Source organism: Lissotriton helveticus, chromosome 1_1 (assembly GCF_964261635.1).
Source record: "Lissotriton helveticus chromosome 1_1, aLisHel1.1, whole genome shotgun sequence".
NCBI classification, from domain to species: domain Eukaryota; kingdom Metazoa; phylum Chordata; class Amphibia; order Caudata; family Salamandridae; genus Lissotriton; species Lissotriton helveticus.
Window position 1 is genome coordinate 125,815,371 of NC_136057.1, and position 72,089 is coordinate 125,887,459.

Below are 72,089 nucleotides of genomic sequence, written 5' to 3' on the forward strand. Positions count from 1 at the left end.
TGTGTGGGTGCTGACTTACAAAAGATTCAAAATATGTAACCAGGGTGGGATGACAAGACTACTTTTATTGGTTTTGTTTGTGGGGAGGGGAGGGTGATGTTTGGTGGGAGGAGAGTTATGGTAAAAATAAAGGGGTGATGGATGGAACAATCTGATACCTCATGATATTCAGAGATTGATATGCCTGTTTTTGCCCAGTATAATGTTATGACAAAAGAATGTTTTACAAGATCTCCAAGGTTCATCCCATCAAGGCTCATAAATCAGTCACTCAAAGCCCTGATTGTGTCCACATTGGTCTACAGGAAAGCAATATATGTCGAATTCCCAGGTGGCTCGGAAGCAGGAGGTCCAGAACTCAGCGGCCAGACTCGTTCTTAACCTTGGTAGCATTCTCATATGTCACCCTTCTAGAAGCAAATAACCTGGCATCCAGTACGCAAGAGCCCTTTTAAGACTATGCTTAGTCAGCAGGACTTTAAATGATATAGGCCCCCCTCAGGTATATTGCTGGTATACTTTTCCCTACTATCCTAGTCAATAATCTGCATTAACAAATGCAGTGTAGGTTTACATTTCTCGGTTTCTTGCAGCCACTTCAGTGGTCATGCATTTTCTTTTCTGTAAAGAATAAATGGCATTGTGTTACTTGTTTTTTTTAAAACACATTTTTTCCCCCAGTTTTAATAAAAGCTTAGGACTTGGCTTGAACCATGATTCTGTTCTACTTGGCTTAATTTGATTATTTTTAGACAACATATGCTTGTCCTTAAAGCAGCTTAATTTGAACTATCTCTGGAATTGATTCATGTGCCACAACAAACTTTTGTGGAGCCGCGCTTTCACCATTTTCATAAGTTTCAAATGACACTTCACGTGTCAATCCCATCGGAGCAGCTGCACCAGTGAATTCGCCTTTGATGACGCATCTGATGCTTTATTCATCGGCATCATCAAGGACTTCAATGTTTGGCCACGTTTTGCCTCCTTCATGGTCTACAGTTGTTTTCCCAATGCAGAGGGTTCCTACCCTACGGCTGCTTCTGATCGAAACAGGAATAATCCTGTCATCAACTCCACTCTTGGATTCAGTCTCGACCTTGCAGCAGTAGAAGACTCCCCTTTTGATATGCCATTGATTCCAGAATGAAACAACCGCAGTTGAATAAGAGAAAAGGGATTGGTTGCTGCTGGTCCTACTTTAGCCATTCCATCCAAAGTCAGCTTTTTGCGTTTAATTATTTTTGTTTTTTTTGTTTTTGTACCATGTGGAACATGTGAGTTAGGCAGAGAGCTTTTCTCAACCCTGGTCATTTATTAAAATAATGTACACATATTCACTAGAAGTGTTGACCTATCAATGGGGCGGTTTCATACGCTTTGCGCTTTTATTGCTTTTGTATTCGTGTTCAGTATTAGATGTAAAGGCATTTTAGTTGAGAGTATCTTCATCATTTCTACTTGAAGGTCGTGCACTGGCACTTTCTTAGGAGCAGCACAAGACAGAGACTTCCTCTCAAAGCAAGACTAAGAAACCTCAGATCGCTGAGAGTGAAGTTATATGTGTAATGGACAACTCGTTTATTGAGTATTTCTGGTACTAATATAGACATTAGCTATGAGCTAAGAAGCTAGATATTCCAATAAAGATTGATTACATCAATTGTCTAATTTAATGATCATCTGATATTTTGCAGTGTTTTCTGGTTTTTACATGTATTGCAAATAATTTTTATTTCTGGCACAGCACTTATTTATATAGTCACATTAGAACTGAGCTTTAATATTTAAACACCATTTTAATATATAAATATAGTGTTTATTTCTTGTGTGTCTCCATTTGTTGAAAGGAGCTTCAGAACTCACTAATAAATGTCTTCCTGGCATCCTCTCGCAGGACTGGTTGTTGCCCAATAAGCATTATCCTGAGATAAGTCGAGGGAGTTGCTTGGGCCGCAGCGTGTCTGCCTTTCCTGCTACTGTTGGTAAATTGGTTTATGCACGTGTCTGCCAGGAGATGATAAAAGTCTAACTATGTTGTATGTACAAGGGAACTTGTAGAGATGCGCACAATTCACTTGATGTTGCCATTCCATCAGGATCCTATTCACATTCCCTTTGACTGACAGATGTCAGCCCACATCCAGCTTCAGCAGATGCAACACCCTGAGTGGATAATACAGTGTCACCTTTATGCTTTGAGTTAAACGAAGAACCTAGAACTTACTTACATTCATGCAGCTTTCAGAAGACGTGCTCCTCTTCATTGCATTTGTATCCGGTGCCCCACGTTCATAGCAGGGCCTACAGTTTATTAGAGTCACTCTGGTGTCTTCATGACCACTGGAGTCTGGAGGGGATACTCGCGAGTACCAGATGGCTGCGGCAGGTCTTCAAATTACTGCATAGGGTATAGAATATTAAACTTGGGCTTCTTCTTTGTGAGATCATGGACACTGTGTTCTTGGTGTATGGCTGAGCTTGACAATATAAGGTTCTCACCCCAAGATGGTGTCCTCTCCACTGGGAATGGCATGAACTTCCCAGACACACCAGTGTCTCTTCCTATAGGGTCAGTTCATATTCTTGCTACATAAAAGGCAGTTCTTGGAAAGGATGCATGTATCACAATACATTTCTTCCCTACTTTTATTTTGCACTCAATGGCTCTTGCTGTTAATTTTTGTCCCTGATTTTTCTTAGAATATTTTAATCATTCCTAGTGAATTTTTCATTTGCCGTTGTCTGGAATAGCTTTTGTTATTTTTTTTATTTTTCCTTTAACTAGTTTTGGATCAACTTCCTTGAGGGTCATCTGCCTCCAGACGTTGTACCTGCTTCAGGGTTCTCTCTCCTAAAGACATGGGGAGTTTGAAGCCTTGCTGATGATCACCAACAACATCTACAAAACCAATCACAATCTACACAGATCACCAAATGAGTTCTTTTACCATTAGGCGGTTTCAATCCATTGACCCTCCAGAGGAGACACTGTCACTTTTCACGTATATTCTACTGTGCATTGCAACATTGTGGCTCCTGGGGTGAGGTTTCTTTTTTTTTTTTTAAACATGTTTTCATTTTTTGAGGGTACAAACCTTCCGGTTTCAGAAAATCAGTGCAGAAACAGCAATCTCTTAATTCAGATCAATCGTATAAAATAGCAATAAATGCACTACAAGTGAATTGGAAATGTACATGAAGAAATAATACCTCCTAAACTAGGAGCGCATCTGCATCTCTACTTTGTACAATGCATATAGCATGTTTAAATTTCTCAATAAACAAATCGCAAAAACAAAATGTCATAAACAATCCCACCCTCCTCTCCTCTGGTCACACACATAAAGGAATCTCCGATCATGCCCTAGGTCACTGCACCCCATCGCTCCATACAACTGTGTGATTACGTTTATTACGGGAGCGTCCGTACACTGCTCCTCTGAGTCGTCCTCAGTGCGGACTGCTTGTGTGCTCTCCAATCGCTGCGTGTCGGAGGCAATCTCCAAAGGGACCTCCATCGTCAAAGCATACCAGGTCCTAGCATCCTCTTCCAACTTATCATCCCTCCTGACCCTCTTCATACGGAACCATTCCGTTGTTGCCCATCCCCTCAAATCTTTGGCCCAACTTTCCACCTTGGGTGGTTGGGAGCCCCTCCAGTGAATTGCTATCTGTTTTTTGGCCAGCACTAACCTCAGTTGGAGAAATCTAGGCTTCCAACCCTTGGGACAGGAGAGTAAACCCAACATTATCTCTTTAATAGACTAGGGTAGCCTCCATCCCGTTACGCGGCGCCATCTCTGTAGTATGGAGTCCCAAAAAGAATTCAGTCTCGGGCACTCCCATACCATATGCAAAAATGAGGCAGCATCACAACCACATCTGGGACAACAGGAGGAACGTTCTGGATATATTTTATGCAGCACTCGCGGTATTAAATAGGTTTGATGTACAATATTGAAATGGATGAGTTTAAATCTGGTATTGGAACTGATTTGTTTCACTCCTTCATGCACCCTCTTCCCTTCAGAATCTGTAAGGGGCACCTCCAACACTTTGTCCCATCTAGACTTAATTGGAAGAGGGTGCGCAGCAAGATCCGCCCATAACGCTCTATAAATATGAGAGACCAGTCTACGGCCTCCAGTAAGACTCACCAGGGCCTGAAGAGTGGCGGATATTGGAGGCTCCTTGGGGAATGTCGGCCATATCTCTCATGATACTGCAGCCACTTTTTCATACTGAAGATATTGACCTCTGCCCAGATCAAACACGGTCACTGCTTCCTCCCTGGTCAAACAATGCTGATTTAAATACAAATCTCCCATCATTCTACAGCCGCCCTCCACCCATCTTGAGATGGACAGAACTTGACCGGTCTGTCCAAATGAGACAACCGCCCATAATGGAGCTTATGGGGCATAAGGTGCACTTCGTATTGAAACCTTAACTGCAGACTCCCATATAGAGGCCACATGCCTAATAATATACGGGAGATGATCAGGCTCATGTGAGCCCAACATCAGCAGGTCCAGGAGTGCATTATCACAGTGAGTTCCCCTCAGAAATGTTTCTCCAAATTATCTTGGTCGTCGAGCCGTTGTACAGCATGCTGGAGCTGTGAGGCGGTGTCGGAGGAAGCACTCCCATGGTATCCGATAAAGGGAGTTCTGCATTACATTTAAACATCGGAGAGGACCATCATTTTTATCAAAGCCACATGCCCCATTAGTGATAAGGCTAAGGTACGCCAAAACTCTACTGACCCTATCAAGAAAATTCTATACAACAACCGGCTTAAAACAGGGATGCGTCCTGGCTCCACATTTATTCAATTTATTTATTTCAGATCTCTCAGGTAAACTAAACAACTGCAATTCCCACTCGCCGAAACTTGGCAACTTACAACTTACACATCTGGCATACGCCGACGACATTGTGCTTATGAGCCTAAATAAAGTTGGCTTGTCCAGATTACTAACAGAACTATCAGAATTCCTGTCCGCGAATAACCTTGCTCTCAACCTGTCCAACCTGTCCAAAACAAAAACAATGTTAATCACCAATCAACGATCAGCACATCTTAATATCATGCTGGAAGGAAAACACCTGGAAAGGGTATCAAGTTATAAATATCTAGGATTTTATATCGATGACAGATGTACCCTAAAAGCTCAGAAAAACTATATGACGCAAAGAGCTGGAGCTTTAATATTTGCACTTAGCACTCAAAAAAACTGGAGGGCCCCTTGTTTAAACCACTACTGACAGTGATTGCTAGCAAAGTACTTCCAACCTTAGCATATGCTAGTGTAGCTATGCTGGGTAAGGACGCTATTATTCAAACCAACCTGATTACAAAAATGTATAAAAAGGTTCTCCGACTTCCTAGCTCAGCCTCACCAGTTCAGATGTGCCTAGAATTTGGCCTCATGAATGAAACACTAGGAAGACTCTACACAAGCATCAGGGTATGGCACCGAATTAAGATTAATGCTACTGATAATAATCTTAATAGATTTTTATGGCAGGAACTGGACTTACAAAAAAACTCAGAAGCTAACAAATACTTGACTTGCGCTCTGGAGCAAACGTGCACTGCTAACCTGTGGGACAAAAACTTGCCAATCATCTCCTTTAAACAGGCATTAAATAAGGCGGCCAAATTTCATTCGTTGATTACTGACAAAGCCATTTTTTCAGACCGCTCCCATTCCTGGACTGTGATCAACGGTTATAAAAAACTTACCCCGGCTGCCTACTTAGACACAACCTATTCCGTCTTTATAAAAAAAAAAGCTGATGGCTCTGAGACTCGGTAAATACCCAACCTTGGCTGACGAACCTGCCTGGAAATACTACGATACAGTTGTCTGTCGCCTCTGTGGCACCACAAAAGAAGATATAATTCATATCATATGTCATTGCAAGAATCTGAGCCGGGAGCGCACGCTCTTTTTAACGAACTTTATTCGGGTCAAGAGACTACGCACCTGCAGGACTGCTGTTATTGGTGGTTTGGACTCAACAGCACCTATAATTAACTGCAAACTGGTAAAGTTCTTGATAGCCTTTGATAAACGCTTGAAAGCAACTGGTCATGTTTAGATTTAATAAGACCATCATTTTATCTCAAACCTCTGTTTTAAACTGTATTTTGATGAATTTTACTTTCTCTTTTAATATTGGATACTTACTGTAAAGGATATTTGTTATGGTTTTAATTAACTAAACAATACAGTTTACTACTACTACTGACCTATGGAGGGTCCTGGGGTGAGATGTCCATTATTTGGGCAATCTCAGAATGCACTTAACAGTCCGGCAAGGAAAGAGGTGGTCATAATATTAATTTCCTATTATCTTGCTCTCATCTGAATCCCTACACGATTTGGTGCTGTTACAATCGCCCAGAGGACCCTACTCTAGCTCCTGCTCAACCAGCACTGTCAGCCTTTTGCCTTTATTTCTTTGCTCCAAAACCGGAGGTGAGTTTTGTGGTCCTCTTCCTGAGTGCTCTCATTCTGTTAGTTTTTATCAAATTTTGTATTTATATTTTCGCATTCAAAAATTTGTAATGTATCAAACGAAGTTAAAAAGGTGATGTGTCAAGAAGGAAGCCATTCTGTGTAACTTTTGAAGAGTTGAAGCAATAGCCATGCAAGTAGAAAATGATGAATTGAGGGTAGGTGGCAGGATCTAAATGATGAGTTGCCAATGTTGATGTGCAGTCTCTCTTCCTCTTCCAATGCCTTTACAATGCCAAAATTCATGGCTCGACACTACAATAGATCAGCTCCTTCCTCTTTTGATGCACTGAAGTAGTCAGCTTTGCCCAACACCTCTATCCCTTCTTTAAAGCACTCCTCAAGTGACCTTTCGGAGCCCTACACTGTTTATCATCTACATAACCTCCTGTCATGCAGCACCCTTCGCTATGATAGATTCAACATCATATCCTACGCAGACAACACTCAGCTCACCCTCTCCTTTTCAGAAGTTACTTCCACTACCCAAGCAAACTTTGACGACTGCATGCAACAACCTCCGCTTCGTGGGTTTTAGGGAGGAAATTGAGGGAACCGACATGGTGACCTTTTTATATACCTGGTTGCAGAAGACCTTCTCGAAGACACAATTCTCGAACTGCTTTGTGATTGAAAGGGCGCACAGGGCGCTAATGGTGAAACCACCGGAGGGAGCGCGAACGCGACCAGTCATAGCCCGTTTTCTTAACTTTGCAGACAGAGACCAGATCTTGAGAGAAGCTAGAAAGATGGGGGAGATCCGCCTGGAAAACACCAACATAATGATCTTCCCGGACTATAGCCAGGAGGTGCAGAAGCAGCGGCGCTCCTTTGACGCAGTAAAGAGAAAGCTGAGGGACTTAAATATTCAATATATGTTGTTGTTCCCAGCTAAACTGAAAGTACTCTACAAGGACCGGGCGCACTTCTTCACTCATCCGGACGACGCATGGCAATGGCTGGAGGAACGCCCCCCAACCCAGAGATCGGAGGCCGGAGTCGCAGATGCGGTTCTCCGAAGGACATCACCTGGATTTCAATGGGAGGGGCCGAAGACACAGAGAACGAAGAGACCGAGAAACAGGAGAAGAATGCAGACGACGCCATACCCTGGTCCTTCTGGAACGGGTCAATGGAGAAGGAGCTCGGACTCACCCAGGGGAAGGGGCGCGCGGGGATCCACATTCAGCTGCCTAGGGAGAAGGGCCCGCTCGGAAGGAGAGGAATAAACAGAGGGCCGCTCCTCGGGGGGCGAGGAAGAGGACGGAGTGGAATCCCAGCACCCCCTGGTGGCGGCTATCTGGGACTTGGAACAGGACGCATCGGGCCAGGCGGTAGACCCGAGAACAGACTCACAAGATTCCCATTCCTAAACGGTGGTGGATATGGACATTGGAGGTTCCAGCTCACAGGCCTGGAGCACGCAAGTTGACTCATTCCACCCCCCCTTACCTTTTTGGCGTTTTGTTGTATTGTGTTTGTTATATTGTATAGTATTGACTCTACTAGGTCGAACAGGCAGGGAAAGGTTGCATGTTCCTAGATTGGACTGAGAGCCTAGGTTGAGGGGGGTTACGCGGGAGGGCGACAGACCTTCTTTACCGACGGTCCTGATTCTCTAGATGATGGGATTGAAGGGAGGGAGAGGTGGGGAGGGGGAGGGTGGGAGGAGTTGGGACAGTTCTGACAACAGTTTACGGGGTGGGTTTAGCAGAGGGGGGAGGGTATGGGAGTTGGGGGGAGTTGGGGGGTCGGGGACTGACAGCATGGGAGACGCATTCACTTGTCGAGCAAGCACGCGCACAACACAACACATTCCACCACGAAAAGTAAGATGCCACCGGATGTTCTTTAGCGTGCCGGGCTGGGAGCACACGCACACCACACGGCGAACACCAGCGCAAGACATAAGAGGTCGTCTACTAGTATTCCAACACTATGATTATGGGGAACCCGGATAGAGAAACTGTGCACAGGGGAGGCATTAAGGTGATGACTTGGAATGTAAACGGCCTAGGCTGTAAGATCAAACGGGGCTTGGTCAACAACTATGTCAAAAGGTCTGGGGCGGACGTGATACTCCTTCAGGAAACGCACTTGCAGGGCACTAAATGCGCCTTCCTGGCAAGGGGTCAGTATAAAGTCCTGGCTCACGCGGGGTTTCCTCGGGCTCCAGAGGGGTTGCAATACTGATAAAAAAACATCCACCCATGAGAGTGGCGCAGGTCTGGACTGACCCACAGGGCACCTACGTGGGAGTACGCAGGATGTGGGGGAGGAGAGAATACACGTTTATCTCCGCCTACGCTCCGCCCAAATTGCAGGCGGGTACGCTGAAGGGAGTGTCGGACATTATCCTTAACACATCAGACACGATTCAACTTCTTGGGGGGGATTTCAACGATGTGATGAACCCGACGGTTGATAGGACAGGTGAACGGGATAGACCCCAGGTCATGACTCCACTAGCCAAAACCATGACAGCGCTTGGCCTTCTGGACGTGTGGCGATGGCTGCATCCGGATGCTAGGGCGTTCTCCTTCTTTTCCGGAGCGCACAAAGTCTACTCCCGCCTGGATTATATTTTCATGGCACGGCAGGCGTTACAGATGTCGGATTCGGCAGAATACTGTGCCCGAGGGATGTCTGACCACTCGCCGTTGTTACTAGAGGTAGGCAGGAGGAGAAGGGACGGACCTAGAATTCTTAGGCTCTCGGCTTGGGACCTACAAAATCCGGAAATCCTGAAGGGACTGCGAGCCGATGTTAGGGTATACCTGGCGGACAACGTGGAGTCAGTGGACTCTAAGGTTGTCCTCTGGGAAGCGCTTAAAGTGGTGCTCCGAGACAGGGCACACTGTAGATTGGCAGAGGCTAGGAAAAAGGGCCAAGCAGAGATCCAGGCCCTGGAGACACAGGTATTATTGCTGGAGGCTGAACACCTAAGAACCAAGGACCCAGGAAACTAAGACACCTCGCTGATATGCAAGCCCAGTACAGACAATTAGTGACGCTTGCGACGAGTCATATCGGGACTGGTCCATATGGACCAGACAGGGTTCTTCCCGGAAAGGGCGACTAGGTATAATCTCCGCAGGACGCACAACTGGCTCCAAGAAGTGGAAGGCAGAACGGAGCCACATTGGTTTCTGTCTCTAGACGCAGAAAAAGCGTTTGATGCCGTCCATTGGCCCTTCTTGGAGGGAGTACTGGAACACATGGGATTTGGACCCAAGTACCGACGCAAAATTGGTTTACTTTATTCAGGCCCTAGCGCCCGAGTCAGGGTAAACGGAACAATGTCAAAGGCTTTTCCTATACAAAGGGGAACCCAACACAGTTGCCCCCTGTCGCCCCTACTGTTTGCCTTATCCATCGAGGTAATGGCCTGCGCGGTTCGACAAAATGAAAGGATGACGGGGTTGCAGACGGCTGGAATGCCGGAAACCGGTCCTCGGAAGCTTGTTTCCGGTCCAGGGAAGACATGGCTTGGCAGTTCGGGCTGGACTGTTCCCATGAGGCACAGGGTCAGACTGATTTGCATATAGCCATGTCTGAACTGGGGTGGCAGAGTGGGCTAAAGAATGGTGATGGATTAAACCCAGATCTTTTGACTGGGTGTGAGTGTTTGATTGATTCAGATGCTCCGTCCATCACCACCCCCTTTTGTACCGCTTTTAGCCGCCATAAGTGTGGCAGGGTATGCTCAGACGTGAGTCCCTTGCTCACTTTGCCACTGGATTCAAGCAAGCCGGGCTGAAGACGGCTGGAATGCCGGAAACTGGTCCTCGGAGGCTTGTTTCCGGTCCAGGGAAGACATGGCTTGGCAGTTCGGGCTGGACTGTTCCCATGAGGCACAGGGTCAGACTGATTTGCATATAGCCATGTCTGAACTGGGGTGGAAGAGTGGGCTAAAGAACGGTGATGGATTAAACCCAGATCTTTTGACTGGGTGTGAGTGTTTGATTGATTCAGATGCTCCGTCCATCACCACCCCCTTTTGTACCGCTTTTGGCCGCCATAAGTGTGGCAGGGTATGCTCAGACGTGAATCCATTGCTCACTTTGCCACTGGATTCAAGCAAGCCGGGCTGAAGACGGCTGGAATGCCGGAAACTGGTCCTCGGAAGCTTGTTTCCGGTCCAGGGAAGACATGGCTTGGCAGTTCGGGCTGGACTGTTCCCATGAGGCACAGGGTCAGACTGATTTGCATATAGCCATGTCTGAACTGGGGTGGAAGAGTGGGCTAAAGAACGGTGATGGATTAAACCCAGATCTTTTGACTGAGTGTGAGTGTTTGATTGATTCAGATGCTCCGTCCATCACCATCCCCTTTTGTACCGCTTTTGGCCGCCATAAGTGTGGCAGGGTATGCTCAGACGTGAGTCCCTTGCTCACTTTGCCACTGGATTCAAGCAAGCCGGGCTGAAGACGGCTGGAATGCCGGAAACCGGTCCTCGGAAGCTTGTTTCCGGTCCAGGGAAGACATGGCTTGGCAGTTCGGGCTGGACTGTTCCCATGAGGCACAGGGTCAGACTGATTTGCATATAGCCATGTCTGAACTGGGGTGGCAGAGTGGGCTAAAGAACGGTGATGGATTAAACCCAGATCTTTTCACTGGGTGTGAGTGTTTGATTGATTAATAATAATAATAATAATAATCCACATTTGTAAAGCGCACAATCACCCGTAAGGGTCTCTAGGCGCTGGGGGCCGTCGGGAAGATTAAGCAAGCTATTGCCCAGAGTCACATGGTGCTGGGCTAACCTGCCGCCGGAGCCGGGGATCGAACCCTGATCCCCAGATTCCAGCGTCAGTCGCCCTGGCCGCGGCGCCACACCTCTCCCACTCAGATGCTCCGTCCATCACCACCCCCTTTTGTACCACTTTTGGCCGCCATAAGTGTGGCAGGGTATGCTCAGACGTGAGTCCCTTGCTCACTTTGCCACTGGATTCAAGCAAGCCGGGCTGAAGACGGCTGGAATGCCGGAAACCGGTCCTCGGAAGCTTGTTTCCGGTCCAGGGAAGACATGGCTTGGCAGTTCGGGCTGGACTGTTCCCATGAGGCACAGGGTCAGACTGATTTGCATATAGCCATGTCTGAACTGGGGTGGCAGAGTGGGCTAAAGAACGGTGATGGATTAAACCCAGATATTTTGACTGGGTGTAAGTGTTTGATTGATTCAGATGCTCTGTCCATCACCACCCCCTTTTGTACCACTTTTGGCCGCCATAAGTGTGGCAGGGTATGCTCAGACGTGAGTCCCTTGCTCACTTTGCCACTGGATTCAAGCAAGCCGGGGCTGAAGACGGCTGGAATGCCGGAAACCGGTTCTCGGAAGCTTGTTTCCGGTCCAGGGAAGAAATGGCTTGGCAGTTTGGGCTTGACTGTTCCCATGAGGCACAGGGTCAGACTGATTTGCATATAGCCATGTCTGAACTGGGGTGGCAGAGTGGGCTAAAGAACGTGATGGATTAAACCCAGATCTTTTGACTGGGTGTGAGTGTTTGATTGATTCAGATGCTCCGTCCATCACCACCCCCTTTTGTACCGGGGTTTCAGGTGGGACAGGCAGAGGTGCAGGAGGAGAAAGGTTTTGTATTTAGGGATATTCATTACGACAGACAGAGACGTTTCATACGAATGCAATATTAACTGTGTTATAAGTAACTTTAAAACCGACGCATGCAGATGGCAATCGCTCCCCTTGACAATTCTCGGAAGGACAGCTATGTTCAAAATGATCTCGCTCCCGAGATTCTTATACGCATTCCAAAATGAATACTTCCGGTGAAAACCAAGACCTTCCGAGATGTTCATGCGGAGTTGAGGTCCTATTTATGGTTGGGAAAGCAACCTAGAGTAGCGCTGGCGACCCTACAGAGACACCAGTATGATGGAGGGATCTCTCTTCCGGACCTATAAGCCTATTATTGGGCGGAACATCTCGCCCCCATTAATGAAGGAGTGCATGCACCTGCCACACACCCCACTTATGCATTAGAAAGACACACCATGGGCGCGCACACCTGCCTTCACTACATATACGAAGGGAAGGGTCAGACCAGACTGTTGCCGGCTACTAAAATCACATTGGGGCCGTTGAAAAGGGCATCGAAGGTTACAGGGTGGGTGCACAGACCTACGAAACAGACACCGCTGTGGGACTGCTCCTGGCTCAAAGAACTCATCAAGCTGAGAGGGTTCCAGGGTTGGGACGACATAGGTATCTCCAGTTTAGGGGATGTAGTCAAGAGCGGGACACTGAAGTCATTTCCTTCACTGCAGGCAGAATTTGGGTTACACCGCTCCCAGTTTTTTAAATACATACAATTGAGGCATGCATGGTGGGCGGAACGGACACTACGAGAGGCAATTCCTGAATACGCTCCACTGGAGGGCCGCTTGCTACAGGAAAGGATCCCTGAAAAGGCCGTATCCCTGACATATAAGACTATTATGAATAATAAGCCGAACAGGTTGGAGGGCCTTCGGGCCACATGGGAGCGAGAAGTAGGGGAGATGGATGACGTAGACTGGGGTGTGGTACTGATGCACCATAGGGAAGTAGCAATTAAATCACGTCTCCGTCTAATACAGTTTAAGATCCTGCACAGGGCATACTTTGATAGAATGCGGCTCTTTAAAATGGGGAGAGTGCCCGACCCTAGCTGTTTGCGCTGCGGACACGACAGCGGAGATTTCTTGCATATACTGTGGTCATGCCCACACATTCAGGCCTACTGGGGCGAGGTCACCAACGAACTGGGTGAGGTACTGGCGGTAGACATTCCATTGGACCCGAAACTCATTCTCCTGGGAATGACCAACGACGAGGACCTGGCTCGTCCATTGCTGATATTCTTAGTTCTAGCCCTGGTAGTAGCCAAAAGGGACATAGCCAGAAAATGGGGGGCGTCAGATGTACCCCAGCTAGGGGAATGGAGGAGGGGCATGGACATCTATATGGCGGCCGAAAGGGTCCCATACAAAGCAGGAGGGTGCCCGAAGAAGTTCCGTAGAGTGTGGGGTAAATGGAGACATTATCATGGCCTAGATGGAGGACTCTGAGGAGACCCGAATGTGTATAAGTTTGCCTGCCATGAAGGGAAATGTTGTTCAGGATCAAGAGAATGTGCCTAAAAGAACTGGTGAACTGCAATGGATGGGCATCTGAACTATGATACTGGGGTATTGGACCTTGCAGGAAGTGGGGGGGAGGTGGTGTGGGGGGCGCGGGGATATTGCTTGATGGTGACATGCTTGTTATGGGTTTTTTTTCCTTGCTGCAAAACAATAAAAATGTTTAAAAAAAAAAAAGCTTTCTCCTACATTGTCCCAACAGCCTGGAACAAACCCCCATACCGCATCAGAGCCACCGGCTTCGTCTTTGAATTCCACAGGCAATCACATTAGGCATTCTGTATATGGGTCACAAGAGGTGAAAAAACCTACATATCTTAGATGGATATTTGGGCATACATACACTAGTTGAGGCCATGATGCTGGAATCATTGTGCAATCCCATGTTAAGAGAATGCCTATCTTAAGCTAGCACTAGTCAATCTGAATGCAGCTGCTGTTTTGTCGGACTCTTGATGTAGTTATTTGGCATCTGAAAATACCAGTATTTCTGTTTGGAGACACTATTACAGATTCTGTAGGATCACAAAGCTGCAATTGGGGTTATTTAGATTTAATTTGGAAATTAAATAAGCTTTTGGGAACTCCTTTTATTTTTCTTCAGATGGACAGAGAGACATTTAAATTCAGCAACAACAGCACCTTCGGAAATACATTTGACCTTGGTGCTACCGTAAATTAAATCATTATAGTGCAACAATTTAGACCTATATTGATTCTCTCTTGTTCTCCTCTCAGCCGTTCGCTCAGCCAGGATATAAGTTGATCCTAAATGGCACCCTCTGCCTCTTTTCACTGCGCTGTGAAAGGCGACTGTGAATCCATGTTTCAGTGGGCATAATATGCACTTGCTAGAAATCCATAACAATGTGATTGAGCGATGGTGGTGGGAAGTATCAGTGATCAAGGTATTGCAATACATATGGAGATTCACCGCCCTGAAGCGCAGGATAACAATGAGCAAAAGACTGGACCCTACCCTGCATTATTCACATGAATGCAGCAGATCTCATGTTCGACTTCAAGACCCACTGAAAACAAATCAATTGAATCACCATTTAAAAGTTCATTTATTTATATAAATAAAAACAACAAGTGGCAGGCAATCATACTGTAGTGATAACTTTATCATTGTTTCAGGTTTTCAAGAAAGCAAGGGCCACTTTATAAGGCAATGGAAAAAATCCGATGAAGGGGCATCGTTTATCTTAAATAATTCCAAAAAACAAAAAAAACTACATAAATATGTGGTAACAGAATAAATGTCCAGTCCTTACATCAGTACATGTATATAATGTTTTCTTTAAAAAAAAATTATCTGTACTTTATATCTGAGAGATGTTTGAACATCAGCCTTCAATGTAAAATTCTGAAGATACACTTGGGATTGAAACTGGGTTATCGATTTCAGATTCCAACATGCTCGATAAGTTCCCATTTCAGATAAAACATTTTATTTATCCTGTATGTATTTTAAGGTGATTTGTAAGATCTGACCTTCGAGTAAAGTTTTTCTCACACTTTGTACAATGAAATGGTTTCACACCTGCATGTGTCCTTTTGTGCTCAAGAAGACCCAACCTTCGAGCAAATGTTTTCTCACACTCATTGCAGTGAAATGGTCTTGCTCCTGTGTGTATTCTTTGATGCTCTATAAGATTTATCTTTTGAGTAAAGGTCTTTTCACATTCAGTACAGTGAAAGGGCTTAACTCCGGTGTGTACCCTTAAGTGAACTACAAGAGTTGACTTTCGAGTAAAGCTTTTCTCACACTCTGTGCACTGATGTAGCTTCTCTCCTAAGTGTATTCGTTCATGAGAAAGAAGAGTTGACTTATGGGTAAAGCTTTTTTCACAAACATTGCAGTGATATGGTCTCAGCCCTGTGTGTATTATTTGATGACGTAGGAAATTAGATTTTTGTGTAAAACTTTTGTCACACTTGGTGCAGTGAAAGGACTTCAAACCTGTGTGTATTCGTTGGTGCTCAAGAAGACTTGCCTTACTAATAAATCCCTTCTCACACTGGGTGCATAGAAAAGATCTCATTCCTGTGTGTAGTTTTTGGTGCTGATGAAGATTTGACTTTTGAGAAAAAGCTTTGTCACACTCAGTGCATTGAAAAGGCCTTGCACCTGTGTGTGTTCTTTGGTGATTTAGAAGACGTGACTTACGAGCAAAGCTCTTGTCACACTCGGAGCAGTGAAAAGGCCTCACTCCGGTGTGTCTTCTTTCATGCTCTCGTAGATATGACTTTGTAGTAAAGCTCTTTCCACACTCAGTGCAGGGGAAAGGTCTTAGCCCTGTGTGGATTCTCTGATGTACCTCAAGAACTTCATTACTAATACATTTCTTATCACACTCGCTACAGGTAAAAGGCCTCACAGTTGAGTGTATTTTTCGGTGATGACAAAGAGTTGCCAGATGAGTAAATCTTTTATCACACTCATTGCATTGGAAAGGTCTCACACCTTCGTGGATTCTACGATGCCCTACAAGATCTTCCTTTTTGAAAAAACTCTTCTCGCACTCAGTGCACGGAAACAATCTTTGCTTTTTGTGGATTGGATGATGTTTTTTTAAGGTGGACTGGTGAGTAAAGTTCACCTTGCATTCAGAGCATGTATAGGACTCTTTCTCATTCATTTTTCCCGTCTCCAATTGATGTGCTGCAGAATAAAATAAGAAAGGCAAATTTAAAAATGAGAATTTGTTAAATAAAATATAAAAACAGCTGCGAGGCTAAATGTCAAAGCTGAACAGTCGCTGTTAAAGGAAGATGTTGTGGTCTTACTAACATGAAAGTTTCAAACTTTCCATTGATAGACACATGTTGGACAGTCCCAGTGCTATAGATTAGTTCTGCCATTAGGACAATACCAGGATTTTCGGACACACAATGAATGAGGGAATTGGCTGATATTGTGAATCTTGTGACTTGCAAATGCCTGGAAATACAGCCGCAATAAGGCAGCCTGTCAGATTGTCAGGGGCCCCAATCACGGTGTTTGAGGTTGTTAGTCACTGGTGAACTTGACTCCACAAACAGAGCCAAGAACAACACTTTTCACACTTGACTCTCGTGCAACAAGTGTGAGCAGTCCCAGGAGAGAGAGGAAGAGAGAGAGAGAGAAAATGTGACAAGAGCCTAGACCTCAATAGCCAACCATCAGACACAATAAAGAAATGTCCAACTCAGTGGTTGTCTTTTACAGAAAAAGAAATTACCTAAATCCCACAGCAAAGCTAACGCAACACAATGAGAGCATAATACAGTGTTGAAAGTAGTTCCATCTATCAGTGAAGCACTACACCCCCTTTCTTCCTACCACCCCTCCTCTTCCTGGTATGGTCAAGTTTCTGTCTTTAAAGTTCCTAACCCAATTTGGAGTAGGCAATGATTAGGTACTGGTGCAGGCAAGTCAAAGCAATCCCACTTACAAGTAGAGCAATTCAGTTCAATGTCTTGTTCAATCCTTTGTTAAATCACTCTCTCTCTCTTAGCCCTCCCCAGTACTCATGGTGGTCCCCCAAGGATCCACCCTTTCTCCTATCCTCTTCAACCTTTTCTTGGAACCTCTTACTAACATACTTAACTCTATGAATTTTCTCTACCACATGTATGCAGACGACACACAACTCTATCTGAAAATCTCATCCCCGGACAACATCATCTCACTAAATTCTCACGTCGACTCGAAATTGATGAACGGAGAATCATCTCCTGCTCAACGCTTCCAAAACGGAATTCTTGCTCATCTCCCCGCCCAACCACACCCCCAAGATCGATCTCTGGTTACCTCACCTCACGACTCTCAATTGTTCTCTGATCATCATAGATTCAGCCAAATCGCTTGGAGTCTGTGGCCGTGTGAGTATGAGGGAACACAAAAATGGGAAGAATGGTATATTTGATTTGGCTTTTTATTTCACATAATTTGGTGATGTGGACCATGTTGGCTGAATAAAAAAAAAAAAAAACCAAGAAGTCCTCTCCTCGGGGTCTGGGCTGAGACTGTCAGGGTTATCTGGTTCTCTCTTGTCTTTTTTTTTCTCTTGTGGCCGTCGGGTAAAAACTGGAAGCCAAGAGATTCTTAATGAGCAAATTCCTACCATAAGGGGCTTTGATACTCATAAGGTGGCTGTCTCTTGGCTCCCAGCTCCAAGCACAACAGTCACGGTCCATATCGTCTACTTAATACTGTACCTTTTATGTGTTCCATTGTTTACTATTTATCATTGTGTTTTTTTTTCTTTCTCCTCACAATTGCTTTGTATATTTCATTTTGTCTTCTCCACCAACGTATTGTAAAGCGCTCTGATATCCTTCGGGATCTTGTTCACGCTATACAAAACTTTATAAATAAATAAATAAATCTAAATAAGTGGTGGGGCAGTCTTGCCACTTGTGCCAATCTTTGTCCCCGTACGCAGGGCTAGCCCCATGTTGACCTGCTCTTGGTTGCATTGCACTTCAGACTGCAAGGGGCATTGGTTCTTTCTTTGCAATAGCTACAGTGGCAGCACTGGGCATGTCTGTGCGCTGCTCCAATCTTCAATAGCTGTGGCCCTCGTGGCTGGTTGCAGACCAATGATTGTAATTTTTTCTAACATGCGTTGTTGGGTTTTACATCACTTACGTTGTGCAAACAAAAATGTCTTAACTGATAATATGTGGATTACATTGGTTCATCAGGTGCCTTCCAAAGTGCACAGTCAAAATCCCAATGAAATCAACTTTAACGCATCCCTCCGCCCCAGAAGTCGCTTTAAGATTGTAAACATTCTATACCACTAATCAATTCCAGAATAAAAGCTAGGTCTGGGAATTTACTCATAACCTTGGTTTTGGAACTGTGTGGGAGCCAGCCTAGAAGACATTGGCTAGGTGAGCAAGGAACCTTTTCAATAATGCTCACAATCGTTCTTGTGATCCCTTCCCAAAAGGTATGAAGTAAGGGGAAAGACCCGAGAATATGCAAAAGGTCAACTCCTGCCTCTGCGCATCTCGGGCATGTTACGCCGGCCACATTGAAGTATCTGCCGATGCGCTCCCAAGTGAGGTATGTTCTTTGAAGGAAGTAAAAGTTTATATATTTGACTCAGGCATTTCTGGAAACCTTAGGTACTCTATCATGGATCCAGTCCCAGTCCCTTTCAGGTATGGGGATGCCTAAGTCCTCCACCCAGCTCACCCCTACTTGCTCAAATAGCCGGTGCCATTGCCACATGTCGCACTGACATGTGTCTGCCTTAAAAGTGCCCTTAGAAAGAACCATGCATTGGCAGCTCTGGTTTATCTGTGGTTCAGAGGTACCAGTGTTCCAGTGCTTGTGGAACGCCATTGTAACCGCCTGTAGGAAAGTGCCCCTTTTTGCATGGCTACCCCCCACTTTATGCCTGACCCATGATGCATTTGTTATTTGGTGTGCCCTGGGTCCCTGCCAATCAGTTTCCCAGGTCCTTGGTTCTTTCCCACAGCTGTACTTCTGTACTTACAATTTACACATTTCTGATCACAGGTAAGCCAACTGTGGTAAAAATGTACTCAGAGGGCATTTTAGAGATGCCTCCTTAAAAACAACCAGGCCTGGTGTGGTTTCCGAATGGCTGCCCGCCATTTTCCTCAACCAGACAGGTTTCTGGACCCCTGGGTAGAGAGCCTCCACTCCCTGGGTCCAGAAACAACGCCCATCCCGGGCAGAGGCGTCATGCCTCCTCCCCGAGGATGGGCTGGGTCTATGAAGGGTAAGCTTCAACGACCTGCCGCCTTTGTGAGCTGTCCCTGCCTTTTGCTGCCCCCAGCAACTGGCTCCCACTGGTTCTGCCACCCACCTTGGATGGGAGAATAGGCGAGAAAACCAAGCTAGGAAGAGAGGTGTGCCCACCTTTGTCAACCCCACCATTCAGATGGGGGAGACGAGGTGAAGCACACATCTCAGGTCCCTCCATCTTAAAGATGAGGGGACCCAACCAACCAGGAAGCAGCTCATGCCCCCCTCCCACCGGAGGGTGGCATATAGGGGGTGCACCCACCCCACAGGCATGGCTACTTCCATCCGATCACCAAACGTCAGAACGATTTCTTGAAAAACCAGCTTAAGCCGTCAGGGACTTCCCCTTGCTTGAATATTGATTTCTCCAAGAACCCAGCTAGTTTTACAATGAACATCTAGTCCTTAGGGGTTCATTCATGACATTAATTGCCGACTTTACGTCAAACATGGCATTCCTAAACACCTTCAAGGTATAAATATTCCTTCACTTGCAATGGCAAAGCACGGTGGTTCGGAGCAGATCGACAACCTACTTACCCGACGCAGCTAACTACAGCAAGTGCCGAAGGAAGCCGACTCTCCAGTTGACGCACTGATCAAGAAGCTGCCCTCCTCTGCTGAGAAATCCATCTCCAGTGTTTCTGACTCCCTTTGCGGGGTGTTGGGAAATCGAGTCAGAGACAGAGATACCAGACCTCCTGCATTCTAAAGGTATGGAGCTGATTAGAACCTAGAGAAACTTTTGGTAGATTTTTGGCAGAACTAAAACCTATGCTAAACAAACTCTTAGGTCTTTCCTGGTACTAGGCCTAGGTTAGGTACATTGGGGTAGGTGTATTTTAGAAGCACCAGTTGAGTATTTTAGCCTGTGTTATTTATGTTTGTATTTTTATGGCTTAGAAACCATACCATGCTATTACAGTATTATTTCATAATACTATTCTCACTGTACGTATTATACTTTGCATTCCGTCTAACGATTGTAGCAGTTCATATCTCTTGTATGAGAAATAAGACTGTTCAATAAATCCTTTTATTGAAAATGCCTGTCTCACTATTTCTCTGCAAACTCTGTAGAAATGAAGCATGCACGATTGACTAAGTAAAATAGTTAAATATCTATTGTTTCCACGACTCTGAAGATCATTTTCAGTCCTAGGGAAACAAAGTTGTCATGTTTATGCGGTTGTCAGAAACTAATCCCTTCTTGTGAATTCGAAAAAGTGTCTAGTGACCTCTGAGCTAGCTGGCAATCACAATTAAGTTAAGTATATTCGATAGAGACCTACTGACCTAAGTCCTACGTCTAAACTAGAGTATATGTTATTCCAATGCGCAGAGCCTATTGGGAATATAGGAACTACACTACACTTGAAGCAATCATCTTTAAGCAGAACACCTTATCCCTCCGCTCTATCCTACCCACTGACTGGACTCACCACCACCTAATTCTTTTCAATTTCAATGCCATCGAACCAAAGGCCCAACCCCAAAATACCCGGCACAAGTACTGAGCGAGGAACATACACTGAATCTCCCAGGCAGAGTTAGAAGCGTTAGTTAGTTCCCAAATTCCAAGGTGATAATCTCACCGCCCACTACAACAGAAAAACGGGAGAACTACTTGACATAGACGCCCCTTTGAAACTCAAGAAATCATAAGTATTCCTTTCAGATATTGGTTTAACAACGACCTTAACAAAGAGGCAACAACTCCGATTTCCTGAAATAAACTGGAGACAACAACCCTTGTTAACACATCTTGCGATACCGGGAGCTAAACGCATAAAATACAAAAAACATCTTCAGAGAAGAATCCCCCTTCTTCTGAGCCCAACTTGACCGTTCTAGGAACAGACCTAAAGACCTTCTCAACGTCATCAAACAACAAACCTCCTATTTCCCTCAACACTCAATAAATAACTCTACCATGCGCTGCAAAGAGTATGCAACATTCTTCTCTGAAAAAATATCTAACATTTGCAATCTTTCTTGACCCACCCATCTCTCGGTCCTACACCAAAGGTGTCCCCCCTAGCAACGAGTGTCTACCCACGGCCCTACCTCCAACAAATGGTTGTCTCGCCAAACTCACCCTATGCCAGTTGGACTGAATTCGACTATATCCCTTAAGAAGAAGTGCTCCAATTACTCGCTGCATGAAACCAACATCGCACATTTCAGATCCCCTCCCTCCTGAGTGTGGCAAGAATCTCAGTCACATCATATCTCGCCTGTTTGGACCAAAATCATCCAACTCCTCCTTTTCGAGCAGCTCCATGTCAACCTCCCTCAAACTCGGCCAAGTCACCCCCCTCATCAAACAACACAGACGCCGACAAGTCACCCCCCTCATCAAACAACACAGACGCCGACTAGAACAACCTTAACAATTACAGACCTATATTTATTCTCATTTACCTTCAGAAGCAAGTCTCATCAAAGCACAAGAGTGCCTGACAAACTTAGTAGTCCATACGTTGGTACTTTTCAGACTGGATTATTGGACCTCTTTCCTGTCTGGCCTTCCCAGAGAAAATTAGCATCACTGAGAGAAATGCTTCATACAGTTATCCACTTTGTGACATGTCACAAAGTTTTTAAATCACATTTCTTCTATACTTCGCATTCTACAATGGCTTCCAATTGAAGCAACAGACCAATGTAACACTGAATGCATCACCCACAAAGCCCTCCACAACTCCACACCCTCCTACTTGATAGAAAAACTCAAAATCTCTGGATCTGAACAAGGATCGAGAATTCGTCAAGTCCTCCTGCTGGAACAAGCGACATTCAGGCAAGAACGCTTTGTTAAGCTGGCCTTCTCTGCCAGCGCAAAAGGATCTGGAACTCCCTCCCACAACCACCTTGAACAACCACAAGTCTTGCCACAATTATAAACTCAAAATCCTCCTATTTGAGAGACGCTCTGAATAATAAATCTGTGGTCACTTTTCTGCATCCACTTTTCCAATGTATCCAGATATTAACTGTTTGAACTTTCTCCCCTGATGTGATCTGTGGGATTAGTCTATTGCTTATCTGTTATTTTATGGCACATCTAATCTGCATTTTGGTCTTTCTTCTTTAGAAAAGTGCTTCAATGCCCTTCAGCCAAGATTGTACTGTATAAAATCACAAAAATAAACACATTTGGTATAATAAAGAGAAACCAGAAAAAAAAAATGTTTGAAAAGTTTGTGCAAATTTGTCATAAGATTCCAAAATTATTAGCAAAGAAATAATTGCTTTTCAAAAGAAACTCTTATAACCACAAACTACTTGGGAGGGAAAGAAAGAAGAGAGAGAGAGAGTGAGAGAGAAAGAAAGAAAGATAGAAAGACAGAGAAACAGAGAAAGAGTGACAGAGAGAGAGAAGGAGAGAGAGAGACAAAGATAGAGAGAAAGAGAGAAGGATAGAAAGAAAGAGAAACAGAGAAAGAGAGGGAGAGAGAGAGAGAGAGAGAGAGAGAGAGAGAGAGAGAGAGAGAGACCATGGCTTAAGTGAGTTGCAAATAATTTTAAAAAATAAATTAAGATGTTAAAAGCAATTCCAATAATAAACTTCAACGTGACCTTTGTGCTTTTGATCCAAGACTACCAGATAGCGTTAAAGACATCGTGGGGATAGTCAGGAAGCATCAGTGGGAATACATTCCACCAATTCCTTACCATTGGATTTGTGGTTTGTAATTCACATCCGTCCCTCCCGCTGCCCAAACCTTGTTTACTCTATTCTTCCACAAACACGCTTTCTTCAAAAAGGCATTTAATTCTTGTTTTTATCTGGTCACATTTGCTGTGCATTCAAAGACAGAGGTCAAATGTGAAGCTCTCTCTTTGAGAAAGCTTGGTGTTTACTTTTCTTCCTATGACCTCAAAATGAGAGAATGTATGTGACAATTCTGCTGAGTATTCATAAAAGAGGAGAAGGTGTAAGCACACAACAAAAAAACAAGCAGTGGCAAAGCCAATTGGTCTTGCCTTGCGCACCTACTGACTTTGCAAATTACTTTTAGCAGTGTCCCACACCCTCAGTCAAAAAAGAAATATCTTACTGCATGGGTTCCAAAGATTGACACGTAGTTACTGAGGCCTACCCTTTGAATTTCAATCAAATGTGGTGGATATGATTAATGAAAATAGAATGCCGGGTACGGAGAGCTATTACTGTGCCATCAATAAGCTCTTTAGGTGCTGCACCTAAAAATGCTGAAAAGGTGCTATTAGTCTGATAAGAAGCTAGATACAGTTGCTGTCTGTTGCAAGGAATCCCAGCCCACAATCAGAGCATGAGAAGTCTCTCCCCAGTGTGAGTATGTTATTTTTAAAAAGTAGTTTGGCCTCGCCGCCGTACTTTATTTGACTATTTTCCTCAAGATACCACTACAAAAGTGCCCAATAATTTCAAAATCAGCCTACGGGCTTGCCCTCTTTCACGGTATTAGGTGTAAATGCCTGAGATGTCCTGATGGTTTTCTGTTTCAATATGACCACCGCGAAGGTAGCATCGACGGCGCTGGCTTTGCAGGGCATGAAGGTAATCTTTCAGCGATCACACACCTTCTTCACAGCAGGCACCAGGTGTGGGGGTATCCCCGCACTCAGGTGTGTTATTCATTTATTAATTCAGTGTTTTATATAGCGTGAACATGACCCAAGTGGGTATCAGAGTGCTTCACAATTCTATAGCATTTTACTTCTGATATTTGGTTTGATTTGTTCTTTAAAACAAACTACCAAGTATATATATTAAATTTTAAGTGGAAAGCATTTCTACTTTACAAATAATACTTGTCTAAAGATTACTAGAGATCAACTTGCATTACAATAGTATGTGTCCTAAATATTACAACATGTGACATTTTAGAAATACATGTACTAAGAATACCTCATATCATTTAGTACAGTGGATTGTACGTAGCAAACAGAATATATAGCTATTATTCTATACTGCTTTCGGCCCGGAAACGTTGTACAGATGTGGCATGGTCGCGTCATGAAGCTGCTGGTGAAAGCTGCCAGAAGATGCTGCAATGGCATGGTCCTCTGTACATGCCAATGTCCCCTCCACCCCAAGCCGTCCTTCCAGTACCTTAGGTGCCAACTTTACAGTTGACAGTGAAGTTTCTGGTCGGCAGCAGTAGGCATGAGCACTTTAGTTGAAACGGCTGCTACCATTATGCGAAGGGGAGGTGGTGAAAGCAAGAAAATGAAGTAATTTGCTTTTGTAAATAACAAGCAAGGAGAGGCAAGCAGCGATGAGTGAGACGGTGAGGAACTGGCTCTCTTACTTTGAAGTCAGAGAAAGAACAGGCTGTTTAGGGGAAACATCATCTGACATTTGATCTCGGTCTGTGAATGAAAAGCAAATGTGGCGAGATATGAACAAGAATTACAGCTGTTTACAAAAAAGCTTGGAGTGAGTGAAAAAAGTGCGCATATGAAGTGCTCTTAGACAAAGAAAAAAGAAAAAGTGCCTAAAGCAGTTGATAATATGGGACCATTGCAAGGATACAAGTAACGGGATGGTGCTCCGTGGGAGGGAACAATCTACGAAAAGGAGGGACAAGTAGGAAAGATTAGCCATTTGGAAGCAAGGCTGTTTAAAGGAGATTCAAAGAAACAAATAAAAAGCAATGGGTGGGCAGTAAGCCTACAAAGTTAAGCGCTGTTGTGGCAAGACCTAAAAAAAAGAACTGTGCTGATGTTTCAGAATATATCAGAATTAGTAGAAATGAAGCACATTTGTTTTGGATTACTGAAGTGTAGAGAAAAATATTTGAATAAGATTGAAACACATTAATACACTAGGGGATGACATTTGCAAATATTATCATTTATGTGCAGTAAAACCATATTTCGGTGTAAATGTAATGATCATTTCAATTGAAAATGTGTTGTCTGTAATGGCAGTGCGCTACCACACCAAGTATACTCCACACTACGCCACTCAACTCCACACCATTCCACTCCAATCTATGCCACTCACTCCATGAAACAACACTCCACACCCCTCTACTCCACACCCCACTCCACTCCAATCCACCCCACTCCACTCAAAAGTATCCCAATCCATCCCACTTCAATACACCCCATTCCAATCTATCCATTCCCAATTTAACCACCACAATCTACCCCACTCTAACTCAATCTACCCCATCTTACTCCAATCTACCCTAATACACTCAATCTAACCCAATCTACCCTACTCCACCCCAATCTACCGCACTCCACTCAGATTTACCCCACTCTGCTCCAATATACCCCAGTCTACCCCACTCCACTTCAATCTACCTCAACTCTAATCTACTCCAATCTAACTGACTTCACCCCAATCTACCTCACTCTACTTCAGTCCAATTTACCCAACTCCATTTCAATGTATCCAACTGCAATCTATTCAACTCATCTACACTCATACCACAATCTACCCACTCCAAACTACCACAATCTACCCAACTCCAATCTACTGTACTCCACTGTAATCTACCCCACTCAACTCAATCTATCCCTCTCCACTTCATACAATCTACCCCACTCAATCCAATCTACCCCACTCCATCCAAACCACCCTACTACAATCCACCCAATCTACCCCATTCCACTACACCCTAATCTACCCCACAACACTCCACTCCAATCTATCAAATTCAACTCCACCCCACTCTACCCAAACCTACCTCATTCCAGTTGAATCTAATCCACTCCACCCTACTCCAATCTACCCTACCACACTCCATCTCAAATGTACATATCCCAATCTACCCCATTCAATTTACCCTACTCAGATCTACTCCAATCAATTCCACCACACTCTACCCCACCCCAACCCAATCTACCCTACACCACTCTATATAACTCCACTCCATTCTACTCCAGTCCACTGTACCGCAATCCAAACTACCCCAATATACTGCACCCTAATCTACTCAACTCCAGTCTTCCCCACTCTACTCCAATCTACCTAATTCCACCCCACTCTTTCCCAATCTATCCCACTCCAATCCACCCCAATCCATCCTACTCCACCTCAATCTACTCCATTCCACCCAAATCTACCTCAATTCAATCTACCCCACTTGACTCCAATCTACCCCATTCCACTCTAACCCAATCTACCCCCCTTCTATCTACCCTACCCTTGTGCCACTAACTTTTAGCCATGCCGAACAACAGTCACACTGGTGTACATAATGGCTAAAACTCGTTGCCAAAGCCAATAGCTTTCGGATAGGAGACACCTATTTGTTTTGCCAATGCTTGTTTTCAGTGGGGTTTTTTTCATCATATGCACACGCAACAGTTCCCTGCAGCCAACTCCAAGCAGGCACAGGTGTTCAACAGTGCCTGGGCACAGCAGGGGATTCCCTAAAGGGCCTGGCTTATGTTTTTTTAATTTTTATTTTTAAGGGTTCCCGGACACTTTCTTGGGGTTCTCGGACCCTTGCAAACTTGTGTATCCTTATTGGACATCGATAGGGTTTCAGACCGAGCAGCAGGTCTCCGAACATCACAAATGTCTACCAGGGTACAAGGCCAATTACTGTGCCTGCGCAGACACCTGCCTAAGGTTTGCGGACCTCAAGGGTCATGATGTGGAATCCAACCGCTGTTCAAAATTAGCAATTTCTTTCTACATTTTAACATTAGGCAGCCCCTGTGCCCGGGAGAGACAGGATGGCACCACGGCTCTTTATGGCTTCTTTAGTATTTTTACAGGATGCGGGGAACAAGTCTCTTCATCATGTAATGGTTCGAGATGTAGCCAGCCCATCAGGGAGCTTCATGTCCGCAGACCCAACTTTGGGTTTACGTATCCGAAATAGATGGGCAAAAAAGTTCCCTCATCCATTCGGATCCAATATATTTTTACATTTGGGTACACGAGTCCAGATGCACGGACCATTCATGGGCTAAAGATCCAACTAGCTCGATCTGAAATGACTAGTGGCTTAATTTGAGGACCACAAAAAACACTGCATGAAACTAGCCATGCCAATCCCAAATAGTTTTGTGCACATTCATTGGACTGTGCCAAAGTTATTATATGTATATATACAATTATATTACATGGAATTCTGTAATCCCTGTATAAATGGCAGTCTCTAATTTCTTTATAATCAGGAATTTGTGATGCACAAAGTGAGTGATTATGAAGAAGAGACGTCAGAACTCGGCTTTTATAAGTTATTACAGTCGAGTTCTGAGGACACAATGCCTGCTGCCAGCGGCTGATGTGAAAAGAAGGTCAAGTCACGAAGCATAATTGAAGCAGCTGTTTAAAGCAACAAACAGAACTTTGCTTTTATTACTTTTGCTGTATGTTACTAGTTTACTATGAGAAGCAGAGGGAATATGTTTATTAGTTTCCTTAGATAAAGAAAAGGTGGAATCTTTCTGCATGTTTCTACACGTTTCGAGCTACTGCAGCTTTTGGTTTTAAATGGACTTTTATTGAACTGTTTCTAACATCTTTTTGCAACAAATATCTAACAGTTTTTATTTTTACTTTTGCACAAGAGGTTTAAAGTTCATTCTTCATGTTTGCAAGCATGTTAGCTGCTGCATATGTAGGAGCTACGCATCAAGGTTTGTGGGAAAGGCGATAGTGTGAACATGTATTATACGGGATAAAGTACCCTCTGGTGCATATAATAAGATTATTGCAAGTCACCTCAGAGTTCCATAATCTTTGTGTATCTGTGTATCTGTCTATCATGAGGTGGTGTGCACTCCAGGAGAACCCTGGAGTGACAACAACATCCCTGGTGGGCCCTGCTGTTGAGGCCGAATACAGACTAGGATTTTATATCAGGAACTGGAGACAACTGCGTCTTACCCAATGTAACTGTGCAACTAGAAACACAGTTCCCTCTCATGTCTGCTATTCTCAATGAACACCACATCACTTGCATCCGACTATTATGTTTGATTCTGGCCAGTAAATCCTCCCATGACTGGCGCTATTTCCAGTTCCTCAGCCTGGAATGGGGACGAACAAGGACCGACAAGAGCTACTGGCCTATTTGTCTCATGCAGAATCCCATAACCAGGCCTGTTTCTGCACAGGAAGGATGCAGTCCTGTGTGGAACCAGAGGAGGAGAATGCAGGGAAACATCGGTACCCTGTGTACTCGTACTTTGGGGGTCAGTATCGCTAAGTGGGTTCCATCCAAACCATAATCCTCCCCTCAGAGACTTTCTAAAAGTTACATGTGTTAGTATGCACTCCAAGAGTCCATTTATAGTGAAACACATACCTGGGGTAGCTTCAAACAGCAATAAATGTGATTTTGTATTTCCTCTCTCCATTGAGTCTTCATCTGCAGTATTTGTATCCAGTCCTAGGAATGATGGAGGCACAGACTGACCCCGCTCATCAGGACAGAGCAGTTCTGCCTTGCAGTTCTGATGTTGATGCTGTGATTCAGGGTGCAGTGGTTCGAGTATGCTGTTCTGATCTGAACCCTCTGCATCAGTACAGGGAGGTTCTAGCTTGTACTTTTGATCTGAACCATGTGCATCTGCACAGGTCTGTTCTAGCTTGTCGTTCTGGTCTGGTTCCTGTGATTCAGGGCGCATAGATTCTAGCTCGTAGTTCACGTTTGGATCCTGCGCATAAGAATGTTCCTGCTCCAAGCATAGGTGTTGCTGTAGGCACTGGGTTTGTTGTGACCCCAAATCATCAAAGGGCAATAGCCCAGACTCTAAGTGTTCGTCTGATGACATCCCATCAGGTGACATGGCTTGTAGGCTGCGATTCTCCTGAGGTTCTTGGAAATCAAAACACATCAATTCTTCCTCCAAGGGATCATCAGGTCCATTCCCATCTGGTAGCGTGGGTTGTATACGGGGGTTTGGCTGTGGTTCGTGTCCTTCCGGAAACAGTGGGTGTTGGCAGAGGTTCTGTTGCTGGTCCCAGGTATTAGTAGACAATGGTGATGGTTCTTGCTTCAGGGGCTCATCTGGCTCCCACTCTTCTGGGAACGCCGTCTGTACGCTCTGGTCTTGCTGTAGTGTCTGCCCATCAACAAATATTGAGTGAAGACACAGCTTTGCCTCCTGTGATTTGCCTGGAGGATCTGTCTGAGGGCACCGGGATAGAGGACAATCCTGCTGTACTCCATTTCTATCTGGAAACCCAGGTTGCATGCACTGGTCCTGCTGTGGGTGATGTCGATCAGGAAACATTGGCTGTAGACAAAGGTTTGGCTCCTCTGGGCGCACTTGAACATCGGTCGGAGAAGAGAGCGTACACTCCTGCTTTGGTGCATGCCCATCATAACACACTGTCTGAAGACACATGCTCGGTTCCCCTGGCCTGTCCAGTTGAGGTGTTGCAGGAGACCGGCTAACAGCACAATCTCTAATGCTCGCCGAACAGACCATCTCCAAAGACACTGCACCATTATCTAGGGAACCTTGATCCTTTTCTATCCAGATTTTCTTAATCAGCCCAGCGACTCTAGAAGGTACGTCCTCCACAGTATTCATCAAGTTATCCAGTTTGGCTTCCAACTCCTCCAGCATGGATAGAAGGATAATGTGGGGCAGGTTCTCCGAAAGGGTTTCCAGGCCCTGGTCCCTCTGAGCATCATTTCGGGATATTGAAGTTGAGACGTCACGAAGAGGATAAGATGGGACTGTGGCTCTTACCGATTCACATGAACACTGCGCTGTCACTTTCTTTTCTGGAGCCCGTCTTCTGCCCATTCTGGTAAATTGATGTGCAAGTCTCAAGTGTCTGCAGAGGAGAGGAAAGGAGAAAAGACAACACGTTATCACAGGGCAGTTAGGTCAAAATACTCCTGATCAAAGAAAATTGCGAATTTCTAAAATCTGAAAAAAAAAGAATCATTAAAATTTCACAATACCCACAACATAGTTCATATATTATGAAAGGCACGGATTTAAAATGTGTTTCCAACATTACGTCTGTTCCTTGGTCTGCTCAAATAGTACACTGTGCAACCAGAAAAAGCGAATACTGTAACAGCCTTGCAGCAATGAAAGGTTTATAATACCCTGGCAGACAAGACTGCGCTATCATCCTCACTTGCACTGTACACCTCTCTTTTGCAGTATTCAGGTCAGTGACTGAAGCACGCGCCAACATACCAAACCTCTACAGGATCTACAAAACGCTTGTTATGTCATTGCATATATAGAGAGCATGTTCAACCTGGGGTTTCTTGGAACTGAATCAGAAATACATAAAAGAGGAGAAAACGAACCATAACGGGGAAGAATCTAGTCTGAATAGGCTTGTGGGCTGTCAGATTTCTGGATGAAAGGAACTTGTAACAAAGCTGCGTCCACCTGATCTGATCCTCTGTAATTTTGCAATAGCAAGTAAATTCAAGCGAGCAGATCTCTGCTTTTGCACGGGTGTATGCATTTCCACCTGGTTTGCAATGAAGTGAGGGGCTAGACCTCTCACCCCTTTAGGGCTGAGGCAGAGGGTCTCGGAGTGGATTTGTTATTTGAATATAGGTGTGGCGCGTGCCCACCTCTGAAGATGATGTAGTACACAAGCTGCGTCGCTGTGAATTATTTGCAGTCTATGAATGGTGATATTGGGTATTCTTAATAAACTCTGTTGGCATAATGCAATCTAGATAGGACTGCGGCCACCGCTATTGATTTTCTCGTCTAAAGTGGGAGGAGTGGGGTTAGTTTCTAAAGTAGTTTCAGCACAAATCTGCATTTAGATCCTACTGCTCCAGCAGCTGGATCTTGCTAAAATTACTATTGATTATCACTCAGAGGCTTTTAGCTGTGGGTTAGGCTCCGGTAACAATCTAATTTTTGTTGGAGAGTAAAGTTGGCTCCAAACGTTGGTCTTATTCTTTCAAATTTCAATCTCAGTTTGGTCAATATTCAGTTTTAGCTGATTGAACCTCACCAAGTAATCATCAAATTGCTTCATATTTTGAGACTGGAGTGGTGAGGCTGACATTCCATTGATAAGAATTATCTGAGAGCTGGTGTATTTATAAAGCCTGGAACCTCTTGAAGATAGTTCTCTGACCAATAGTTTTTGCAGTTTAGGGGAGCAGAGATATTGGCCTATAATTCCTGGTTATATCCGGGACTTCTCCCTGGTTTTTCAGTAACGTGAGCGCTACAACATTATGAAACGAGCTTGGAGCGACAGCTTGAGCTGCTGAATTGATGAAAACGCTCTGCAGGGGATTGCTCAAGACCTGGCTTTTCGACTAAGACGCAGCACCCTCAGCGCCCAAATATCCTCGCGGTACGCTTTATAAATGCTGATTGATTGATTGATTGTTGAGGTCAGATATTCTATGACTGCTGGAGGGCAAGGGTCAGTTGGTGACCCGAATTTGACCTTAATCATAAATTCATGAAGCCTGTTTATTTCTTCAAACAAGGATAAGGAGAGTAGAGTTATTTTCAAACTCAACTTCAGAATTATTGCTGCTGTATTTGTTTATACTATCTTTAAAGAATGTTTTTGTTAAGTATTTGGATTGTCACAGAATGCCTTGATAGGAGTCAGGGAAGTTCTCATTTCATCTGGGGGCGACTAATCATTCAGGATATCAAAAAACAATTTTCATTTGCTGCTAAGATTTTATTTGCCTATTAAGAGGACTTTGCATGGAACAGGTTTGCCTTTATATTCCACAAGCTCAACTTTAAATGTGATTTTGCTCTCTTCATCATCCCTTTCCCGCCAGTGTCCACGCAATGCAGGTTTCGCCTCCTTTAACTCTGGCTTGTACCAAGGCACTGGTCTGGTGCGGTTTATAACACGCTGTTGGATTTGAGGGGTGTGGGTCACTAGCATGTCTGAGCCACAGAGTGGATTATTGACTTTGGAGAGAATGTCTTCAATTGATGGGAAGAGGGGGGAGGGGTTTGAAAGTGTTGTTAACACTGGCTCTGTATTAATGTATCGCCATGCGTGTATGGTTTCACTTCCTGCTTGTGGATCAAGCTAGAAAAATCTACCGAAATACAAATGCTGATCAAATACTGATTGGACCGTATGCAAGGAAGGATGATTATATTCAGTCAATTCGAATTGTACGCCCAGATCAGATCTAAGGGATTACTTTTTTTGTGATCCGAGCATGTAATGTGTTGGTATAAATTCAACATCAATAATTCAGCATATTCATTACCTTTAGGGACCGAGTTGTCGTCATCAATTCGAAACTTGAAAAAGGAAAGCTGATCTACACCTTCAGTTTGAGTAATTTGTTTCAGAGATGTTTGGATCCGGGGGCGTGGCTTGAGCACCGATGGGAGAGGCAGCGTGAGCAGATAGCTCCGTGCCGGATCCCGGAAAATATCCTGCTAAAATCTCCTGGCACTTGGTGAAATTGAAGCAGCGAGGGTCGGAACATCAGGGCTTCTGAACCCGACCGACATCGTGACACTCGGCAGCCCAGGCGCGACACAGGCGCAGATTTTGCTGCCGGCGCAACCCTAGAGGAAGCGGCAAGATGGCGGACGGAAGCAGCGAGTGAGGACGAGCCGGGCAGGTGATCTTGCTGACACGGGCGGCGAGTGAGTATAAAGGGAGCTCGGAGCCCAGAAGGTACGACCGGATGCCCTTGATGAGTGAGCGGCGACACTGACGAGAGGGGAACCCTGGTCCCAGGACTAGGCGATGAGCTCCGAGACGGTCCTAGATCCTAAAATGGCGGCTGGAGGGCTGTAAGACCCCTGGGCACTACGTTGGTGACTCTGAGGGCTGGAGAGGTGGAGTGCAGCGGCCGATGCGGCAGCACCTGTGCAGCTATGTTTGGTATCTGATTGCCGGCAGGGACGATGAGACGATGAGAACTGGGAGCCGAGGGAACACGGAAAGTCCTGGCGGAGCAGCATGGCAATCGCAGACTGAGACAGATCTGGCGCCCGGAGGCCCTGAATGTCGCCAGCCAGTCCCACCAACTGACAGGAAGAGTGAATGACTAGCGGTGGTGCCCATTCACAGTGCCCGGTAAGTGTAGTGAAGTGGGCCCGCACCCGGTACTACGGAGGTGGGAACGGGTGAGCGGGTCTGCGACATTGCATGAACGGGAGCAGAGGCGCGCACCCGGAGGAATCGAGCAAACGTGTGGGCACGAGTTGGGACTGACACAGAACGCAGACACATAGCAGTCCAGGCCCAGAGTGCGCTGCGGACAGGGGAGAAGTGCGCATTTGAGCCCTGTGGACGCCAAAAGGGGCAATTGAAGTTCTACAGGAGGGCATCACTCGGAGTCATTGGGCACGACACGCACCGGAAAAGGAGACCACACTACTGAGAGCTGTGCAGCGCACACTGTGACAGGGGCCGTGAATCCGCACAGGGCACAACTGGGTGCGCAGCAGGACATAAACACCACGAAATCTGGGTGAAGGGGCAAGTGGGCCCAAAACGGTGAGAGGCGCGGGGGTCTCCGGGCTTTTCCGGGATTGGCTGTGGAACTAGGGTACTGTCGCTGGGGGCTGCCTGATGATAGTTCTTTGGTTTATTAACAGTGAGATAGTGTGAGCTTTACCAGCTGAAATAATCATAGGGTGCGAGTCCTGCCAATCTCTCTATAATTGTTATGTTATGTTATGTTATTCGAATTTATGAGCGCACAGCTGCCCCAGCCAAGGGGCGGCCCGGCGCTATATTTGGTACAGATAACACAACTGATAACACAAAAGATGGGAATAATTAATAAGGCAGAGGGAAGAGGTAAGTTTTAACAGCTTTCCTGAAGGAAAAAAGGTCCTCCAGTGAGCGAATGTGGGCCGGGAGTGCATTCCATAGTTTAGCGGCCAAGACCGTAAACGACCGGCCACCCAGACGGCATTTTTTAAAACCGGGAACCAGTGCCAAATTTTGTCCGGCAGAACGGAGGCTGCGCAAAGGGGTATACAAGGACAAAAGGTGCTGAAGTATGATGGGGGTGCCAAACTTAAGAATTTTAAATGAAAAGCAGAGGGCCTTGAACTCTATGCGTCTGGATACTGGCAGCCAGTGCAAGTTGGAAATTGTGCTACGGGCTGAACAGAAGCGCGGTAGGCCAACCAGGGCCCGAGCTGCCGCATTCTGCACCAGTTGGAGTCGCAGAACGTCCGCCTGGTTGGTGCCCAAAAACAGAGAGATCGCGTAATCGAGCCTCGATAGTACACTAGCTTGGATCACCATCTGGCGGGTAGGGGCATCAAAAAATTTGAGGATAGGCCTCAGACCTCGCAGGATACCAAAGCACATGGACGCCACCTTCTTAGTATGGAGCGAGAAGGTTAATTTGGAATCCAGCCAGACGCCAAGATTTTTAAGTTCAGTGACCGGTTTTGGGGGGATCCCAGCTCCTTAGGCCACCAGCTAGCGCCCCACAGATCAGGGTGTTTCCCTAGGACCATCACCTCAGTTTTGAGGGCGTTAAGTTGTAAACAATTGGCAGTAAGCCAATTAGCAACAGCCCTCAAGCCCTCCGCAAAGTTCGATGCCAGTTGGTCAGAGTCCCCATTAAGAGCCACTGCCAACTGGGTATCATCGGCGTATGATACCATAGTGAGACCCCAACTCTTCTTACCTCCGCCAGAGGTTGAACGTACAGGTTAAAAAGAGTGGGGCTCAACGCCGATCCTTGCGGGACTCCTTTGGTGATAGCATGGGACTTAGATCTAAATGGTGGCACCACAACCTGAAAAGATCGTTCCGAGAGGAACGATTGAAACCACTCCAACGCCTTTCCTGAAATGCCTGCCTCACTAAGCCTACGAATGAGAATGGTATGGGATACAGTGTCAAAGGCGGCACTTAGGTCCAAAAGGACCAGTGCCGCCGTTTGACCTGTATCTAGTGCAGAGCGGAGATGTTCCACCATAAATAAAAGTGCCGTCTCTGTACTGTGACCAGATCTAAAACCATTCTGTGTCGGATCCAAAAGGTGTGCAGAAGCCAAATGATTTGTTAAGATGTTATTCACATGGGCCTCTGTGATCTTTGCCACCCAAGGGAGAAGGGAGATAGGTCGATAACTCTCCGACTTCAACGGATCCAATCCGGGCTTCTTTATAATGGGCATGACACAGGCAGCCTTCCAACTAAGGGGGACAGAGCCGATGGTGAGGGACTGCTCCACCAGATGGCGAATAGGAGGAAGGCAAAGGGACGCCGAGTCCAAAAACTGGGCAGGTCTCAAAGGGTCGTCCGGAGAGCCAGATTTGACCTTGGCCGCTAGGTGATTAAACTCCTGCTCCGATGGTATGGAGAGGGAGGCCAAACACTGAGAAGTACGCAATATCAAAGGCGTACTGTCAGGGTCAACTTTAGGAAAAGAGCAGTAGATGACATTTACTTTCTCCACAAAGAAGCTGGCTAACGACTCACAGTGGGCTAGAGAACTGACTTCCGTAATAGGAAGTCTGTTCACTGTGAGCTCCTTCAAGACTTTAAAAACCAGTTTGGACGGATTTGAGCTCGCCTGGAACTCCCGTGCATAGTAATCAGCGCGGGCCCGGCAGACGGCTCTATCATATAACTTTACCTTAGCCAGATAGCTGACCTTCAGGTCTTTATCGTAGTTCTTCCTGCATGCTCTTTCAGCTTGTCGGCAGGTAGCTTTGATACACCTGAGTGCCTCCGTGTACCAGGGGTTAGGCAGAGCATGTCTATTCCTGCTCCAGCTGGCTGGGATTAATTCGTCAAGGACTTTAACAATCCAAGCGCAAAAGGTGGTATAACCGGTTGCAACGTCATCTGAATGGACCCGAGGTGTAGTGATTAACAGACGATGGAAATCCTCCAATTTGAGCTTTTTCCAGGGCCGCCTGAAAGATGTTTTACCAGGCTTCCCAGTAAATTGTGTCACCATTGTGACAGAAAGCTCAATGAGGTGATGATCACTCCAACCCATAGGTCTAGGGGGGGAGACCTCGACCAGTTGGAGGTTTGTAAAAACCGGGTTGAGGATGTGACCTCCATCATGGGTCGGATGGCGGACCAGTTGAAGTAGTTGTACTGCTTCCAGATCATCCAGCAGAACTCTAACCGCAGGTACCTCCATGGCATCAAAGTGTATATTGAGGTCGCCGAAGATGGTGAAGTTGGAAAAGAGCAGAGAGAGAGAGCTTACCAGCTCAGGAAGGGCTATCCTGAACGCACTGTCACTACCTGGAGGGCGGTAAATCAAAAGACCCGACAATGTTTGATGCCGACTAAGGCTGATAGAAAAATGGGCACACTCAGCACCAGCCAGGGTCATCGGCTTCCAAGTACAAGTAAAGCAAGTTTTGAAAGCCACGGCTATACCTCCACCTCTCCCCTTGCGGTTTAATGTGTGAATAGCATAGCCCGGGGGCAGGGCCAGATTAATGGTGGCCGTGTCCTCATCGCCAAGCCAGGTTTCCGTCATAAAGAAGACATCGGGGCTTTCTAAGGAGATAAGTTCATAAATATCTCGGTCATGTTTTGACAAGGATCTGATATTCATATGCCACAGTTTACCGGTAATGGGGGTGGAGGTTCCCTCTTACGAGGCGGTGGTGACTGGATTGGAGCCAGCGTTGGAGCCGATAGTACCCACCATCCACATGAACACGTATGAGGTCCACACAGAGGGTGCTGAGCTGCGTGTCAGCACGGGGGCAAACATCGTCTGATCGAGTGAAGAGCTTCACTGGAATATTGTCGGATCATACTCACAGTACAATAGAGTCCCGCCACGTCCTGCGTCTCCCTTGCGCGGACGAGCGCAGACGGGCAGGACTCTGGCACGACTCCGGCACAGCGAAGGCGTCACAACTGCGCGTCCCGCTGCGCGGGAGAGGGGAGCTTTAAATAGGCCGACCAATCTCGGCGCGAGCGCGAGTACGCTCCAAGATGGCGCCCGTAGTTCCAAATATGAGCCCAAGGCAAGATGGCGCCCACAGGACCACCCTCGGGACCAGGACCCACCAAATGGCGGTGAAATTAGCTTTTTAAATGCGGTGAGAGGGAAGGGAGCGAACCCAACCGAGCCCCGCTAAAAACAGGGGAAAAGTGAGTGACCAAGCACTGAAAGCAAATACAAAACAGGGAAATTTAAAAACCAGAAGCGCCAGCAGCAGCGCGTGCGCAGCAGTGGTAGGATCTGTCCAGGCTGCCAAATGAGTGGGTCCGCCTTAAATAGGCCGACCAATCTTGGCGCGAGCGCGACTACGCTCCAAGATGGCGCCCGTAGTTCCAAATATGAGCCCAAGGCAAGATGGCGCCCACAGGACCACCCTCGGGACCAGGACCCACCAAATGGCGGTGAAATTAGCTTTTTAAATGCGGTGAGAGGGAAGGGAGCGAACCCAACCGAGCCCCGCTAAAAACAGGGGAAAAGTGAGTGAACAAGCACTGAAAGCAAATACAAAACAGGGAAATTTAAAAACCAGAAGCGCCAGCAGCAGCGCGTGCGCAGCAGTGGTAGGATCTGTCCAGGCTGCCAAATGAGTGGGTCCGCCTTAAATAGGCCGACCAATCTCGGCGCGAGCGCGAGTACGCTCCAAGATGGCGCCCGTAGTTCCAAATATGAGCCCAAGGCAAGATGGCGCCCACAGGACCACCCTCGGGACCAGGACCCACCAAATGGCGGTGAAATTAGCTTTTTAAATGCGGTGAGAGGGAAGGGAGCGAACCCAACCGAGCCCCGCTAAAAACAGGGGAAAAGTGAGTGAACAAGCACTGAAAGCAAATACAAAACAGGGAAATTTAAAAACCAGAAGCGCCAGCAGCAGCGCGTGCGCAGCAGTGGTAGGATCTGTCCAATTAAAACTTCAAGACACATGGAGGTTTATGAGAAGCCCTCAAGCAGGGAACTATACCCGTACCGCACAGAGTAACAACTAATCACACAAGATGAAACCAAAGAACAAGAAAGAGGAGGCTGCGGAGCAGGATGACACTCATGGCGCAGAGAGTGGACCCGAGGAAGCGATGTCAGAAATAGGACTGCGTCAACACCTTGATAAGATACTTGAGGCCATAGTGGCAACAAAGGATGCCCTTCAGCAGGACATTGCGCAGGTTGCGACAGGGTTAGGGCTCCTACGTGCGGACCATTTGAAGCTGGCTGATAGAGTGAAGGAGACCGATTTGGCCATACAGGGCATGAAGCCGGCGCAAGCTACCATAGCGGCCAAGCTGGGAGATGCTCTAGGACGTTTGGCAATGTTAAAAAGAGAGCTGAAGATTCTGAAAGTAGGAACCGGCGCAATAACATACGCGTGGTGGGCCTGCTGGAAAAAACAGAGGGAACTGATATGGTTGCTACTTGGAGACCTGGCTCAAATCAGAGGTCGCCACGGAGGGGCTATCTCCCTTCTTCACACTTGAGAGAGCTCACAGGGTGCCAGCTCGGCAACCGCAACTTGGCCGTCCTCCTCGACCTGTGGTGGCTAAACTACTGCACTATAAAGATAGAGATATACTGATCCAAAGTGCACGTGAGGCAGGTCCCTTCAGAGTGGGTAATGGCACAGTCACAATATTCCCACACTACACCCAGGAAATACAAAGACGTAGGGCCTCCTATCTGGCAATTAAAAAAAGAACTCAGAGAAGAGGGGATCCAATACTCACTGATATTCCCAGCAAAATTGAGGGTGATAGTGGATGGCACGACCCAGTTCTTCCTGACACCCGAGGACGCATGGACATGGCTCGAGACATACAGAGCGGGCACTGATCGTCAGGCTCAAGGACGCTCAGGTCCACGTAAACCATCTCAGATGCGCAAGTCCCAGCGTCTCCGGAAAAAGAATAAAATTCTGAAGAAGCAGCTGCTGACTCAAATGGCGATCGAAAGGCAAGGAGCATTGGCAGCGACGGCGAAGATAACGGGTTCGCAGAGAACTGAGTCAGCAGTGGGCACGGAATCCAATAAAGATAAGAGGAAATCGGACACGGAGCTATCGGAATCAGACAGTAATAGGGGACCTGTGGTCACGCCAGGAACAGCAGAAGGACTGTTGGATGAATAGCCTATCTAAGCACATGCCGGAAATTGGAGGGCCGCCACGAACTGCTATATAGGGTTACCGTGCCTGGAAGCGATGAGGACCAGAACGATTACAGAATCTTACCATATGGGATCTAGGGCTGCGGGGCTTGAGCGAAGGCTGCTGCCTGTTGGGGCCGAGTTACCCTTCCATTGCCCATAAGGCAACCTGTGGTGACTACTACAGGATAGAACTGTGTGTATTGTTGAGAAGTTTGGATGGGAACTGATAGCTTGTCATTGGGTCCTGTTCTGGGGGGGAGGGCTGAGGGGGTTACAGGGGATGTTGGCATTTGGGGGTCTGATGGTGGTGTGGGCACATATTGCAGGTACAACTTGAGGCAGCGAAGCAAGCGCAATGGCAACGTTACCTGATTTGAAATGCATCACATGGAACGTGAGGGATTTGCACACAATGACTAGGCGCCATAAGGTTCATGCGTATTTGATGAGGAGAGGAGTCCACATAGCTCTACTACAAGAGACACATCTTACTAGAGCGGAAGGCCAAGCGCTGCAGCGCAGTTGGAGGGGACAGGCGTTCAGTACAGCGTATTCGGTGTTTGCCAGGGTAGTTCTCATATGGATAAGGGCGGGCTTCCCTTTTCAGGCCACCAGACATGTGTTGGATCCAGAGGGCAGGTATGCTGCGGTAGAAGGAAGGCTGAATGGTAGGGATATTGTATTATGTAGTATATACGCCCCAAATGTAGACCAAGCTTGTTTCTTGGATAGCTTATCAGGCGTGCTGGCACTTTATTTGGCTGGTCCTGCGGTGGTGGTTGGGGATTTTCATGCCATAGCAGACGTAGAGATGGACAGATCGCATCCTCCTCTAGCTAACGCACCGGTTCGGAAATTAGCCAAACATAGATCTGATTGGCAAGAGAGATGGGGGCTAATGGATGTATGGCGGGTGCAACATCCTCAAGACAGGGATTATTCTTTCTTTTCATCCATACATGAACTTCATGTTAGAATTGATGCAATTCTCTGTTCCAGTTCGATTGCTCTCGTGGCAGCACACACTGAACACCTTACCAGAACTATCTCTGATCACAACCCGTTGTTGATGTCGATTAACTGGCAGCGATCCGCGATTCCGACATGGCGCCTGCGCCCCGAAACTCTGGAGAATCAGGTCTTTAGAACTGAAATAGGTGAGGGCATCGAACATTATTTTCAAGAAAATCGGGGAACGGCTTCTACGAGAGCACTCGAGTGGGACGCATTTAAGGTGGTCGTCAGGGGGCTGTGTATTAGCAAATACTCGGGAACTAGGAAGACGGTGCTTGAGGATATAAGGAAATCAGAAGAGAAACTGAGAGACTTAGAACAACAGAGGCCAGAACAGCCGGCGCTCCAGGGACAGCTATTAAAGGCGAAGGAAATGCTTGCGGTTGAAGTTGAGCGATTGCGCAACTTTGATCATGAAGGCTACCTGTCGAAGGTTCATGCAGAAGGAGACAAGGTCGGTACATTGTTAGCCAAGTTAGCAGACCCAGTACCGAAGACTGGCCCGATTATGAGAATAGAATCGGATACCGGCCTACTGGTCCACTCGCAGGCGCAGGTGATCTCATGGTTCCTCACTTATTATGAATCTCTGTATAGCAGTAGGCTGGACGCTGCAGAAACGGACGTAGAGGGGCATTTAGAGGGGATTTCGCTACCTCAGCTAGACGCAGACCAGGCAAAACTACTAGGGCAGGATATCACTCTAGCTGACATCCGCAGCGCAATTAAACACATGGCCCGGAATAAGACGCCGGGCCTGATGTGCTGCCCGTTGAAGTCTATGCCCAATATGTCGATATTCTGGTGCCCCGCTTAGTGGAGATCTACAAGGAGGCAGGGGAAGTAGGCCAACTACCACAGTCGATGCGTGAAGCATTGGTTATTCCTCTCTTGAAACCGAGACGATCAGATATAGATGTAACCTCTTATAGGTCGTTGTCCATGTTGACAGTAGACTATAAGATTCTGAGAAGGATACTGGCGACCCAACTCCTTCCATATATGACCACGCTGGTACACACAGATCAGGCGGGATTTATCCCGACTAGGAACACTGCTTCGAATATAAGACGCCTCCTAAGGATTCTAGCTGAGAGTTACGATGACCTGCACTCACCAGCGGTCCTCTCTATAGACATAGAGAAGGCGTTTGATAGCCTGGAATGGGCTTTCCTACATTAAGTGCTGGAACAATTCGGACTGGGCGACCAGTTCGGGAACTGATCGAGAGTGTTGTACGCCTCGGCCGTCGCCAGGGTACGGCTGGGGGAGGTGATATCCGACCAGTATCCGGTTATGAGAGGGACAAGGCAGGGCTGCTCGTTGTCGACACTGCTATTTGCGCTAGCAATGGAGCCCCTGGCGGTTCAGGCGCGAGCGGGAGTGGCCTACCGAGGACTGCAGATCCGTGGCATACCACACCATATTTCACTGTACGCAGATGATTTGCTTCTCTTTTTGAGAGATACGGAGCAGGCTTTGAAGGGGACGACCTCTTTATTATCACAATATGGAACTGTGTCGGGACTCAAGGTAAACTGGAGCAAGACGTGCCTTTTCCCGATCCGTCGGGGAACGAGCCCACCACTTTTAATAGGTGAGATCACCTGGGAACCGACATGCTTCACCTATATAGGGGTTAGGATATATGTAGATCTGTTGGAGGGAAATGTAGGGCACTGTATCAGGGCCTTGAAGGGATGTATGGCGTTTTGGTCAACACTTCCTCTATCGGTAGTAGGCAGAATCGCTTTACTTAAGATGGTGGCACTCCCCAGACTGCTTTATTACTTCCGCACTTTGCCGATTTGGGTCCCACCACGACTCTTTAAAGAATTGAGGTCATTGACCGTCGGCTTTCTATGGGGCACTGGAAGACGCCGAGTAGCACTGACAACCTTGATGAGGCCCAAAACAGATGGGGGACTGGCGGTGCCCGATTTTGAGCTCTACTACCTGGCAGCACAGCTGCAGGTCCTTACACAACATATAGCGGAGGAATTCCGGGGTCCCGACCATAAGCGAGGACAAGGGATACAACGACACGTCCTCTCTTATGTAGTCCTACAACAAAAGCTTAATTTGAGGGACCTGACCATAGAGGAACGGACCTTGAGGCTCTGCTGGAATAGTAGCCAGCGTAAGGCCGGGGCTTCCCACCCATATGCACCGGAGATTCCATTGGGGATGCTGACGGCGCTTCCACACGGGGGGATTGGACCCCGTTAGCGGATTGGGAACAACTAGGTCTCCACAGGCGTGTCCTAGATGCTTGGAGGATGTCGACCTGGAACACATGCTATGGCATTGCCCGAATATTGGGAGTTATTGGGAAGACATAGGACGCCTTTTGACTACCATCACGGATAGACAACTAGATTACGATATGGCTGCCTGCTTGTTGCATTGGTTTCCGCACGTGGCTAAAACTAAAATAACCAGCAAGTTTATTGATTTAGGTCTATTGTTGGCCAAACGTGAAATAACTTGGCATTGGAAGCCGAGGGAGGGGCCTTTGAGCAAGCGCTGGCGTACAGAATTCTGTCAGTGGGCAAAGTGTGAGAGTGCGGTCAGGCTCAGACAAGCGACACGCGTAGGTAGTGATAAAGCTTTGGAGATGGCAAGAGCGTGGGAGGCCCTAGTGCAGGCTTTGAAGGACTATCAGCTGGAAGACGGGGATGAATGAGCAATACTCGTGCATGTGATGATACTACAGAGAACATTGATGTGCAAGCTTTCTATACAACTGGTACTATACAGGAACATGAGACGCTGAACGTGCCCACACCACCGAATCTGTAGGGGGGAGGGTGTTAAATGGGAAGGGGGGTGAGTTGGGTATTACCCTGGAGACATATTTGACAGATCTGAATGAGGTGACATATCTTTTATTGTATGGTGACCATAAAAATTAAATAAAATATGTTTGCAAAAAAAAAAACAGAGATGTGTGGATCCTCTGGTGAATAATTGCTGCTATCTCACCTCCTTTCTCTGAGCTTGTTCTCTTTTGGTCCTCTCGGGTATGGCTTCTGAAGATCTGGAGTAGATTGCTCTGACAACCAGGTTTTAGTTAAGAACAGGATATCCAGCTTAGGAGATTCTAATAATTTGAGTATTTCCACTTTATCTTTGACTAGGGAGGGTGGGTTTAGTAAAGCCGCTTTTAACGACTCCTCAATCTGAGGATGTAGAAGAGTTTTATTGTTTGTTGGCCCGCAGTGAGGGCTGTTGAGTGCCAGATTACCCTATATGTGTGGCTGGCATACACGCCATTTGCTTCTAAAGTTGAGACAAGCATGGGGGGATCCTAAAATCTGTGTACCTGAAAGACTTTAGATCTTATGAAGAATATGAGAAATATTGAGTAAGCTACGTCATTCCTGGTCCCAGCGGAAGCAGCCAGGTGTGCCTAGCAGCTAACAGGCTTGTCTTTGGCAAAATGCTTGCAGCACACACGTAAAATGTTCTGCAACAAACACGCACACAAAGAAAATTGCTCTTTAAAACGTCCATTCAATTGTGTACTCACAGATATGACACAAACTCCAACTCTCACTCGTACAGCCTCACACCTCATTTATAAATGGATTAATGTAACAAACCAGATATCTCTTAACCACCTAACTTGGACCCCGAAGAACCCGGAAACTATAGGCCCATTGCAAGGATACCTTTCGCTGCAAAGGTTTTGGAGAAATTACTGAACAAGCAGCTGGCCCAATTCCTCTCGGACGGAAACGCTTTAGACCACTCACAGTTTGGTTTCCGAGAGGGACATGGCACAGAAACTCAGGAGTGTTCTCGATGCCGGGGGGGAAGGCGGCCTTGGTCCTTTTAGACCTTTCGGTGGCCTTCAACGCGGTCAACCACGAGACACTCCTGACTCGCCTCCCTGAAGTCAGAGTCCTCAGTTTTTGAGAACCCAGCTCAAACCATACGAGCCCACCAGGACTCCTAGATCCAGTCAAACAAAACTACTTCAGGTACCTAAACACAGATTGGCAAGATGGGGAGGAAGAAGCTTCATACTGCAAAGAGCTAGGGCCTGGAACCTTCTCCCAATTTCAATCAAAAACAGTCCTTGTCTGCTTTCCTTCAGGAAGGAAGTGAAAACTTGGCTGTTTACGGCTAGTTAGATCTAACCTGGTTGGATCCCGAGTCTTCCGTCTCTGACCCAGCGCCAAGACGCCCAAGGACATTTGCGCGCTATATAAAATTATAAATCAAATCAATCCAATCAAATCTTCCATGCTGCACAATTAAACTGGCATTGTGCTCTGCTGTGCACACACACATGAAACACAATTGATCTCCAGACACAAAGACCTACACACTGGAAAGAAGTAATCAGATGGATCAGTCGCTTACACGCTCATATATAATGTATCCACCCAAGACGACCAATAAGAAACAAACACGTACACACAAATCACTTCCATACATTTTGTAGTGAAAGGTAAGGCTTCGTCCAAGCCATTCACGGGCATCAACTACTCCAAGAGACCTACACCCAGGGTGGGCACAGGGCGAGGAACAGATCACCACAATCACATGTAACACTTCAAATAATCACGGCTCACTCTTCACACAAAGTTCTTGCCGTCTCTTCAACAGAACTGTGACATCACAGAGTCTCTGAGGCAACACCCAATGTGGAATGCTGCTGAGGGAGTTGGAAGGTGTCAGTATCTGAGGAGGAAGCAGATCTGTGGATGGAGCATTCTGTAAGAAATAAACTCCTCCTTTCTATCACCACCATGGACACGCGATACTTCATATATTAGCCACGCGCGGAAATATGGAAAAATGTACAAGGCTTCAATACCGCGTTGTGAAAGTACAAAGGATCTGTTAATTTTATGTTAAAAAAGCCACTGAAGCAGGTGAGAACACCAAAAAACTATGTCACTTCTTCAAAACACTCCACACATCGCATGAGCGCAGCACACCACAACACAAACACAACCTGCCCTGCACTTCACAGCACAAACACAACCTGTGCATCCACCTTACAGCACAAACACAAACTCTGGAGTGTTTAAGGATTACTCTATGTATAGGATTTTATACTGGAATGGTGTGTTTCCAGTACAAATCCTATGCTAGACAGCAAACACACCTCTGGCCTATGGTGTAAAGGTTTTGTGTGGCACTAGGCAGACTGTGTACTAGTGCAGGGGTAGTGAGCAGCAGCGTGCTGTATTTCATAAATCTGGCTCAGCGCTTCTTTCTCCCCCTCACACGTCACAGCGCTGAACTTAACTGCTGCACTGCGGTGCTCTAAAAAAATTAATCTGCTCCGTACGGGTGCATGCGTGGTCTGCCCAGCCTTAACACTCACATTCTCTTGTGCATGCTTGGTCTGCCCAGCCTTAACCCTCACATTCTCTTGTGCATGCGTGGTCTGACCAGCCTTAGCCCTCTCATTCTCTTGCGCATGAGTGGTCTGCCCAGCCTCAACCCTCACCTTCTCTTGTGCATGTGTGGTCTGTCCAGCCTTAAACCTCACATTGTCTTGTGCATGCTTGGTCTGCCCAGTCTCAACCCTCACATTCTCTTGTGCATGCGTGGTCTGCCCAGACTTAACCCTCACATTCTCTTGTGCATGCTTGGTCTACTCTGCCTCAACCCTCACCTTCTCTTGTGCATGCTTGGTCTGCCAAGACTCAACCGCCACATTCTCTTGTGCATGCTTGGTGTGCCCAGACTTAACCCTCACAGTCTCTTGTGCATGCGTGGTCTGCCTAGTCTTAACCCTCACATTCTCCGTCAGCTGGTGGCAATTACAGTGAAATGAGTGTGTTTCATCACTCTCTCCGTACTTCACCTCACCGTCCCGCTTAACCTATCTCTACTTCTCTATGTACCCCCACCCTCTCTTTTATCTCCGATCTCTTTTCCTCAGCTTCATCTACCTCACCTTTCATCCAACATACCTCACTCTGCTCCATCTTTCTATACCTCTCTCTCATGTCCTTGCTTCTCTTTCAGTCTCTGTACCTACATCTTTATCTATCACTCTTAACCCTGATCTCTTACACAACTCTCTCTACCTCATCCCTATCTCTGTACCACACTTATTTTGTTTCTCTATTACAACCCGGTATCTCTCCTCCTTCCATTTCCCTTCTCACACAAACTCATCTCTAGTTTACCTCACCTCCATCCTCTCTTCACATCCTTCTACCTAACCTCTCTCACCTTCTCTCTCATTCCTTTCTGTGCCTCACAATTGTCCTCTCCTTTCTAGCTCATTTCTCTCTGCCTCACCTCTCTCTGCCCCACGAATCCCTCACTCACTAAATACATTTTAAATTTAACGCATTATTAGTTCACTGCCTTCTATCTCCACCTTTCTTTCTCACCCTCTACCTCTGTTCCCTTTCCTTCACCTCTCTATATATATTACTTGTTTCTGGCTACCTCAATATCGCTACCTCAACTATTAACAATTCTCTCTTTCTCTCTTTCTCTCTCCCTCACTCGCTCTTTCACTCAAACACACATCATTCGCTGGACCTCAATCTTTATCTGTACGGATCGCTCTACCATATTGTCTCTTCCTCTTTAATTTTCCCACAACTCGATATCGCCACATTAACATCACCTCTCTTTCTCTAGTTCATATATGTTTTCAAATTCCTCTATTCGCTATACAGCGGTTTCCTTTTTCTACACTTCACTCCTTTCTACTGTCGTTACTTGAAATGTTGTGCTCAACCCCTTTTCATTTTGCTCTCTCTATCGTGCATCATCCAATTCTTGCTGCTTTTAAATCTCTCAAATTCACTTTTTATCTACATTACCTCTCTCTCTCTTCACCACCCCTCCCCCCGGATTACTGTCCTCTTCTGCCTCTCTACATTACCTTCTCCCTACCTGACTCTAAACTCTACCTATTTCTCTACCTCTCTTTCACATTTTCCTCTATCTACCACTCTTCATCTTTCCATCCGGCTACCTCATATTTTTCTATATACTTTTCCTCTCTCCACCTCACATATCTTTCTACATCATTTCCGTCTCTCCCTTCCACCTCTACTTCATGTCTCTCGCTCTACTGTTCTCAATCAGTCTCAGTGCATCTCCTGTATCCTGGCCGGTCCCATTATCTTACTCAGCAGGGTCACAGGTAACTGTCTAGCTGGAGAGGTTTACACATATATAGAAGTGAAGAAGGACAAGGCAGGGGAAGAGAAATAAAGGGGAGTTATTAGATGGGACTGTGAAAATCCACCGAACAGTGCTTTGATTTTTCGTTGCTGTAGAAGGAATGCAAAGGTGAAAGGGCTATATTTACGGTAACACATTTTCTGCAACTAAAGCTACAATTTCAAGTGCTATATGCATATGTCTTTTTATTGTAATATTATGCACTAGTCCACTTAACGTAGCAGGTTTCCCTGCTATGGGAATAACAAGCTGGCTGGATATCCACATACAATGTTTTTGCAAGTAAAAGATCTAGACCCAAACTCGAAAATAAATATCTTTATCAATGTTTGCTCAAGCTTCTTTTGATAGTACTTGGCTGGTGGACTCTAGCCAGCTTGGGCTTTAGACGCTTTTGCCAGCCCAGGTTTTGAAGGTTTAACAGGATTCAATCTTTTTTTGGCATCACATGGACTTCAATTGAGCCTAAAAGTGGTAATAAATTCAAATGTATTCCAAACAGGGAGTCTCAAATATGTGTTGCCCGGGGCTCTACAAACCCTTAATATCTCAGTGAACTGTAAGTTATAGTTTCATAAGCTAGTATGAACAAACGTTGCCAACTGAATGCAAAACGACTGCTTCAAACTAAACACAGAAAAAACAAAAGAACTGATCTTCGAGAACAACACCCACTCGTGGAACGACTATTGGGTGGTTTGCTGAACTAGGACCCTCACCCACTCCTACAGACCATGCCCGAAACCTCTACATCCTCCTGGACAAACTCACTACAAATAAAAAAACATCATCGCAGTATCCTTCGCCTGCTACGTCACTCTTTGCATGCTCTGAAAGATCTTCAAATGTCTCCCAATCAGCACCAGACGCACTATCACTCAAGCCCTCGTTATCAGCCGCCTGGGCTACGGCAACACTGTATGCAGGAATTATCACACACACCCTGAAGAGACTGCAGACCATACAGAACTCAGCGGCCAAGCTCAGCTTCGACCTCCCCAGACATACCCACATTACTCCACACCTCAAGAAACTCCACTGGCTCCTCGTCCACAAAAGGTGTCAATCCAGGACGCTGACACACAACTACAAAGCCCTGCAAAACCAAGGACCAGCATACATCAACCACCACCTAAGGTTCCACCAACCCTTCAGACATATGCGCTCCACCTCCCTGTCTCACACCCCTCTGTATCCGCCGAAGCAACCGTAGAGGACGCTCCTTCACCTACCTCGCAGCGAAGTCCTGGAACGGCCCCCTCCAGCCTCAACCTCCATTTAGGGAGGGACTAAAGACCTGGTTGTTCAACTGATTCTCCCGAGCAGCATGGCTACCAGCGCCTGGATACCCTAGTGGGTAATTAGCTGGGCTTTATAAATCTGCTTCGATAAAACCCTCACAATACTTTGGAGAACAAAGTTTGGATATCAAAGAGTTCAATGTATGGAACTGTGGCAAAAGCCCTTAGGAATGTATTAAAAAAGACGATACTAATATTTTTCTGTAAAAATACGCTTTTGTTTCCTTCTAGCACAACTGTTAATCCATTAGAATGATAATCTCCCCCAAATTAAATGTATTTGTGAAAATGAGTAAGAACCCCAAATGGACCCATTCCCAATATAAAGGAGTTTAAACCCACACACTGAGACCAGATTGAATCTTTGCTGTTCTATAACTAGGTCACAAAGTGACCCCATTGCACAGTGCACTGTAAAGTCCTACATTTCAGCAAGGATACATAGCATTCTGGGACGTGTAGTTTGGGTTTAAGCACTGTTAGTATGGGTGCAAAAATATCATAATGCAATGTGCTGTTAATGACCCATGGCTAACTGAAGTGAGTCATATATAATATTGGGCCATGTAGAACTTCCCCAGGCTCTCCCCCGTCCTCCCCCCTCCTCTGGCCCTCCTCCCCCTCCTCGCTCCTCCTTTCCCCTCCTCTGCCCCTCCTCCGCCCCTCCTCCCTCCTCCTCCCCCTCCTCCTCTGCTCCCCTCCCCCTCCTCTGCCCCAGTCCCCCTCACCTCCTCCCTCACCTCCTCCCTCCTCCCCCATCCTCCTTCTTCCTCCTCCCCCCCCTGCCCCCCGTCCCCCTCCTCCTCTGCCCACCGCCTCCCCCCTCTTCTGTCCTGGCCCCTCCTCCCCCCTCCTCTGCCCCACTCCTCCACACTCTTCTGCCCCTGTCCCCCCTCCCTCTTCACCCCTCCCCCCTTCTCTCCCCCCCCCTTCTCTCCCCCCCCCCTTCTCTCCCCCCCCTTCTCTCCCCCCCCCCTCCTCAGTCTCACCCTCTCTCCTTCCTCTTCCTCTTCTGTAAGAAACAGCACAGTTACACTTCCGGGTCAGCACGTGCTGACGAGCTTCTCCCTGGCCTGTGAGAGTAATAACGGAGTCACTTCCGGGTCACCGGGGGCAGATTCAGCGCCAGCAACAGACTGAGCTTCTCCCTGGCCTTTGCAGGTAATAACGTCCGGGTCAGGGGCGGCAGGGACAGCAGAAGCAGCGGAGGCTGCGGAGCTCTTCTCTTCCTGTGAGTGTTATAGTCTCCGGGTCATTTGTGGCAGAGTCAGCACCAGCAGTGAGTCCTGGCCAGGCCCAGCCTCCACTGACTCAAAAGCATACCTTTTTAAATGTATCTTTGTATTAAATGTTTAAACATTTCTCCCCATACAAGAAAAAGAATAAGAGAAAGTAAAGAGTGACAGTTCCATTTATAAATGTAAATATACGGACAGCCAAAGTTGTAAGGAAGGTATCCAACTTTCCATCACACTAAATAAACCTGTCAGTTTCCCAAGTCATCCTTAGCATTGAGTATCAGGTTGGTAGTTTTCTTCTTTAGAGGCAGGTGTGGCGCAGTGGCCAGAGCAGCTGACTCCGGAGCACGGGTCTTACTGCTCGAACCCCAGCATTGGCCGCAGCTCAGCATCATGTGACTCTGGGCCACAGCTCACTTAATCTCAGTCCTGCCAAGCATCACACAACAGGTGTGACACTCACGCATTTCAGTGCGGTGATCCGCATCATCGCACTGAAATGCAATGTCACGCATACCAGCGGCGCCTGTCACTGTGCCCGGCCAGGCTCTCTCTGCTGCTCCCTCCGAGAGAGGTGCGGCGCCGCCGCCGGCCTGCCCGTCATGTTCCTAAACACTCACACACTGTCCTGCAGCTCTGAGAGCGCTGCAATGTATAGACTCTGCACTCTGCCACCAGGAGCTGCCTGTTGCCCTGGAAACAGAATGCGTCTACGAACATGAATTTTAATGGTGCGGCTGCCTGCGGCGCCAGCGCGGCTCATGACACAGGGGACGGCCTGCCGGTGCCCTGCTCTCGGCCCGACCGGTGATACTGCAGCCAATCATCGACGACGGTGTCACCAGGGGGGGCCGGGAATAATTAATCCGGATGTGCGGCGGTCAGTCCTGCCAAGCGTCACGCAACAGGTGTGACGCTCACGCATTTCAGTGCGGTGATCCGCATCACCGCACTGAAATGCAATGTCCCGCATACCAGCGTGGCCTGTCACTGTGCCCGGCCAGACTCTCTCTGCTGCTCCCTCCGAGAGAGGTGCGCCGCCGCCGCCGGCCTGCCCGTCATGTTTCTAAACACTCACACACTGTCCTGCAGCTCTCAGCTCTGAGAGCGCTGCAATGTATAGACTCTAAATCTCCCCGACGGCCCCTGTGCCGGGATGTAAATGTAAATGTAAATGTATTGCGATTTATATAGCGCACGTATCACCCGAAGGCATCAAGGCGCTTGCCTTGGGAACCCGTCCTGGTATTCCCCTGTGAGATAACCCCAGCAGGTTATCCACAAGGTGAAAGCCAGGCATCCCGCCGCGAGGGGCCGTAGTGGAGATTAAGCAAGCTATTGCCCAGAGTCGCAGAGTGTGAACCCGTGAGTTGAGTAGGCACCGGAACGAGAATTATCGAGTTCGTGAAATTTTTGAGCCCAAGACCCGCAGAGGCGGGGAATTGAACCCTGGTCCAGGACCGATCTCAGCTTCCGGGTCTGCCGCCTCTAACCCCTGAGCCACACTTCTCTTAGGGGTGATGAGTCGCACTTTACAAATCTGCAATTTAGGGACATGCTTGAGTAAAGGAGGAGTTTGCTGAATTCTATCACTTTTAAGTGCTTTTATTTTTTTATTTTATTTTATTTTTTATTTTTATTTGGTAAACAATCATTTCCGTGGCCAGGACGAAATCATAGAGTAGATATTGCTCAAGACATAGGACAGGACACAACAATTTTCTATATTAAACATTAAAATAACCAACACCAAACAAGGCGAATGCAGCAATCAAGTCAGCCCAGATGTCAGAGGGGAAGGCTACTACTCAGGAAAACAAAGGTAAATCAATGAGATTCGGCAAGGCCGGGGGGGGGGGGAAGCAGGGAGGACAGGAAAATCCTAAAACAGAATGAAAAATTTCGGGAACGTCAGCCTAGGGAGACAGGGTAACATCGGAGGTGTCAACCAAGGGAGTGGTACAAATTTCTCCACGATATGCATTCCATTGACCCCAAATTTTCGTCCACGCCCTGGGTCTGCCCCTAGCCACATAGACGGTCTTCTCTCGGAACATGGACCAGTCCATGTTATCCTCCCACACCGAAACGTCTGGAGGTCGGGATGCGCCCCAAAGTTGCGCAATGTCACGCTTCGCGACCATGTAACCCAAGGTCGCCCATCTAGTCTGGGCCACAGAGTAATCGGAGGGTTCCCACACGTTCAGCAGGCATCGTCGGGCCTCAGGCCGCAGGGCAACACCAGTCACAACAGTCATTACCGCAAGTACATCCACCCAGTAGGCTGCCACCACAGGGCACTCCCAAAGTATATGCATAAAGGTAGCGCTCATCCCACAACCACGCTTACATAAGCCATCCGGGGAAAAACCCATCACAACCAGACGCGGACCAGTCACATACACCCGGTGGAGGATCTTAAGTTGCACCAAACGAAGACAGGCGGGAATGGCGACCTCTTTCGGAGAGGAGAGTGCCGACTGCCAATCCTCGTCATCTAATTCCAATCCGTCACCGACCCACATCTCCCTGAGTCGGAGCAACAAATCAGCGCGAGTATGAATCAATTTTTTGTAAATAAGGGAGATAGTGCTGTCGGGCAGGTGTCCATCTAGTATACGATCTTCAAGGGGGGAGGACTCGGGCAGGGCCACATCAGGAGTCAGAACTGAGGCCAGGGCATGCCGGACCTGCAGATACCGGAAAAACTCTCTATCACTCAAGTCGTATTCTGCCTTAAGGGCCTGGAATGACTTCACGCTACCATTCACACAAACATCACCCACCTTACAAATCCCAATCATATCCCAGCGTTCAAAGCCCTTAGTAGACCAGAGACACCCCAAACGTTCAGAAGCATAAAGCGGAGTCGCCAGCGTCAGTCGATTCTCCCATCCCAAACTCACATTCGCGGCGCGCCACACGTTGACTGCGGTCCTGGACGGGCCCGTAAGATGGCGCCCGGCCGATCTAGAATAAAGCGCTCTATTAAAGTCCCCTCCCGGCAGCTGGAACCTATCCATCTCAAAGGCCGGATCGCGACCCGGCGAATACATCGCGTGGTTAATGGCAGATAGCTGGGCAGCCCAGTAATATCTCTTGATGTCGGGGAGCGACATGCCCCCGTCGTACCAAGGGATGGTAAGTTTCGCAAGGGCTATACGTGGACGCCCGTCCCAAATCAGTTGTCTTTGCAGACTCTCGATCTCTCGGAAATAGGTAGCGGGAATGTCGTCATAAGAATTTTGAAGTGCGTAGAGGAACCTCGGCAAGGACATCATTTTAAAAAGAGCTGCCCTACCCAGAGGAGATAGGGGCAGCTTACGCCAACGGGCCACATCCAGTCGCAGTCTAAGAAGCGGGGGGAGGAGATTACGCTCAAACCGGAGTGAGGGGTCCAGGGTAATAAAAATCCCCAAATACTTGAAGCCAGACTGGACTACCTGGATAGGAAATCTGTCCGGCAAAGGGGGCAAAACACCCGAAAGAACATACACACAGGACTTAGCCCAATTAATAACAAGGCCCAAGTTAGCACCGAACGAAGTAAGAACATCAAATAAGACATTTAAAGATTTACGTGGGGAGGTAAGATATAGAAGAATGTCGTCCGCGTAAAGAGAGACGCGGTCCTCAAAGTCCGGTGACCAACGGATCCCTTTGAGTGAAGGCTCCCATCGAAGCCACGCAGCTAACGGTTCCAAGGCAAGCGCGAAAAGCAATGGAGACAAGGGGCAACCCTGACGGGTCCCCCTAACAAGGCAGAAGGGGACAGAAACTCTACCGTTCACCACTACTTGCGCTAAGGGTTCAACGTACAACAACTTCACCCAACCAATGAACTTAGGTCCAAAACCAAATTTTTCGAGAGCTGCCCAAAGATAGGGCCACTCTACAGTGTCAAAGGCCATCGAGGCGTCTAACGAGGCCAAAATGGCCGGCTCCGTCAGAAGCCCCGCCCTCGCAACAGCACCGTGGAGACGACGTAGGTTAAGAGCCGTGTTGCGATGTGGGATAAATCCGGATTGATCCGGATGAACCAAGCCACTAATGACCGTCAGTAGGCGGGTCGCCAGGAGCTTAGCCAGGACCTTAGGCTCAACATTTAACAGGGAAATGGGCCTATAAGACGAACAAAGGTCCCGCGGTTTCCCGTCTTTGGGAATTACGACTATCGTAGCCAGACGCTGGTCATACGGGAGAATACCCCGTTCCCGGGACTCCAAAAACATGGCACGAAGATAGGGCGCTACCCTGTCAGGGCGTAGCTTGTACAGCTCAATTGGCAACCCATTCGGGCCCAAGGCCTTGCCCGAACGGAGTGAGCGAATGGCAGTCGCTATCTCATCCGTAGTAAAAGGGGACTCCAACGAGACACGGTCTAGATCGGAAACACTGGGCAAAGCTATATCGCGCAACAAAAGGCGAGAGTCAGCCACATCCCGTCCAGACACAGGGGTATAAACCACATGAAAATACTCCGCAAAACATTCAACTATTCCAACCGGGTCCGTCACTTCGACACCATTCGACGACTGAATCACAGGCACCACACGATTCGCCCTCTCTTTCTTATCCAACCACGCCAACAATTTACCCGCTTTGTCCCCCACATCATACAGACGACCCTGCTGTTCCCGGAACATCAGTTTAGCCGCATCCGTGACCAAGGACTTATAAGCAAATTGTTACAGACCCAGGGCGTGGAGTTTATCAGAGGTGACATCCGACTCTAAGTCGGCCTCCCTCTCCGCAATCTCTCTCTCAAGGTCCACCACCTCCCGATTCCTAGCCTTCTTGGATTCAGCAATAAGGGAAAGGGCCTGCCCACGAATCACTGTCTTAAAGGCCTCCCACAGGGATACCGCAGAGGAAACGGACCCCTCGTTGTCTAAAAAATAGGCATCCAAAGACTTAGTCAAGAGGTTGCGGGTCTCAGGGGAGGTAAGGTACCAGGGGTTAATAGGAGCCACTCGGCCCGCCGCTTCCACCCCAATCTCAAAACAAAGCCAGAGCGGAGAATGATCGGAGATGCCCCGGGGGAGGTGTCTGATCTCACGCACCGCCGGCGTCTGCGCCGCGGGCATCAGGAAATAATCCAGTCTAGACAGACTCCCATGGGCCCCCGAATGGAAAGTGTATTGAAGCTGGGTAGGATGCAGAAGCCTCCAGCAATCCACCAAGCCAAACGTGTCCAAAAACCCACCCAGCCACTGTTGGGCCGAAGGAGTATCCCTAGGGGGGTAACGATCGTGTAGACCGGAGATCACAGAATTAAAGTCACCTGCAATAAAGAGAGTACTATCAGGGAGGTTCAACAACACACGGCCCAAATCGGAAAAGGTAGAAGCCTGTAGGCCGGGGGGCACATAAACAGTAAACAAGGAGAGGGTACGACCCTCATAACGACCCACGAGGACAGCATAACGCCCCCGATCATCAAGGATCACATCATCAATAGCTAGGGGGAGGGAAGCCCGAACAAGGATACCCACCCCCCTGGAACCCGTGGTAAACCCCGAATGTGCGGCAAGGCGATATCCCCACCTATTCATCGCACGACAAGTATTGCCCACCAAATGAGTCTCCTGTAGAAAAACAATATCTGGAGATAAACGGCGTAGACATTTTAACACCACACTCCGCTTAATGCGATCTCCCAGACCATTAACATTCCACGAAACAAACCTCAACCCGCTACCCCCCATCCCACACAGCAACGCCGAAACCCCTCTGCAATGAGCATGACATAAAAAACATCAGAAGCAAGATTGAGTCGCCTTGAGAACATAACACACAAACATCGAACTTCCCAACCACCCACCCCCCAACCATCAAGAAAACACCCCCCACCCTGCACCCCTGCAAAATGCTAAAAAGCCACCCCAACATGCAGTGTGCCTGTCGCCCAAGAACCCCCATTCTACAAAAAGACCCCGGAGGAGGAAAGGCTCTGGCCCACCCGCCATCCCGAGCAAGACAGATAATGAGGAGAACACACAAACAGTAGAGGCACTGAGGCATAGAATCCCTGAAGAGTTTACTCTATACGAGGGCCCAGGCGTAGACGAATTGTTCAGCTCTCCACACCACCCTCAGCACCACCCGGGTGGGCGTCGGACTCAGTCGCAGGAGGTCGGTCAGGCAGAGAGTCCAGCCAGTCATTCACAGAATCAGGCCGATCAAAGAAGAAGGTTCGGTCATTGTACTCAACGCGCAGCCTGGTCGGAAAAAGCATAGCGTAGCGTAACCCCATGTCTCGGAGACGTTTCTTGACACCACGGAAGCCCATACGCTGTTTCTGGACCTGTTGAGAAAAGTCCGGATAAAAGTTCACCGTGGCGTTCTCAAAGGCCACCGGGCCCTTCACACGTGATGCTTGCAGGATAGCGTCCCGATCCCTATAATGGAAGAGTTTCGCAACAATAGGCCTCGGCGGGGCACCTGGCTTACCCTGGCCCCCCGGAACACGATGGGCACGCTCCACTGCGAAAAATTTACTCAGTCCAGACGGAGAGAGGTAGTTCTGGATCAAGTCCTCAACAAGGAGATCAACAGAGTGAGGTTCTGGATTCTCCGGAACTCCGACCACGCGCACATTACAGCGACGTGCCCTGTTCTCGAAGTCCTCCAAGCACCGGGTCATGAAATCGTTCACCCTACGGAGGTTGCCCATCTCCGTCTGTATCTCCGAGACGTCTGCCGTGAGGCTGGATGACTTGAGATCCAATGACTTCACCTTCTCATTGGTTTTTGACAGGTCGGCTCGAATCAAGTTCACATCAATGGCCACGGTGTCGATTTTGTGGGCCAAAGCTTCATATTGTTGGCCTATCGTCTCCTTCATGCCAGAAATGGCGCCCATGATGTCCTGCAAGGACGGCTCCGTTGACGCGTCCACAATGTGGTCAGCAGTACTTGATCCGGGCAGGGCGGCTCCGGGGGACCCCTTCGAATGGGTGTAGCGGTCCATAACGGTAGACTGGACCGGGCCCCCACGCAGGGGCGTCTTGGTCTTCCGAGTCTCTCGCTCCCCTCTGCCTGCCATGCTAGAACTGCGTCACCAGGAGATTTACCAGGCTCGATGGAATGGCCACAGGAAAGTAGGGCTTCGGGATCAAAGAGCCGCTGCTAGGGTACCACTAGTATAGGGCCAGCAGATAGGAGAATAAACCAGCCGAAGGCCCGACAGCCGTCTCGTGCCCCGGATCCACCCCAGGCCAGGCTCCCCTGACAGATGTCTCAGTCTGAGGCAGAAACGAAACCGAAACTTAAGAGGGGGACCCACAAGTCGAATCCCCCTGCCGCTGTTGTTCAACTCCAAGACGGCCACAGAGCCTCACCCAGTCCCGGGCGTACCTCGAGGGCGGAGCCCGAAAGTTCGAATCACCGTAACTCCGGCACCCCGGGTCCAAATCAAATTTCAAAAGTTCCAGGGCAATCAGCTCAGCGTCCTCTACACAAATCCTCATAAAGAGTCAGGATATGTTCAGGATATCATGCCGGGAGTGGCGGGGGTCCGGGGAGCGCTGTGCTCACGCGGCCATCTCGGATGCCCGCCAAGCTCCTCCTCCTAAGTGCTTTTATTTAATCTTGATGGAAACAGCTTCTGTATTTAATGTTACTGGTCTTTCTTTTTTGCTAAGCTGTTGTATTTATAGGGAGTGGGTGCTGATGGCTTCTTCCACTTATCTTCTAGGGATCAGGGAGTCTGCCTTTCTGTATTTAAACTAGGTGAAAGCTGTTCTTTGTTTATTCTGTTTTTCACTTTCGTTTTGAATTTAGTGCAAGAGTTTTCATGATGTTCCAACCAGGGAGGAGGCATTTTCAGGTATCAGCTGTGCCAATTGCCACGCATCAGGGTTCAGTGTAACACATTGTAGTGCATCTCACCACATTCCTGCACTAAAGTACATTTATCACACCTTTTCTTGAGGCATTTTGCTTTTATTGAGGCTTGAGTGCAGCCAGTGTGTATTTGTTTAATCTTATTGCAGTCTTGGCTGCACCAAGAGAGGTGACTGGGTTGTCATGGAAACGTCTTCTGGGTCCAGCTTATTACAATAATGTGCATTGTTTTTGCTGCACATGCCCGGAAACAGTAATGAAAGCGTTTCTGACCCTGAGCAGCTGCTCTGTTCACACCGCCCTGTCCAGGGATGGACCAGCCTATAGAACAGTATGACTGTGCCAGGACTGGTCCCACAGGTCAGTATGAGATTCATGGTGTTGGCTGCCTGTGGAGCTGTTTCATGGACTGATGGGCCATTTTTTTTACTGTAGATGTTTGTGACATTTATTATCACGTAGACTGTAATTTGTATAGCAACCAAAAGTCTGATCACCGACGCATTACCTGTATCCATTGGGGGTGTTTCAGCACCCCCAGCATGCCTTAATGATTGCGCACCCCTCCAATTTGAAGACAGATGTGTGATCGAGTGGACCTCCCTCAGTCATGTGTTGCTCTCCAAGCCTCAAAGCGATTAAAGCTTTTACAGGAGCTCATGTCCATCAACGCTTTTACAGTAGCTAATTTCCATCCCCTGACCCTTGCTGTTTGTCAAGACCCGACGATTCCCGTTATGGGTGAGTTGGAGAAGTGGGAGGAATTAATATTGTTCTGCTGTTGCCTCAAGCAGGGCATTTCCTCATGGGCAGGGTGGCTGCAGGCCCATCTTTCACTGGAAGAAGGCCAGTCAGTAAGTTAAGTTGAGCTGTGACTCTCGTAACTGATGGGAGAGGATGTGGCATTAGGGCCAGAGCCATTGACTTTGGAAGCTGCCGCATCCCTGGCTAAAACTGTCTCCCTGAGGGGGGGTTGAAGCTCTTTTACCCTAATGGGGACTGCTCACCTGACCACAAACATTGCCTGCAGCAAGCACAAACACGCAAAGTCTCCCATACCTTGCAAACACCCGCTCAGTGTGTCTTTTCCGGACCAAAATTACCCCAATTCTATGTCAGGACCAGAGACAATGGTTATGCATATCTTTCCTCACCTTTATTAACATAGCAGGTTCAAAGGTAAAATAAAACAACAACTTCACAAACTTCATCTCCCATGAACCTTAGGGAGTAACCATAGTAACCAATAGCCCAATCCATTCACAGTCCGAAGGTCTATAAAACGCACAATGAAACGTAGTCCATCCTCTTTCTTCACTGCTACGCCATCAGTTAAGTCGCCTTACTTTTCCTTCTTGACACCGTTAGTAGGAGAGTGGGACTTTGTCTGATGCTTTGTTTTTATATTGTGGCTTGCTTCATTGCCTTGAGTGCTCTATTATATCGATTGCTTTTTCCCTTGCCTAATTACCTCAGGTTTACTGCACGACAGGCAAACCACCCGAGAGCTTCCTAGCACCACCAGAGTACACTGAAGGGCACATTTTGTGCCTTCGATGCATAAACCCATTTTGCAAAGTTCAGGAGCCCTTGGATGCTGCTCTGGCATTAAACTACACAAAAGACAGGGAATTGTCCACCCCCCTGTCCAGGTCCTCCCTAGAAAGGTGCCCAGAGCTCCTCCAGGTGGTCACTTGATTCTGCCTTGTTGAATCATGGCCCCTGGGAGCCTCTGACTGGCTAGGACAGCTGAGTAGCATCCTTGACCCCGTTTGATAGGTGGATCAACATGTAAGAGGTTCTTTCCCTTTTTAAGGTCTCGGCCTGGCGTAGGCTGCGCATGCGCAGTCTCGCTGGCGAGATTTAATGACTTAGGCGAGCTTTCACTAGCAGGCTTTAAGCCCCGCACCTCTTTCCCGGGAGAGGTGTGGCGCCGCGGCCAGGGCGACTGACGCTGGAATCTGGGGATCACAGTTCGATCCCCGGCACCGGCGGCAGGTTAGCCCAGCACCATGTGACTCTGGGCAATAGCTTGCTTAATCTTCCCGACGGCCCCAGGGCCTGGAGACCCTTACGTGTGATTGTTCGTGCTTTAAAAATGTGGATTATTATTCCCATTGGCTGGTGTCAACGTTTATACTAAACGGTGGCCAGCCATTGGGAAAGAGCATTCTATGACGTACACTTTTCTCTTTTTGAGACGGCCCACTTGGACGGGCTCGTCTGACTTCCTTTTGGCATAAAAGGTTTCTTATCTTTATAGGCCATGTTGGCCCCATAAAGAGAAGAGCCTTTTACACCAAAAGGAAGTCAGACGAGCACGTCCAAGTGGGCCGTCTCAAAAAGAGAAAAGTCCCTGTCTGACGAGCGCTTGTTGTTAGTCTTGTGCTCAACACACCCCAGGAACTACTGATTGTGTTTTTGTGTGTAATCTTTTTTGCTTATGTACATAACTGAAAATCTAAATTTGAAGCCAGCACTTTGAGGAGAGTCTGTTTAGCGTTATTATTTGTGTACATGTTGTGCTTATTATGACTGAAGCAGGATTTAGTGCTCTGACGATTTCTTAGATTGGTGCCAAAGGAAGAAAGAGCAAGTCCTTTAGAACGCACATTGTGTGTATGGAAACAGAGATATATGTGCATTTATTTTGTATGGAATAGTGTGTACCAGCTAAGTCTGCTTGGCGAGCGCTTCCACAATAGTTGTCATAAGGCCCGAGGCATATCTGATCACTCTCCGGTAGAGGTGCAGTTAGGGGGTCCCGTGAGAGATTGGTCTACTCCCCCCAGGCTGGATGTGTTCTTGTTTAAGGACCAGGAGTTTCAAGATAAATCCCGGGAGCAGGTGGAACAGTATTTTGCGGATAATGTGGGCTCCGTTAGATCTCACTGTATTCTTTGGGAGGCCTATAAGACCGTCGCCAGGGACTTTGTGCAGGCGGAGATGGGTAGACGCCGTAAGGAAAAACATGCGCAAATTGATAGTTTGAAAACAGAGTTCAATGCTTTAGAGAGCCTTGGGCCTGAGACGCAAGAGCAGGAACAGAAGATGTAATCAGCTGCGACTTTAGGAAAAGGAACTGAGGGACATCATGACCGACCAAGCGAAGTTGCTCGCTATTGCCATGCAGAGGTGCGTCTATGATTTGGAGGACAAAGCTAATAAAATGAAAGCCTGGCTCGAGAAGCGCAACAGGGACCCGAACTGGGTGTGTGGGATACGACCACTGGACAGGGCTACACGAGATACAGGGATAGGCATAGCGGAGGCATTTGCGCAATACTACGAGGCTATTTATCAGATGCACACAGAGAGGCACACAGAGAGGCGGGAAAGGGAGTGTGAGGAATTCTTTTAGGACATCCAACTGCCCACACTGGACCCTGACGATAGGGATACCCTAGATTCTGACATTACTGTGGAGGAGGTAGAGGCTGCTATGGGGGGATTTGCAAGCAGGGAAAGCACCGGCTCCAAAGGGTTTCCAGCTGAAGCGTTCGGGTGTGCGGTGGGGAGGGTAGCACCCCACATGCTAAAAGTGTTTAATGAGGCCAAACAGGACGGGCTACTCCCGAAGGATCTTAGATCTGCAACGATTGTGATGATACATTAGCCCGGCATGCCACAGGAGTTATGCAGTTCCTACAGGCCCATCTCACTCCTTAATTACGAAACCAAGCTCCTAGGCAAAATCTTAGCCACTAGACTGGGGGCGGTCATTCAATCCCTGATCCATCCGGATCAATCGGGCTTTATGCCACACAGAAACACTAGGCTTAATTTACGTCGCTTGTTTGGGGTGCTCCAAGCGGTGTACGACCGCACGAACGTCCCAGCGGCCCTATTGTTACTGGATGCCCATATGGCCTTTGACAGTATTGAATGGCAATATATATATGCGGTCTTGGGACTGGGATTTGGTGATAACTTTAGAGCATGGGTGAGGTTGCTGTACACCGCGCCGCTTGCAAGGGTTTGTGTCAACGGAGCCCTCTCTAGGGAGTTTCAATTGGGGCGGGGCACGAGGCAGGGCTGTCCACTCTCCCCGATATTGTTCACCTTGGCCCTGGAGCCGTTGGCGGCCTGGGTACGAACGGATCCTGCGGTGCGGGGTATCGACCTAGGGGGTGGCTCGGAAGAGCGTATATCCTTACACGCTGACGATGTTTTACTCTACGTACAGAGTCCGGCTGACTCAATCCACAGACTCATGCAGATCCTGCGCAAGTTTGGCGAGTACTCCGGCTACCGCATTAATTGGGACAAGTCCCTGGGTCATCTGATGGCAGGACGTACGCCTAACTTATCCGAGGACTGTCGAGGGCTGCTGTGGAAGGAGACTTTCCGCTATCTAGGTATTTGGATCACAAACTCGGAGGCGGAGTTTCTGCGTCTGAATATATACGCGCAATTGGAGAGGTTAAGAGGGGACGTCGAGCATTGGAGAACCCTCTCGATCTCCCTGATGGGACTTGCCGTCCTCTTCAAAATTATGGCCCTTCCTCGCTTGCTCTATTTTTTTCAGAGTGCTCCCTTTCAAGTTCTGGAGAAGATCTTCCGGACAATTGAGTCGGAGCAGCGCACACTTCTTTTGGGAGGGGGTGCCCTAGAATTGCACTGAAGAAACTCCAGCGGGGGGCATACGAGAGGGGGGCTCGCTGTTCAAGACATTAGGCTCTACTACTGGGCGGCACAATTAGTCAACATCAATGGGTGGGTTTTCGTGCCGTTGAATGAGCTGGCTTACAGGGTGGACAGCATGGTCTTTGGGGGAGATACCTCCTTGGCCGCTCTTTACCGCAGAGGTAGACGTGGACTGCCCTTGCCACCTCAAACTGCCGCAGTTTGTGGAGATGTGGAAATTGGCGACTAAACTGCTGGGGTGGGAAGCGAAGCTAACGGCATAAACCCCACTATGGGCTGGGAATTATCTTCCTGAGGTAGCCAAATTGAAGGGCCTTCGCCAAATGGAGCCTTATTGGCATTGATGTGTTAGGTGATATCTGGAAAAGAGGGGACATGCTAGAGTTCACGGCCCTGCAGGCAGAATTCCAAATGGGAAAGGGGGAGTTCCTCCATTACCAGCAGCTCCGACATGCCCTATACCATCATCTGCACCACGGGGAACAACTACCCCGCTAGAAGATAGGTTATTGCTCAATCCCATGATAGATAAGGTCATCTCCCTTACGTATAAAAAGCTAATCAATAACATCAGCGATCCACTGGGGCCTCTGCGTGAAAAATGGGAGTCCGAGGTTGGGTTGTTGGAGGAGGACGATTGGAGGGAGGCCCTACAGAGTCCCCCAGAAGTGGCAATCTTGCCCGCTTTCGGCTTGTCCAGCTGCGCATCTTACACCGCTCCTACACCCTGAGCACGACACAATACCGAATAGGATATATTGACTCAGAGTTCTGTCTGAGGGGATGTGGTTCTTCTATATCTTGTGGGACTGCACTGGGATTCGGGCGTATTGGTCCAGACTGGCGAGCATAATGTCGGAAGTGGTTGGCTCTGAGGTCCCACTGGAGGCCCGATGGCACATCCTAGGTGTTCCGTCTGACATTACATGGCCTAAGTGGGAGAAGATCTGGCTGGCGTAGGCGAGCATGGTGGCCAAGAGGATATAGCGAGGCTATGGGGTAGTAATGTGGTACCAACAGTGGAAGACTGGGAAAATGACCTAGATTGGTGCCAGAGGGCTGAGAAAGTGATTTATAAAAGTAGAGGGTGTCCCAATAAGTGGGAGAAAATATGGGCAGCATGGAGAATGTATAGGGGGGAATTAATGGACACCCAGTCTGTCTCCAAAACTCGCTCATGATATGTCTGTATCTTTGTATTGGTAAGCAGATCAAAACGTTCAAAACTGTATTATGTATGACCTTGCCTTCTGTACTACCCCATACTATCTGATGCTTTATAGTATGCCATTGTTTGTGGAGCCTGTTCTTTTAATAAAGAATTTTTTTTTTTAAAGTCTGCTTGGCGAGAATAGGCGTCAGGCCTCCTCAGTGGCCGCTGTCTAAGAACGGACCGGTCACCCAGGCGGATCGAGTTCCTGACAGAAATCGAAACCGTGGCATTGTTTCATGCTGTGATTGTTCGCACAGCGCTGAGAGCCCTCTGTGATTGTGGGCTGTATAAACGAAGGTAAGGTAAGATTTGCATTTTGCATTTCGTACCCACAACACCAGCGATGCACACTCGCAATCACAGGCCTCAGGGAGCTCCCAATAAAGCGGGGGAAAGCTGATCTCCAAGGTGCCGCCTGCCGATATCCCGGCCGATGTAAGGCCCCGCTATGTCCCAAAGTGCACAAGGTCTCAAGCAGGCAGCACTCTCCTAGTCACTGGCCCCAGGGAGCACCCAATATAGCGGGGGAGAAGCAGACCGCCAAAGTGCCGCCCGCCGATATACGGGCCGATATAAGGTTCCTCAAAGACTTAAAAAGCAGCGAGCTGAAGCCAGCCAGCAAGGTCCGCAGCCACACAGTTCAATGAGGCTGCTACCCGAGGGACACCCATGCCCCCCTGCAGGAGCACCACACCTCCGGGCAGAAGAACTGCAGAGACCAGGGCGGTCACAAAGAATCCACCCACAATTTAGGAGACGAGACCCACCGCCGATACCACCCGCGGGGGCCTCCCACCATCCGCCAGCTTGCGGACCAAGTTCCGGGCCCCATGTCAGCCGCCCCTCCACTCCTCACCTCGCTCCTCTACAGCCAGCTGGGCCCAGGCAATACCTCAGTGCTCCACCTCGGTGCGGGAGCGCACACCCGCCAAGCGGGGGTCTCGACCGCCACCGCCACGGCAAGGCGGGCGCCCGAGCAGCTCTTCACCGCCCCGGTCCGAGCTCCTCCACAGGCCCGGCACTCGTGGGCAGGCCGCAGCCTGGTACAATGGCCGCCATGCCGCTGGGCTCAATGTCGTCCATCCGCCTCCTCCGTTGCACCGAGCAAGGCGCCGGGCAGAGCAACACCTATTGTAGTGTAGTTCCTATTATCCCAATAGGCTCTGCGCATTGGAATAATACCTTCAGTAGTAAAGGCCTAGACCAGACGTTAACTAGGTCTACTACTGTCGATATTAGACTTAAAGTTTTGGGTTTGCCAGCTAGCTCAGAGTTCACTAGAAACGTTCTCGAATGTTCAGGAAGGACTTAACTTCCCTGATTAGACAAGAAGGGATTTAGTTTCTGACAACCATAGAACATGACAACTTTGCTCTCCCCTAATCAAGAGTGTATCTCGAGAGTCGTGTGAACAAAAGGCAATTTATTTTACTCAGTCAGTACGTGCATTCTTAGTCTCATCAGATTGTAGAGAAAAGGAAGAGACGGGCGTGTTCAATAAAAAGGTGTTATTTATTGATCAGTCTCTTTTCTCATACAAGAGAAATGGATCGATATTATTGCAATACTTATAGCTAAGTAAAGTGCATACATTAAAAGCAATAGTATAAAATAATACTGTAAAAACATTGATATGGTTTCTAAGCCATAAGATGTTTTAAAATGAATAAAATATATTACATACACATATACATTTGACTAAACGTACTCAACTGGTGTTTCTAAATACGCCTACCCCGTGTACCTGACCTAAGCCTAATACGTGGGCGGGAATAGAAAGTTACAGTTTAAGTTAAGTTTGTTTTTGCCAAGTGAATAACTAAGGAATTCTCTGTGAGGGGTTATTCAGTTCTGTACCTGGAATCTAGGTTGAATGAGGGATGGTATCTCTCGTCTCTGGTCTCGATATTCCAGGCTGCCTGCGAGGGCTACCCAGAAACGCCGGTGCTGGATTTCTCGGCAGGAGAAAGCAGCTTCTCTCAGCGCGTCAGGAAGGCGGGGCTGCGCCAGCGGGGTCTGCTCTGCTCCGGGCTTCGGCAAGTATGGCTGCTCCGTCTCGTCACCACCGCGTGTGTTTGCATAGGGCAATATCGGTAATATTTATACCTTTAAGGTGCCGAGATTGACGTAAGGATGGACATAGATACGTCAATAAGGATGTCATACGACTTGCTCGTTAGCACATTCTTTTGCTGAAGTTCTCGGTGAAATCAAAACAATGGCCGCGGGGTTTTGCCCAGGTTGTCATAGGTTTGATTTGTTATGAGAACTCCGTATGCCTTATCATGGGCTGGAGGAATATCGCTTGTCTAATTAGATCGCAAGCGTTATGACCTAATCAGATAACACGTTCCTGTGCCGTAGTGTGACTGCGTCAGATAACGGTATCTGCATCATGGGGGTTTTCTGCCTCATGGGCTGACTGTTAGTTAACTTGTTGGTTTGTTTTAACCAGAATAGGGTCAGGAATAGGGGGATCGATTCAGAACCTATAGGAATACATCACACCCACTCCACGCTAACTATGGCCATATTTACTAATCTATGCATAGTAAAACATAGTACAACATACTATAGAGTATTGTGTATACCTTACCACCCCAAAATACATAAATGCATTTTGAAATTATCAAATATACTGAAAAATTGCAGTCATATGTATTGTATGCACTCAAGCTGTAGAATAATGCCAAAGTAATCGCATTTGTATACATTATTGCTATTTGGTATATGAGAATTACACATGAAATGGCTCTTAATACAGAAAAAAAAGTTCGAGACCATTCCATCACAGAATAAAATATTTATGAACATACCAGCGGGCAGCTAATGTCTATAAGCTATCTAAAATTAGAAATTTTAGTTCTTTAAGAATAGTTCTTACTTTAAGCAGAAGATAGTGTCCCGAAAAATATGAAAAAATATTTTGGGGCTTGCTGAAAAACTTGCTGTTCGTGAACTGGAGGGAAAATTGTTCATGTGACTTTATTTTTAAAGTTGAAGGCCGAATTCAGGGAACGCCGTGTGCGAGCTTGCTCAAAAGTCTCTATTTCTGCTCTGGTGAGAACATCATATCATTTAGGCTTTCGCATAGCAGACACCTTAATACAGGTAAAACACATCTTTGCCACATTGGTCGAAATGATAGAAACCAAGTCATGTTCAGGTCTCTAAGCCGGGAGAGTCCCAGGATTTTTGATATCCGGTCCCGGTATCCAATGGCTAGGATTGTTTCTTCCCTTGTCGCAAGAGTTTTGTCTGTGACATGGGTTGCCATAACGAAAAATAAGGACTAAGAATAGGATTCCTGCAATTAGTCCCAAGATCAGGGGAAGTCCGCCAAAAATCGAATGGACGAAATCTGGAAAAATACCCAGTATGGCTTTGAATGGTGTTAATGCCATTGAAAATACTGTCTTAAATACCTTTGAGACCCCATTGGTATCAGAAATATTTAAGATTTCATTCAGGATTTCTGCGAAATGTATGGGGGAATTAGTTGATAACAATGAATGTATCTCTGCAGTCGTCCTTGCGACTTGTAGATCATACGTTTCTTTTGATGACGTGAGCCTTGTAGGCGTCTGAAGAAGCACTGTTTTCATTCTGCTTAAAGTATCTATTCGAATAGAAGTAATTTTCAAATTGGGCCATGCCCTTGCCTCCCTGTCTGGAAAGGAGCTGGGGAACAATGAGCGTCCACAGCACTTGACCTTCGCAGTCGTAGTTACGAGATAAGGAGTCCCGGGCATAAGACTACAACATCTGCGGTCTACAATTAGAATGTAACTCCCATTATAGAGTCTTTGAAAGAATGGTTCTATTTCTGTTGCAGGTGCGCCTTGCTGGTGACTTGAAAGGTTGTATGAATTCCCTTCACAGGCTCCATGCAAACTAATTCCGTTACACAGAAGCGTGCCGCTTAGTGACATCGCACAATTATTGCCACTAAGAAACACTTTCTGTCCTTTATTACTGACACATGCATGTGAATAGGGCAGGTTCCATGTTGTTTTAATGTACCCCTTTCCCAATTTCTCGTACATGCCAACCTGTATATATTTTTGGCAGTATTGAAACCTGAAGGTTGAGATTGGATTATTTATTATCCCATGTATTATCCATTCACTGACAGGTCGTTCTGACATTGTCACTGGTAATCTTTCGAGTTTTTCAATGCTCAAGATTGTATAATCAGCACCCTTTTGTGCCATACTGATTTGTCTATCAGTAAGGTTAAAGATTTGGAATAGTGACGTTGTGTTAATTAAACGCCAAGGCACATAGCCTGAATGCAGATTTTGTAACGTCCAGCCAAGCTGTACAATAGAACGCAATTGAGACTGACCGTGTTGTAGCAACAGTAAGTCTTGCGATAATATGTCGATTGCTGAAGACACAATGCTGTCCAAAGAAAAAATTCTGGAGGACAGAGTCATTAACCCATTGTCCACTACAGAAAGTGATTTTTCCAAATTAATACGGTCAATTTCCCGTATTCTCTCTGCTGTTTCAATTTGAGTAACCTTCCAGGCCTCATTGTATGCTGCATATACAGAGGCTGCTATGAAACGTTTTTGACGCTGTTTGCGCGGTCCCATAATGAAATCACGCAAGTCAGCACCATCAGTAAGTAAAGTTAGGTGTTGTTTAATTTCTGTCAGTGTGGAAGTTTGTAGCCATTGAAGGCACAATTTGCCCACACTGTAGGTGGTTATTATTCCTGGGTGATGTCTTTGGGAATATCTAGGGTCTGGCCTGGTCATTTTGAACCCCTGTGTTTTGTTCAGGAATCTGTCTTGACAGTTATTAGTATCTGTGGGCCAGATCAACCACTGTTTCCAATCAGGATGTGTTCTGTTTTGGTTTAATACATAATTTACGTCTATCTCTTCATCTGTAGAGCTATTGCTGAACATTGTTGGCTTTGGAATAGACAGTTTATTTAAGTCTTTGATTTTGGCTATGCCAAGACAGGTAGTTTGTTGAACAGTGTCATTTAAAAATATCATTTGTTCTGGGATCCTGCAGGCTCTAAACAAAGATTCTATACCCTGCACTTGCCATTCTTTCGTACCCCAAACACTTTTCAATTCAACATTTTTGTCCCAATAATCAAAACCAAAAGTATTCATTTGTTCAAAAAATGAGTCTGAATATATCAATTTTGTGTTGGTTATCATGGTCTTTGTCCCTTTCTTGTTTGACAATTTAAAATAAAATGTTTCAGCATTACTTATGTTAAAACCTGAAAAGTATGAATATTTGTCGTAAACGGTTCTTGAGCTTCCTTTTGGAGGGGTTGCACAATGTTCCCATTGATTATAATTTAACACATTTCTAGGTTGTGCAGATCTATGTAAAAAATGGTTACCATAGTGGTTATAACAGTACATACTATCATAATTTGTAGAACCCTGCAAATAATCATGTTTGGTAAATTTAGCAGACATTACTAAGTCAGACATCATATTATTAATGCTTTCGAAGTCCCAATCATCAGCAAATGAGCTTGGTTTTGCAAAGTCACTCAATGAGATCTTAATTTGGTGTGGATATTTCAGGATTTCGACCGGACCATAAATTTCATAGTCAGTGTTGTCCCAGGCTACCCCACCCGGTATAGGATTGGCTGTGAAGTTGGCTGAAGAAAGTTCTCTTTTCTCGACGTGTGAAGATGTGTGTGGTTTGAGGATCAAGTTGATTTTCTGACTTGCTGTGTCCATTTTAGCATATTTTCCCTCAATGAAGCGTCCCAAAGTTAGTATCATGATGAGCCAAAGTATGAGGATAAATGCACCAAAACCCACCCAAAATTCGATCCATGGAGAAATCAGATATGTTTTTTTCAGTTGTTTCAAAAGTTCTTTAGCTTTATCTTTAAAGGTTTTTGATGATGGCTGTGTCTTTGATTCACTGAAGCCTTCAGAGGAATCATCGAAGTTTATGAAGTAGCCGGATGCAGTTCTGTCAATTGTTCCAATTGCTTCAGGATTTCTGTTTCTTGCATTTTCACTTGGTACTTCATTATAGATTGGTGTGTCTCTGCTAAATGTTTTTATTTGGGTTTTCAGAGGTCTGAGTTCTATTGCATTGTTGCATAGTCCTTGTTGTTCTTCTGTAGGCGTTTCGAATGTGATGAGCCTCTTTGTTAGGACCTCTGTACTGGTAGCAAACCTTGGTGTTCTGCTACTTATTGGGAGTCCACTTGGCCTACTGTTTGTTATCGGCCACATGATTGTGGTTTTACCAGGTCGATGGATACAACTCGGTTCTCCTTTTTACCAGCAAGTGGCGGTAGTACAACTGATCTTGTCCCGTTGACAGACAAGACAGGAACTGCTTTTCTGTAAGAAGGCCCAAATTCCTTCTTTACCGCGATCTTTTCTCTGACTAGATCCCCGACTTTTGGAATCCAGACAGGTCTTGCTGGGACAGGTGGTGGTTCTTCAGTGGTTGTTGGCTGTTGTTTCAACTTTATGTTGCTCAGGTCTTTTCTTGTTTTGTTTAAGTCCTGCAAAATAGCCAAACGGTCTTTGATATCAAAGCTTTTTTCTTTCACCACTGAAGTCTGACTATCAATGTCAGAGATCAACATCCTAGTTCCAAATAATAATTCGTACGCACTGAATCCCTTCAGAGAATTTCTTGGCAAATTATTTAGACTACGTTGGACACTTATTAGATGTTTGACCCACCCAGCTCCCGAACCTAATATCCTTTCCGTTATAGATTGCTTTATGCCTTGGTTTTTTCTTTACACCATCCCGTACCCTCAGGAAGGAAGTGAGAAGATTCCCGCTGGGCTATGCTCATTTGGTCATGTTTCCCTCAAGCTGGAGGGCTAGAGTGAAGACAATGGTCAAACGTAGCATGCTCTTAGCGTATATGCCATTTAGACTCGCAAATCTTTGTATAACAGTCCAGACGTCAGCCGAGTGCTAGTGATCTACATTATAAGTGTAAACTTGCCTGTATATGTTAATCGGACGCTTTGCTTTTTACGGTTGATTCTTTCTGGAGTGAGACTCCACGGTAGTACACCGTTTCTCTCACCACTGCGATCTCTGTTGCAGTTTGGGCAGTTTTTTACAAAAATGTGATGCTGCAGGCTCATGCCTGGCCACCAGTACCTAGATTGTAATTCTTCCAGAGAATCTTTTATTTTGAGGTGTCCAAGACCCTCGCCCATATGTGCGTCTGCGATTAACAAGTTTCTCCTGTCCATGTTTGGAATCACTCTATCCCCCACTCCAGGGATTCGAGCAAAAGGGACGGAGTTTGCATCGATTATGTATGTATAATTGAGTGGATAGTTGATCGGTAATGCTGAGCAGTCGCCTTTTGATGACGTTTTCACCGCCAGCACTGTTTCACCGTCAATGTATTTTAATGTACGCTTTTTTCGAACTACGGGAGCCGATTTAGTGGCTGTCGCTGTGGCTGTCTCAGCCAATGAATTCCCTGCAACGTGAACGCCATCACGCTGATGACTCAGTGAGTGTGTCACGTGAGTCTTTGGTAGCTCTTTTTGTAAAAGAGCTATTTGTTCCCAGAGCAGTTTCTGCTTTATTGGTGCATCTGTGTCATCTTTGTAACCGTTTTGAATCCATGTCTGTAAATCCTTGTTATATGATTTGACGCAGTAATATGAATCTGACACTATAATTGTCGGGAATTCGCGATCCGCATTATCTAGCGCCATTTTCAAAGCTAATATCTCAGTTTGTTGTTCTGAATTAGTTTCTACTGAGTGTGTCTTTGTTAATAGAGGTTTTAGTTTACCTCCGCGCCATACTTCTTTTGTAATCTCACATGTGGGGTTGTATGCTTGTTCTCCCCAAACGGGGGGTTGAGCATGTCCGTCTGTATAAATTACACAGGCGTAATGTCGCAAAGGCAGAATGTCGATTGGCAGAGGGAATGTTCTTTCATATTCTAAATTTTCCATTTCTTCTAGTTCTGGATCAAAGTAATAGTATACTTTGTCCGTTGTGATTGAATTCACCCATTGTATCCATTCCGGATTCAATGTTGTTGTTGGTAAATTACACGGTGTTGTTAGTGCCTCAAAGGCTGATTCAGCTGTTCTGACTGTGATATGTCTACCGTCAGCTATGTCTTTTTCTCTAACTATTGCGGTTTGAACTGCATGAACAATGTTTTCTTTAATACTGAACTTCTTTTCAGCTTCTGTGTACAAGTGTGA

General features: G+C 47.0%; 1 protein-coding gene across 2 annotated transcripts; it reads right to left on the reverse strand.

Annotated features, from left to right (window-relative positions):
* Nucleotides 1-14,726: 14,726 nt before the first annotated feature.
* On the reverse strand, nucleotides 14,727-49,972 carry LOC144767602 (uncharacterized). 2 transcript variants are annotated; one of them, XM_078651096.1, is made up of 3 exons: nucleotides 49,924-49,972; nucleotides 28,716-30,199; nucleotides 14,727-16,341 (listed from the first exon to the last, which is right to left on the reverse strand). In XM_078651096.1, the coding sequence occupies exons 2-3, from the start codon at nucleotides 30,166-30,168 to the stop codon at nucleotides 15,131-15,133; spliced, it is 2,664 nt and encodes an 887-aa protein (XP_078507222.1). In that variant the 5' UTR covers nucleotides 30,169-30,199; nucleotides 49,924-49,972; the 3' UTR covers nucleotides 14,727-15,130. The 2 variants fall into 2 exon arrangements, with proteins under 2 accessions (XP_078507222.1, XP_078507163.1); XM_078651037.1 differs by lacking the exon at nucleotides 49,924-49,972 and adding an exon at nucleotides 48,866-49,489.
* Between the last annotated feature and the right edge of the window lie 22,117 nt (nucleotides 49,973-72,089).

Excerpts from the sequence above, each read along its gene's own strand:
- LOC144767602 (XM_078651096.1), bottom strand. The coding sequence starts at position 30,168 with ATGGGCAGAAGACGGGCTCCAGAAAAGAAAGTGACAGCGCAGTGTTCA. Across the intron at positions 16,342-28,715 it reads GCTGTTTGAAGCTACCCCAG|CACATCAATTGGAGACGGGA; the intron begins GTATGTGTTTCA and ends TTTATTCTGCAG.